Here is a 72089-nt window from a genome sequence, read left to right on the forward strand (position 1 = left end):
GGAAGTGAAGGGAAGTAGAGTTGTGAAAAGCCTGACCAAGCATTCAGAGTGCTCCAACACAGAGCAAGGAATGGAACAGCATTTAATCAAATTTCTGTCAAATCACTAGCCTACCACAGAGTTAATTAGACAAAGACTTCAGTGATCACATACAATGAAGAACACATTCTTTTCAGAAAGTTTAGAAAGTCAATAAACAATCACACCCACGACAAGCAAAAACAACAAACCCTGAGGAGAGAAACTGATTTCTAGAGATACCACATTATGATATCCAAAATGTCCAGTTTTCAATTAAAAAACTGTAAAACATGTAGAGATACAAGGATATCACATTTACAGAAAAAAATATGATGTATAGAGACTGTTCCTGAGGAAGCACACATATTGAAATAACTAGAAAAAACCTTTAAATCAACTGTGTTACATACATTCAAAAAGTAAAATTAGACCATGTATAAAAACTAAAGGAAATTAGGAGAATGAAGTCTCACAAAAATAGGGGTTATCAATTAAAAAAAAGGAAATTATGAAAAGGAAATACAAATTCTGGAGTAGATAGTACATACTGATTTGAAAAATCAATAGAGGGGATCAAGAGAAGATTTCAGCAAGCAGAAGAAAGAGGCATTGAACTTAAGAAATGGTCACTTGACATAATCCAGTCTGAGGGCAGAAAGAAAAAAAAGATGAAGAAAAATAAACAGAACATAGACACTGGGACACTTTCAAGTGTGCCAACATAGGCATATTGGGAGTCCCAGACAGAGAGGAGAGAGACGGAAAGGGACAAGAAGAGTATTTGAAGAGATGATGGACAGAACTTTCCCAAATATGTGTACTTCTCCAGGAAGTACAATGAACTCCAAGTAGGATAAAATCAAAGAGGTCCACACTGATACACATTATAATCAAATTTCACAAGACAAAGACAGTGAGAGAATCTTGAAAGCAGCAAGAAAGAAACTACTTTTCACATAAAAGAGATCATCAATAAGATTAACAACCAATTTCTCTTCAGAAACTTCTGAAAAAAAAGAAAAAAAACGCCAGTTACTAAAAGCAGGAGTGCAAATGGGGACATTACTATCAACCTATGGAAATATAAATTATTATAAGAGAATACTATATGTAACAGTATGCCAACAACTGTGACAACCTAAATTAAATGGACAAATTCCTTGAAGCATATGCACTACCAACTCAATTAAGAAATTGAAATTATGGATAGAAAAAAGTACAGAAATTGAATCAGTAATAATAAAAAAGCTTTGAACAATATAAATCCCAAGACCAGGTAGATTCACTGGTGAATTCTGCCAAATATTTAAAGAATTAACACCGGTCCTTCTCAAACTCTTCCAAAATAAGAAGAGAAGGAAATTATCTCCTTATTCATTCTATAAAGCCAGTATTTCCTGATATGAAAGCCAAAGACATCAGAAGACCAGAAGACCAATATCCCTACTGAATATAGATACAAAAATTGTCAACAAAATACAAGCAAATCAAATCCAGCATCATATTAATAGAGTTACACACCCTGACAAACTGGATTCATCACAGGGATGAAAGAATGTTTTAAATATGAAAATCAGTAAGTATAATACAGCAGATTAATAGAATGAAGGAAGAGAAATCATCTGATCATATCAATTTATTTAGGAAAACATTTATCAAAATCCAACCCCTTTTCAAACAAACAAACAAACAAACAAAAAAACTCAACAAACTAGGAAAAGGGGGATCTGCTTCAATCTGATAAGAGAAGACTATGTAAAGGGCACAGCTAACATCATGCTTAATAATGAGAGACTGAGCACTTCACTCATAAAATCATGAACAAGATGGCATGTCTGGTCTCACCACTAATACTCGGCATTGTATTGCCAGTGGTAACCAGGGCCATTAGACAAGAAGAAAAAAAGGGATCCAAATTGGAAAGCTAGAAATAAAATTATATCTATGCACAGAAGACATGATTTCATATAAAGAAACTCCCAAGGTATACACACACACACACACACAGAGAACAAAATCAGATAATAAGCGAGTTCAGCAATGTTACAGGATGTAAGAAAAACATGCAAATCTCAGTTTTATTTCTATATACTAGTAATGAACAACCTGAAAATGAAATTAAGAAAACAATTCTATTTCCAATGCCATCAAAAAGAATAAAATTCTTAGGAATAAATTTAACCAAGGAGTTGCAAGGCTTGTATACAGAAAGCTACAAAACATTGTTGCCAACAATCACAAACCAAAATGAATGCTAATACATCCTGAATTCATGGATTGAAGACCATATAATCAAGATGGCAATATCCCCCATAGTGATCTCTAAACTAGTACAATCCATATCAAAGTCCAAACAACCACATCTGATGAAATGTAAAACCTGATCTGGAAATTCAAAGGGAATTTCAAACACCTTGAATAGCCAGAATAATCTCAAAAAAGAGGAACAAAGTTGGAGGACTCACACCTCCCGACCTCAAAACTTATTACGAAGCTACAATTATGAAAACAGTGTGGTACTGGCATAAGTGTACACATATAGATTGATGGAATAAAATTGAGATTTCGGAAATACACACGTACATACACACACGCACACACACATATATATGGTGAATGATTTTACATGGGCTCGAAGACTATAAAATAGGTAATAAGTAGTCTCCTCAACAAATGGTTCTGGGACAACTGGATTTCCACTAACAAATGAAATAACCAGAACCCTACCTAGCACCATATATAAAAATTAACTCAAAATTGATCAATGACCTAACTACAAGAGCTAAAACCATAAAACTCTTTGAAGAAAACTTAGGGAAAAATCTTAAAGACATTGCATTCAACAATGGATTCTAAGATATGACACAAAAACCACAAGTAGCAAAAGAAAAAATAGTAAAAAAAAAGATAACAATTCTACATGAACTATTTTCAAAAAATAGAGAGCCATTATGCAACTCACAGCATGAATCCAGCATTGACTAAATAGCATAACCAAATCACAATAATGAAAAAAAGAGAAAGACAGATACCTATCCCTTAAGAACATATACACAATGATATTTAACAAAACATTAGGAAATCAAATTCAGCAATATGTTTTTAAAAATGAATAATGCACCATGAAAATGAGGAGTATATCCAGGAATAAAAGGTTGGAACATAATTCACTAATTAACAAGAATAAAGGAGAAGAAACAATTGATTTTTTAATAGAGGTATAGAAACATTTTATAAACTTAAACTCAGAACTACAATTTTCTTTAAAAGTTAGAAAATAAGGAATAGAAAGGAACTTGCTGAATTTGATTGTTGCAAATTAGTTAAGTTGGATTTTAAATTTGGGTCTGGGTGGGGGTCAGGTGTTACATAATGAGAAACTGAGGCTATTATGATAAGAAAGGTTAGTGTGTTACTCAGGTCCCAGGGAAGGAGGGGTGCATGAAGGGTCAACGGGAAATGCACACCCTTGAGGTAACTCAACCAGCAGGTGGGGAGCAAAGAAGCAGAGCAAGAGGGAGCCATTGGCTTATGCCTTTCTTGTGGTTCAGGGGTGGATGTTAGTGGATTTCCTGTGGGACTCAAACACTGGTTGGTTTAAAGCAAAAACGCAGGAATGGGTTAAGGGACTGGGGGTCTGAGGGTGGTGGGGATGGTTTGGTCATTATTTTGTAGGAGCTGTGGGGTCTGGATGAGGTGTGTGGGTGGCATGAGTGGTAGTCATATATGTGGATTTCAGCTGTGGGGGAGTTGCCACAGGGCCGGAAAGCTGCTTATTAAGTAGGCAAAGGAGCAGTGTTCAGGTTAGAGCCCAAGCCAAAGATGGATGTCAACTGAGGCAGCACATTAAAAAAAAAAAAAAAAAAAGAAAAGAAAAAGAAAAAAAAAGTTATTACACTGATGAAGAACATCTATTTACAATTTACAACTAACTTCATCTTTAATGGTGAATACTGTCCCTCTAAGATTTGTAACAGGATAAGAATGTCCACTCTCAACATATTTATCTAGCATTATAACAGAGGTTCTGGTAATTACAATAAGGTAAGAAAAAGAAATAAAAGACACAGACTCTGGAAAGAAGGAAATAAAATTGTAAAAAATCTATTTATTTACAGATAGCATGGTTGTGCCAGCAGAGAATGTTCAGTTCTTTACAAAACAGTAAGAGACCCGAGAAGTGAATTTATCAAAGTCACAGGATACAAAGCCAATGTAGTAAAATCAAGTATATTTCTACAAGCACAAAACAATTGGAAAGGAAAGTAAAATCAAAATAGTATTATAGTATTACACTACTGCTGGAAAACATGAAGTAATGAAATATTACAGATAAATGTTTAAAAAATATTGAAGACCTGTATATTAAAATAAGAAAACACTTCTGAGAGAAATTAAAGGTGTAAATAAAGGGAGAGATAATACTGATATACATCAGTATTAGTGACCCATTATTTTTACCTTATCAATTTTATAGATTCAATGAAATTCCTATCAAAATGCCAGGAGAATTTTTGAAAAAAATGCAAGCTTATTCTGAAATTTATGCAGAAATTTAAAAGTAGAGTAGCAAATCACTTCCAAAAAGGGAACACAGTTGGATTTACTGTACATAATTTCAAGACTTCCTCTAAAGCTCCACTAAAAAGACTGTGTGGAATTGGCATTGGGATAAAAATATAGATTGGTGCAACAGAATAGAAATCCAATAAATAGACTCAATTGCATGATTAATTACACAAAAATTTCAAAGTAATTAAATATGGAAGATTAGAGTTCGCAAAAAGTTTTGCTGATCAATTGTATACTCATAGGGAAAAAAGAAGAACCTCAAGCATTACCTCTCACCATACACAAAAAATGAATCAAAGTTGGACAAAGACTTCTGTGCTAAGCTAAATCTATGAAAACTATAGAAGTAGTTTTTATGATGTTAAGTAGATCTGTATTTCTTAGATATGAAACAAATAAGCATGAACCATAAGAAAAAGATGAAAATTAAACTTTGTCAAAATTTATAAACTCCTGATATTAAATGATACTGTTTTAAAAATGAAAATGCAGGTCACAAACATGTATTACATATATATATATATACCACAACTCAGTAATAAGGTACCCAAAACCCTGTTTTTAAAATGTGAAGAGAACTTGAACAGAAACTTCACAAATGATGATATACAAATAGCCAATAAGTACGTGAAAAAAAAAAGTCACCAGGAAAGTACAAATAAACCTCCAATAATGTGCCACTATATTCAAATAGAATGACCAAAATGAAACAAGTAAAAACACAAAGTGCCAAAGATGTAGAACAACTGGAACTCCATTCTTATGGTTCAGTTATCTCTCTACATTTCTAATGCTGTCCACTATTCTATAACCAGCCCAAGGACATCAGAGCTAATTTTAATCTGTAGATTTTTAGGGTTTCTGGCTACTTAAAAGGCTGCTTGAAAAATATGAAAAACAATGCTTAGGAGCAAATATTTTAAAATAGCTGCTCTTATGCATAGATCCTTAGTGCTCTAACTCTCAAGTAATCAATAGCAGTTTTCTAGAAAAGTTTTAAGACTTAAAGAGAAGCTCCTTCTTTGACATAAGTCAACAGGGAAACTGCACCAAAGATTCACATACTGGAATGATATCACCCTGCTATTCACATGGCATTCAGTTTTCTCAACAACAGAGGTGCAGAGAACGAGAACTCTCACTTGGTTAAGTTTCCAAGTGCAGGGAATACAATTTCCGTTAATGTATAGATGTTTCTCAGATTTGGCTCCTCAGAATACCTGTTTCTGAAACAAAGTATTGCCATCAGAAGAGATAATTTATTCCTGGGAGAGCAGGCAACACCAATAAGACCAGGTCACCGAACCTTTATGAAACCTTTATGAAACCTTTAAATTTCTATTCAGTGCAAAGTGAAGATGATTTGCTGTTTTTCTCATCTCTAGAACAAGTTTCATTATGGGCAGAGTGACCCATTTAAATGTGTTTCCACCATACTTTCTGCCTCTTGCCCTGCAGGAACAGAGACATCCATCTACAGAAGATTGAGTCTCCATATTATTTCAAGTAAGTCCATTCCAAAATCAAATCCTAGGTTTTCTGGGAAAAGTTTTTTCAGGTTTTAGACCAAAAGGAAAGATTTAGACTCTTAATGAACATTTTCTTAACAACTGTTGATTTTGATTAACTGAATAGCCTCTTTCCAAGTGTGTAATATCTTTTCATATGAAAGTTATTTATTCCTAGAGGAGGTGAGTTTGAAGGTAAGATTGTTTATGAATACCCCCAAAATCTTTAAGATCATCTATCAAATTCCTAAGGTAATTTTTCAGTAGTCTTCACTTTTATTTAAAAAAAATCTTTTTAATTAAAAAAATAAAGCATGTTACTTTCCATATTTACAAATATTTTAAGCACTTTTCAAATATAGTAATAAAGTATTTCATCCCCACCACAATTAGTAAAATGATAATAATTATCATTATCCTCACTTAACAGATGAAATCATTGAGGCTCATAGAGGTTAAGCAATGTGAAGCCCTGTAACCTAGATCTCTGACATCTGACACCATGCATTTATAATAAGACAATCTCCTTTAATAATGCAGATAAACCATAATGATGGAAACAATATTTAAAAATACTTCACATAAAGAAAAAACAGAAAGATGAATAAGGAATGGCATAACCATCACCTGATTAGTTTAGTGCAAACATGAACATGGAGAACACTTAGTGGGATCAGCTACCCATATGAGTTAAATAATATGAGTCTCTGTGGCTTCTTTTAAGATAAATTTAGAGGTGATTTTCTTGAGCTTATTACATATTTAAATTTTTTTTGTATCATGGCTTAAATACCAGTTTTTGCTATCTCCTAGGTGCATAAGCAGTCATAAAACGGAATATATGAAGGACCTATGTGTGTCCCCAGCACTGTCTGGTTATGTCCATACATTCTCTCTCAATCAATTCTCATAACAATCTGAGAGGTGGATATTATTATCTCATTACACAGACGGTAAGATAGCAAGGAATGAAGGAATGTACCATAGGTGAAAAAGTTGCAAGTAGAAGAACCAGAATTATATAGTCTATATAATCCTAGATTCAATACACTTAACCACTATGACAGTCAGTTTCAGTTTTTGTGGAAAACTCTAAGAGGACCACAGAGTGGGATACAGACAAGAGAGAAGAGAGAAGGGAATGAGGGAGAAACCAAGATGAAGGGGCCCTTCAATGAAAGCAGTACTACATTTCTTTTAATATTTAAGAAATCCAAGATGTCATTAAACAATAAACATATTCAAGATGTCATTAAACATACAAAAAGTAGTATTAAACTTATAAATATTACAATCTTTTAATATAATATAAAAATTATTATTTCAGCATTGTTTATTGTAAACAAAATAGGGTAGGTTTAAGGAATGGGATAAGAAAAAGATAATAGCCAAAACAACCTAAGACCCAACATTGGCTCTGCCCTTTATTAGCTGCTTGATCTTGACACAGATACTTCATATCTCTGTGCTTCCTATTTCTGATGTCTAAAGTAAGTATTAATAAAGGTACCCATCTCAAAGGTGTGTAGAGAGCATTAAATAAGCCATGTCTGTAAAACACTTAGAACACAAGGTGAACAGTAAATATTAGCTCATATTATCATTGGTACAATAACTATTAGCATTAGTACTGGATACTCTTACCTCAAGTGCAATACGAGTGAGCAATACCAACCACATAGTTTTTTACAAGGATTAAATGAAATCACATGTACAAAGCTGGTACCACCATGCTGTGTATATAGCAAAGAATCCTTAAAATAAATATATGATTAGCTATGATATAGTTAATTGCATTCTGACATGAAAAATTATAAGTATTTTAAATACCTTTTTTATGCTTTCTTTTATTACCAACACCCATATTATTCCTTGACTCAGTTACTATAAAAAGTCTCCTATCTAGTTTCTCTGCTCATTTTTCCTTCAAGATACACAAAGATCTTTACAATAGCAATATCCCGATACTCCCCCTTCCCCAGATTCCTCTTTATGCTTCCACTTATTTTCTCAATATCTTCCATATTTCTCTATTTCCTACAGAAGAAGGGTAAACTTCTTAACTTTACATTCATGACCTTAACAACCGTCTTCTACCTACCTTTCCAGAGTCATCTGTATACTTGGTACTACTACTAAATTATTAGTCATCAGTGAACACAGATGATATACTGCCCTATGTGTTTACAAAATTTCTTCATAGTTATACTCTCACCAGAATTTCACCTGTGAGGCAGTTTTAGTAAGCTTCAAGAATTCATAATGTTAATTTCCATCTAAAGAAAAACTCATAAAGACTGACAAATTGATTGAATACCGACATTTATTATTTCTTATAATGGGAAAGTATAATATTGAAAGTTTCATTAATAAAAATTGTTTTCTTTTCAGGTAATGTAATTAAGAGTTAGCTGAAATTCATGGAGAACAGAAACAATGTGACAGAGTTTGTTCTACTGGGGCTTGCAGAGAATCCAGAAATGCAGAAAATCTTATTTATTGTGTTTCTTGTCATCTACATCATCACTGTGGTAGGAAATGTAGTCATTATGGTCACCATTGTTGCCAGTCCATTGTTGGAATACCCCATGTATTTTTTCCTGGCCTATCTCTCCTTTACAGATGCCAGCCACTCCTCTGTCAATACTCCAAAGCTGATCATAGATGCACTCTATGAAAAGAAGACCATCCTAGTCAATGGATGTATGACCCAAGTTTTTTGGGAACATTTCTTTGGAGGTGCTGAGGTCATCCTGCTTACCGTGATGGCCTATGACCGCTATGTGGCCATATGCAAGCCCTTGCACTACACAACCATCATGAACCGGCAGTTGTGTGGGTTGCTAGTGGGAGTGGCATGGGTGGGAGGCTTTCTTCCTGCAGCCATACAGATTCTCTTCACATTTCTATTACCCTTCTGTGGCCCCAACATCACAGATCACTTCATGTGTGATCTGAACCCTTTGCTCAATCTTGCCTGCACAGATACCCATACTCGAGGGTTTTTTGTGGCTGCTAACAGTGGGTTCATCTGCCTGTTAAACTTCATCTTCTTGCTAGTCTCCTATGTGGTCATCCTGTACTCCCTAAGGAACCACAGCTTGGAGGGGAGACTCAAAGCCCTGTCCACCTGTGTCTCCCACATCACAGTGGTTGTTTTGTTTTTTGTGCCTTGCATATCTGTGTACATGAGACCTGTAGCTACACTATCCATTGATAAAGCAGTTGCTGTATTCTACGCTAACATAACTCCCATGTTAAATCCTTAATTTACACCTTATACCTTATACCAGATGAAAAATGCTATCACAAAATTGTGCAGTAGGAAAGCTGTTTCAGTTTATAAACAATTATCTCTAGTGTTTCACTATACTTCCACTACAGAAACTGTCAAAAGGATATTTGGGATGGTCTCAAAAAGGAATGCTTGTAGGAGAAAGCAGGAAACCAATCACTGCAATTCTTAGATTCTGCATTGAAGGAAGCTGAGATGAGTGCAAGAAATGGGAAGAAATCTAACAGGACCATTTTTGTATACTTGGAAAATTCTTCCAAATTGGTTTTAAATTTATTGACTTCATCCATGTGTATGGATTCACAGAGTTTCCTCTAATAAAAAATGTAAAATTAATAATATATATTGATATTGAACATTAATTTGTAATAATCCAAAGGGGTAGGCATTGCTGTTCTCCTCATTTTACAAGTAAGGAAACTGACAAAAATGGGAAGGTAAAAAAAAAAAAAAAAAATATATATACACACACACACACACACACACACACACACACACACACAGATGCATTTAGAAGTCAGGAACCCAATTTTAATTGATTTCACAGCCATGCTCCTAACTGCTATGAGACACTGACAGGCAGTAATGAAGCAAAATTAAAGCAATAATAATAACAACAATTTATTGAGCAAGAAACTCTGCTGGCACATTGTATATATTATTTCATTTTCTATAGATATAAATCTAACACTCTTTCATTAATAACTGCTTATTTTTACACCATAATTTATGGTCATTCATTGCTTGTAAATTCTTGATAACTAACTGTAATTTAGGGCTATAAAAACAATGGGCATTTAATCTCTGAGTGATAGGTAATGAGATTTTGCCATGTTTTCAACTTTCCTTGTGGGATTCAGAACTGAGTTTTATTGTTCATTTAACCCATCTTATCCTTATAACTGAAAATGAAGAATAATGACTCAAATAAAGTAACATTTGAATGTCAAGCATACGTTTCTATTTGTTAAATATGCCATCATACTCAATGAGGTACTTGTCAGCAGGATACAATTACTTTCTGCAAGGTAGCACAGTGGGTGATACACAATAAATACCGAATTTATGTATTCTAGTATCAATCATATGAACAAGTTGAATAAAATATTCAGCATAAAAATAGTATGTAAAGCTGAGGAATTGTTTCCTGTCTTTCTGATTTTGAAGGGAAATTTAGCTAGATCTTATGGGGGTGGGAATCACAATTTTATTTATTTATTTTTCAGTTTTGATTAAACTCAGAAATGAGAAAGAAATTGAAAGAAAGATTCCCAGCAATAAGCAAATAGTTTACCTTGGTATTCTGCCTGCTATCAGCAAGCTTTCATTATCTTATGAATGTGCTCTGTTTATTTTATGCTTCTGTTAATCCATTTACTTTTTGGTAACATTTCATTATTAAATGCTGTTTTGAAAAACATATGGCTCTGTCCACACACATGTCAATTTTAAGGTGCAAATATGACATCATTTCCCTCCTCCTTCATTCATTAAGCAATAAATATTTTTGATCCCAAGAAATGTGACAGTTGCTGGGCTTCAGTGGAGAGTGAAACGAGACCCAGGTCTTACCTTACTATAGAGCTTCAGAGAGTTTATTATCCATTGGGAGATCTCCTGTATAGGACAGAAATTAAAACAATATGGGGGACTATGAAAGCACATGGGAGTGATACCCAGCAAAAGCCAGAAAAGGGTCAGGAAAGGTCTCTAGATAAAAGACATAAAACTTGGGAACTGGAGAATGAAAAGCTTTCCACAGTGTCAGTAGGTATGATGAGGCTGTGGTAAGAGAATTCTTACGAGATGGACTATACAACAAAGGTCAAGAGTTTGATATAATTGAGTATGATATAAGTATGATACATAAACAATTCAGTATAACTTTGATTGCTGTTACATGCATCCAATCAAAAATTATTTATTAAACCCCCATGGTGTACCATGCACTGTGCTGGGCAATAAAAGGCTAAAAGTATAAAAATGAAGCCACGAAGCTGGAGAGACATGAATGAGGAAGATCAAAAGTCTTATGAATGTGATAAAGTTTGATGCCAAGGACAATGGTGGAAACACTGAGCTAGTGAGTGAAAACAGTGAGGCTTAAAATTTAGAATGATAACTCTAGCTGTTATGTGGGAACAAGACTAGAATCTGCAGTTAAGAGGCTATCCCACTGATTTAGATGTGAAAGAATGAAAACCTGAACTCTGTTGGTGCCAGTGGGAATTCAGACTGTAGTGGTCACAGTTGTGGTCAGTAAGAATCTCCTTTACCAGCTTCAGCCCCCATGTACCAGCCGCTTGGGTTCCAGGCTGCTAATAGCACATAGCTCCATAATTCTCTGGATATGTGTACCAGATGAAATGAAAGCTGCCTTACTTGAGGCATATTGCCACCCACCCTCCCTCAGGGCCCACCAAGCCACAGTGACTGACGGACATGGGGTTACAAATTGAAACCAGCTCTGTAGTGCAATGTGTTTTTCCAGAGTTCCTCTGGTTCCATGCTGAAGCCAGACTCCAGTAGAGACTACATCCTTTCTTCTCTCTTCTACGGTCTGCTTTCCTCAACCCTTCTCCTGTAAATCACTTTTCATAAAAATCTCCATGTTAGACGTTTCATCTAAGGAATCTGAGATGTAATGGAGAGACATAAATGGATTCAAATAATATTTAGGAATTATAAACAAAACAATGTAAGATACAATGAAGATAAGAGATAGAAACGGTGTGAATGAAATCCAGGTTTTGGCTTAGCTCACTGAATGGAGGGCAGAATGCAGAATGGACACAGAGAAGATGAGTGTTATTTGTAATATATTGGGTGAGATATCATGGAAGACATCCAAGTAACAATGTTCAGTAGGCACTGAATAAATGTAACTGATCCTCAGAAATAACTGGGCAAAAGAAATATAGAATTTTTGAGCATATGGATGGTAATTAAAGCCATAAAAGCACTAAGCATCACCTTGGAAGAGTGTATAAAGCAAGCAGGGAGGAGGAAACAGAATTTCCTCATGTGATTGATGATGGAACCATGGGTGATCCTCAATGGTCTATCAAATGATCCGTAAGCATTTTGATATTTTTAGGAAAAAATACAAAAGTAATTGATCACAATTTAAAATTTAATAAATTCCAGTTTGTGTATTATTAGAGATTCAAAAGGATATAAATTGAGAAATATAAAAGCAAGTTGCTAAGAAAGAAAGTCAATCAGAAAAGAAAGAAGAGTACCTGATAAATGAAAATAATGGACAATATGAAAGAAATGATTCTAGACCAAATAATTCATTATAAATAGGTTAAATTCTAAGCTGCTAATTTTAGTGATATTATAAAGGAAATACATGGAAAATAAGTGAGAGTAATTTTATTTACCTACATAAATAAATATATATACCAATTGATATATATATATATATCAAAACATTTCTATTGTTGTCTCATAAGGAGATAATAGAAATAACAGAGCATAGAGAATAATCAACGATAGATAGGATGTGAATGTTCCAGAGATGAAGTGTTTATAATGAAAGAGCCTATCAAGTGTGAATTTAAAGGGACCTACTTCCAAACCCACCCCATTATTCAATGATAATGAGGTAATATAAATTTTTCCAGAGGGGAAAAAAAAATTTTGCCTAGAAAGGAACAAAAATCTTGCTGGCATCAGGCTTATCATCTGCAACACTAGAAATTGGGAGTGTGTGGAAAAGGGTCTTTAGTGACAACAGGGGGGAAATAAATGTAACCTTTATTTCTATATCATCTGATCTAATGTTCAACTGTAAAAATAAAATAAGTTTTCAGAAAGGTAAGGACTCTGACATCTTACTGGTCAAGCACTACGAAAGAGAAATATACTAAGAATATACCCAGATGACACAATAAAAATGCGAATAAAGATTATAATAAGAAACAGAAGAAACTGAGAGGATCAATTTTCATATGACAAATGAAATATAAAGCTCAGGATATAATGATATTGATTACATTTTTCTCTTTGGATTGAATAGCCCTGCCTTGTTCTTCAGTGAAAAGGAACTGTAGTGAAATCATTCGATAATAACTAAAGAACTTTAGATTTAAATTTTTGAGACTATTCTATATGCAATGCATATGCAGCTTAATTATAACACAACAATATGTAAATACCACAAACCTTGACATGTAAAAATAAAAATAAAACATAAAACTCAAATGTGAAATTGATCAGTAAGTGCACTAAACTTTTCAACTTTCATTGTGAGGAATTAATAAATTATATACAAATTGGAGAAATCAATAAATAGAAGTTTAGGGGAATGATAGTAGTATTATGGTAGAGTTAGAAGCCCCGAGTGTTGATACCACTGACAGAAACATTGAAAAACAAGCAATAATTTGCAAAATGAACTTTCTCAAACTCCAGAAAATACTCCAAGTATTACAATATTTAGAAAATGCTGAATCTAGAAAGAGAAAACTTAAAATGGTAAGAAAAACACCTGGAACATTCACTAGCCCAGCCCACACTGTCTCCCTGGCTGTGTTTGAGACAAACCCTTCCTTCCAGTTTGGGTCCCTTTCCTGAGTTCAAGGGGGAGTAAAGTAACCTTTCCTTGCTTATTGGGTTGCATGTATATCTGTATATCTGCTCAAATTCATCTGGTGGCAGTTTGAAAGACTAATGAAAGACACTCATTTCTGCCTTGCCTATCCAAGAACCTAACTTGAAATTGAAGTGGCTGACAGGGTCACTGAAACACTGTAAGACAACAGGTGAACCACTGCTGCATGGGGCAAAAGATAACAAGTTAGGACAAATCACAGAGAAACTGGAGCTGTGAGGAAAATCTGAGATTTTGGGGGGAAAATAGAGCATTGGGATGTCATTGGAATTAATAAGGGAAATAATAAGGCCATGCATACACATGCACACAAAGACCTGAGAGTGCCCTATGTTTTCATCTCAGACTGCACAACCCTGGCTAAGTGCCGAAGGAGATCACCAGCACAGAGACAATCTGCAGACTGGGAAAGGTTTATTTTGTTTATTCTTTGGTTACTTACTGCCATTCAAGAAAGCCACCATCATAACATTAGTTGTGTATAAGTTAAAGAAACAGATATGTGACATCATTGTGAATGTACTTAACAACACTGAATTATATATGTGAGTGTGGTTAAAAGGAGAAATTTTAGGTTGTATTTTTATTATAAGAATAAAAATTAAAGAATGAATGTAGAACTGTACAACACATTAAACCCTATTTAACTATGGTTTAAAGTTAATACCATAATCACAATGTTCTTTCATGAATTATAACAAATGTATGCCATTAATTCAAGTTATTAATATTCTGTGTGTTATGTATTTTAAGCGTGATGTGTCTGTAACCTAAAAATTCTCTAATAAATATTTTAATACCAATAAATTAATTTAAAGAAAAAAATAATCAGATGTGTGTGTCCACACACATCAAGGGAAATAGTCTTTGTATAGTTTGAAAGAATCACTAAATTAAATGTCTACTAGGGTAATTAACAAATAAAAGATAATAAAAAAATCATTAAACAGTGTGGAATTGTGAGAATCTGATTCCCTGACATAATATATTCAAAAATATTCAAATGTTCTGATTTTGACAAAAATTCAAGGTATACAAAACAACAACCACCACAGGCAAAATGGGTCACTGGGAGGAACAAAATAAAGCAACAGAAACCATCAAGGAGGATGTCTAGACATTGGTTGTACCAAATACAGATATAAACTTAGCTGTTTTATACTTGCTCAAAGACCTTAAGGCAAACACAAAGAAAAAAAGAAAATCAGGAAAACAATATATGAAGAAAACAAGGATATCAATAAAGAGATATGTTATAAAAGGAAATCAAACAGAAATGCAGAACATGAAAAAAAAAAATCCTGGGGGATTTAAACCAGATTTGAGCTGGCAGAAAAAAAGAGAAGTCAACTTAAAGATAGGACAAATGGAACTATCTGGTCTGTGGAACATAAAGAAAAAAGAACAAAGAAAATTGAACAGAGCTGAACGGACCTATGAGACACGTATATGCCACATATAATGGACCAATGTATGTATTATATGAGTTCCAGAAGGACAAAAAAGAAAGGGAAGAAAGAGAACCTGAGGAAATAATGGGTGAAAACTTCCCAAATTTGACAAAAAGAATGCGCATACACATCCACAATTCTTAATGAACTCCAAATAGGATAAACTCAAAAAGACCCACAAAGAGATTTATAATAAGGAATCAGTTGAATGCCAATAGCAATGAAATAATTGTGAAAGGAGCAAAAAAGAAGCAATATATCATGAACTAGGAATCCTCAATGTGTTATGTAGTTGTGAATCCTATAAAGGTAAAGTGCTATGTTCTCATAAGAAACTATGGGGGCGGGGCAAGATGGCAGACTGGTGAGCTGTATGTTTTAGTTACTCCTCCAGGGAAGTAGGTAGAAAGCCAGGAACTGCGTGGACTGGACACCGCAGAGCAATCTGACTTTCCGCACACTTCATACACTCATGAAAACATGGAACTGCTGAGATCAGCGAAATCTGTAAGTTTTTGCGGCCAGGGGACATGCGCCCCTCCCTGCCAGGCTCAGTACCATGGGAGGAGGGGCTGTCAGCGCCAGGAAGGAGAAGGGAGAACTGCAGTGGCAGCTCTTATTGGAAACTCATTCTACTGATCCAAACTCCAACCATAGATAGACTGAGACCAGACACCAGAGAATCTGAGAGCAGCCAGCCCAGCAGAGAGGATATAGGCATAGAAGAAAAACAGCCAGACAAACTCAAAAATAAAAGCGGATGCTTTTTTTGGAGTTCTGGTGAACAGGAGTTCTGTTCTGGTGAACAGGCTCATTTGCAAAACCCGAAGAAAAACTGATCTCTCTGCCCCCTGGATCTTTCCTTAATAGCACTAATTGCTTTGTCTCTTAGCATTTCAATAATGCATTATATCTGCTGGGAGGGCCCTTTTTTTTCCTTTTTTCTTTTTTTTTTATCTTCTTTTCATTTTCTAAAACAATTACTCTAAGAAGCCCAATACAGAAAGCCTCAAAGACTTGCAATTTGGGCAGGTCAAGACAAGAGCAGAACTGAGAGCTCTGAGACAAAAGGCAATAATCCAGTGGCTGAGAAAATTCACTAAACACCACAACTTCCCAAGAAAAGGGGGGCACCCTCTCACAGCCATCATCCTGGTGGACAGGAAACACTCCTGCCCGTCACCGGCCCCATAGCCCAGAGCTGCCCCAGACAACCAAATGTGACGGAAGTGCTTACAATAACACGCATACACCACAAAATTGGGCGTGGACATTAGCCTTCCCTGCACCCTCAGCTGGTTGTCCCAGAGTTTGGAAGGTGGAGCAGTGGGAATTAACAAGCCCCATTCAGACATCATTTCAGCAGACTGGGAGCCTCCCTACACAGAGCAGCAGCCCAGAACCACCCTGGGGGTTGGCCCTCACCTGTGACATAGCACATTCATCCCTCAAAAGAGGACCAGGGGGTGCAAGGCCTGGAAGAGGGGCCCACTCACTAGTCTCAAGAGCCACATGCCATTACCAAGGACTTGACAGGTGTGGCAGAGACAAACTGTGGCAGGACTGAACTGAAGGATTAGACTATTGCAGCCGCTTTAAAACTCCAGGAACACCAGGGAGATTTGGTTGTTGGAGCCGCCCCCCTCCCTGAACGCCCAGACACATGCCCCATATACAGGGCGGGCAACACCAACTACACACGCAAGCTTGGTACACCAACTGGACCCCACAAGACTTACTCCCCCACTCACCACAGAGGCAAAGCGGGGGAGAACTGGCTTGAGGGGAACAGGTGGCTTGTGGACCCCATCTGCTGGTTAGTCACAGAAAGTGTACTCTACAAAGCTGTAGACCTGAAAAATTAGAGATAAGGATTTCAATTGGTCTACAAATCCTAAAAGAACCCTACCAAGTTAAGCAAATGCCAAGAGGCCAAAAACAACAGAAAATTTTAAAGCACATGAAAAAACCAGACGATATGGATGACCCAAGCCCAAGCATCCAAATCAAAAGATCAGAAGAAATACAGTACTTAGAGCAACTAATTAAAGAACTGCAGATGAATATGAGACCATGGCACGGGATATAAAGGACATCAAGAAGAGCATGGAACAGGATATAAAGGACATCAAGAAGACCCTAGAAGAGCATAAAGAAGACATTGCAAGCCTAAATAAAAAAATAGATGATCTTATGGAAATTAAAGAAACTGTTGACCAAATTAAAAAGATTCTGGATACTCATAGTACAAGACTAGAGGAAGTTGAGCAATGAATCAGTGACCTGGAAGATGACAGAACGGAAAATGAAAGCACAAAAGAAAGAATGGGAAAAAAATCGAAAAAATCAAAATGGACCTCAGGGATATGATAGATAATATAAAACATCCAGATATAAGACTCATTGGTGTTCCAGAAGGGGAAGAAAAGGGTAAAGGTCTAGGAAGAGTATTCAAAGAAATTGTTGGGGAAAATTTCCCAAATCTTCTAAACACCATAAATACACAAATCATAAATGCCCAGAGAACTCCAAATAGTATAAATCTAAATAAACCCACTCCGAGACATATTCTGATCACACTGTCAAATACTGAAGAGAAGGAGCAAGTTCTGAAAGCAGGAAGAGAAAAGCAATTCACCACATACAAAGGAAACAGCATAAGACTAAGTAGTGACTACTCAGCAGCCAGCATGGAGGCAAGAAGGCAGTGGCATGACATACTTAAAATTCTGAGTGAGAAAAATTTCCAACCAAGAATACTTTATCCAGCAAAGCTCTCCTTCAAATTTGAGGGAGAGCTTAAATTTTTCACAGACAAACAAATGCTGAGAGAATTTGCTAACAAGAGACCTGTCCTACTGGAGATACTAAAGGGAGCCCTACAGACAGAGAAACAAAGAAAAGAGAGAGAGACATGGAGAAAGGTTCAGTACTAAAGAGATTCGGTATGGGTACATTAAAGGATATTAATAGAGAGAGGGAAAAATATATATGACAAACATAAACCAAAGGATAAGATGGCTGATTCAAGAAATGCCTTCACGGTTATAACGTTGAATGTAAATGGATTAAACTCACCAATTAAAAGGTATAGATTTGCAGAATGGATAAAAAAAAATGAACCATCAATATGCTGCATACAAGAGACTCATCTTAGACACAGGGGCACAAAGAAATTGAAAGTGAAAGGATGGAAAAAAATATTTCATGCCAGCTACAGCCAAAAGAAAGCAGGTGTAGCAATATTAATCTCAGATAAAATAGCCTTTCAATGCAGGGATGTTTTGAGAGACAAAGAATGTCACTACATACTAATAAAAGGGGCAATTCAACAAAAAGAAATAACAATCATAAATGTTTTTGCACCCAATCAAGGTACCACAAAATACATGAGACAAACACTGGCAAAACTAAAGGAAGCAATTGATGTTTTCACAATAATTGCGGGAGACTTCAACACATCACTCTCTCCTATAGATAGATCAACCAGACAGAAGATCAATAAGGAAATTGAAAACCTAAGCAATCTGATAAATGAATTGGATTTAACACACATATATAGATATATACATCCCAAATCACCAGGATACACATACTTCTCTAGTGCTCACGGGACTTTCTCCAGAATAGATCATATGCTGGGACATAAAACAAGGCTCAATAAATTTCAAAAGATTGAAATTATTCAAAGCACATTCTCTGACCGCAATGGAATACAATTAGAAGTGAATAACCCTAAGAGACTTAGAAAATTCACAAATACCTGGAGGTTAAACAATACACTCCTAAACAATCAGTGGGTTAAAGAAGAAATAGCAAGAGAAATCGCTAAATATATAGAGATGAATGAAAATGAGAACACAACATACCAAAACCTATGGGATGCAGCAAAAGCGGTACTGAGGGGAAATTTATAGCACTAAACACATATATTAAAAAGGAAGAAAGAGCCAAAATCAAAGAACTAATGGAACAACTGAAGAAGCTAGAAAATGAACAGCAAACCAATCCTAAACCAAGTAGAAGAAAAGAAGAAACAAGGATTAAAGCCGAAATAAATGACATAGAGAACAAAAAAAAACAATAGAGAGGATAAATAACACCAAAAGTTGGTTCTTTGAGAAGATCAACACGATTGACAAGCCCCTAGCTAGAATGACAAAATCAAAAAGAGAGAAGACCCATATAAACAAAATAATGAATTAGAAAGGTGACATTACTGCAGATCCCGAGGAAATTAAAAAAATTATAAGAGGATACTATGAACAACTGTATGGCAACAAACTGGACAATGTAGAGGAAATGGACAATTTCCTGGAAACATAGGAACAACCTAGAATGACGAGAGAAGAATCAGAAGACCTCAACCAACCAATCACAATCAAAGAGATCCAAGCAGTCATCAAAAAGCTTCCCACAAATAAATGCCCAGGGCCAGATGGCTTCACAGGGGAATTCTACCAAGATTTCCAAAAAATAATTGACACCAATCTTACTTAAACTCTTTCAAAGCATCAAAGAAAATGGAACACTACCTAACTCGTTTTATGAAGCTAACATCAATCTAATACCAAAACCAGGCAAAGATGATACAAAAAAGGAAAACACCGGCCAATCTCCCTAATGAATATAGAAGCAAAAATCCTCAACAAACTACTTGCAAATCGAATCCAAAGACACATTAAAAAAATCATACATCATGACCAAGTGGGGTTCATTCCAGGCATGCAAGGATGGTTCAACATAAGAAAATCAATCAATGTATTACAACACATTAACAAGTCAAAAGGGAAAAATCAAATGATCATCTCAATAGATGCTGAAAAAGCATTCGACAAAATCCAACATCCCTTTTTGATAAAAACACTTCAAAAGGTAGGAATTGAAGGAAACTTCCTCAATATGATAAAGAGCATATATGAAAAACCCACAGCCAGCATAGTACTCAATGGTGAGAGACTGAAAGCCTTCCCTCTAAGATCAGGAACAAGACAAGGATGCCTGCTGTCACCACTGTTATTCAACATTGTGCTGGAAGTGCTAGCCAGGGCAATCCGGCAAGACAAAGAAATAAAAGGCATCCAAATTGGAAAGGAAGAAGTAAGACTGTCATTGTCTGCAGATGATATGATCTTATATCTGGAAAACCCCGAGAAATCGACGATATAGCTACTAGAGCTAATAAACAAATTTAGCAAAGTAGCGGGATACAAGATTAATGCACGCAAGTCAGTAATGTTTCTATATGCTAGAAATGAACAAACTGAAGAGACACTCAAGAAAAAGATACCATTTTCAATAGCAACTAAGAAAATCAAGTACTTAGGAATAAACTTAACTAAAGATGTAAAAGACCTATACAAAGAAAACTACATAATTCTATTAAAAGAAATAGAAGGGGACCTTAAAAGGTGGAAAAATATTCCATGGTCATGGATAGGAAGGCTAAATGTCATTAAGATGTCAATTCTACCCAAACTCATCTACAGATTCAATGCAATCCCAATCAAAATTCCAACAACCTACTTTGCAGACTTGGAAAAGCTAGTTATCAAATTTATTTGGAAAGGGAAGATGCCTCAAATTGCTAAAGACACTCTAAAAAAAAGAAAAACCAAGTGGGAGGACTTACACTGCCTGACTTTGAAGCTTATTATAAAGCCACAGTTGTCAAAACAGCATGGTACTGGCACAAAGATAGACATATAGATCAATGGAATCGAATTGAGAATTCGGAGATAGACTCCCAGATCTATGGCCGACTGATCTTTGAAAAGGCCCCCAAAGTCACTGAACTGGGTCATAAAGGTCTTTTCAACAAATGGGGCTGGGAGAGTTGGATATCCATATCCAAAAGAATGAAAGAGGACCCCTACCTTACACCCTACACAAAAATTAACTGAAAATGAGCCAAAGATCTCAATATAAAAGAAAGCACCATAAAACTCCTAGAAGATAATGAAGGAAAACATCTTCAAGAACTTGTATTAGGTGGCCACTTCCTAGACTTTACACCAAAAGCACAAGCAACAAAAGAAAAAATAGATAAATGGGAACTCCTCAAGCTTAGAAGTTTCTGTACCTTGAAGGAATTTCTCAAAAAGGTAAAGAGGCAGCCAACTCAATGGGAAAAAATTTTTGGAAACCATGTATCTGACAAAAGACTGATATCTTGCATATATAAAGAAATCCTTCAACTCAATGACGATAGTACAGACAGCCCAATTATAAAATGGGCAAAAGATATGAAAAGACAGTTCTCTGAAGAGGAAATACAAATGGCCAAGAAACACATGAAAAAATGTTCAGCTTCACTAGCTTTTAGAGAGATGCAAATTAAGACCACAATGAGATATCATCTCACACGAATTAGAATGGCTGCCATTAAACAAACAGGAAACTACAAATGCTGGAGGGGATGTGGAGAAATTGGAACTCTTATTCATTGTTGGTGGGACTGTATAATGGTTCAGCCACTCTGGATGTCAGTCTGGCAGTTTCTTAGAAAACTAGATAAAGAGATGCCCTTCGATCCAGCGATTGCACTTCTCGGTATATACCCGGAAGATGACGAGAGCAATGACACGAACAGATATCTGCATGCCAATGTTCATAGCAGCATTATTCACAATTGCCAAGAGATGGAAACAACCCAAATGTCCTTCAACAGATGAGTGGACAAATAAAATGTGGTATATAAGCACGATGGAATACTACATGGCAGTAAGAAGGAACGATGTTGTGAAACATATGACAACATGGATGATCCCTGAAGACATAATGCTGAGCAAAACAAGCCAGGCACAAAAAGAGAAATACTATATGCTACCACTAATGTGAACTTTGAAAAATGTAAAACAAATGGTTTATAATGTAGAATGTAGGGTAACTAGCAGTAGAGAGCAATTAAGGAAGGGGGAACAATAATCCAATAAGAACAGATAAGCTATCATGGGTAAATTTAATGTTCTGGGAATGCCCAGAAATGACTATGGTCTGTTAATTTCTGATGGGTATAGTAGGAACAAGTTCACAGAAATGTTGCTATATTACGTTACTTTCTTTGGGTTCGGTAGGAACATGTTGGAAGTAAAGTAGTTATCTTAGGTTAGTTGACTTTTTGTTACTCCCTTGTTATGGTCTCTTTGAAATGTTCTTTTATTGTATGTTTTTTTCTTAATTTTTTAAATTTTTCATACAGTTGATTTAGAAAAAAAAAGTTTAAAAAAAAAACAAGGAAAAAAATATGCAGAGCCCCCTTGAGGAGCTGGTGGAGAATGCAGGGTTATTGGCCTGCCCTACCTCAATGGTTGCTAACATACCCACAGACATAGGGGACTGGTGGTTTGATGGTGATTGCTGAGGTGTTACCTTGGATGCTTTGTGGCCTTAAGACTGTAACTGTGTAGTGAAATAAACCCCCATTTTATAAAAGCCTATCCATCTCTGGTGTTTTGCATTCTGCAGCATTAGCAAAGTAGAACAGATTTGGTACCAGAGAAGTGGGGTGCTTTTGCTGCTGAGTTTGCAAATACCAAACATGTTGGAACGGCTTTTTAAATGGATAATGGGGAGTTTCTGGAAGAGTTGTGAGGAACTTGATAGAAAAGGCCAAAACTGCTTTGAAGAGACTGTTAGTGGAAATATGGACTCTAAAGATACTTCTGATGAGGTCTTGAACAGAAATGATGAATATGTTGTTGTAAACTGGAAGAAAGGCGATCCTTGTTTTAAAGTGGCACAGAATTTGGCAAAATTGAGTCCTGGTGTCAGATGGAGGGAAGAATTTGAAAGCGACAACTTGGAATACTTAGCTGAGGAGATCTCCAGACTATGTGTGGAGGACATATCCTGGCTTCTCCTTGCAGCTTATAGTAAAATGCGAGCAGAGAGAGATAAACTTAGAACTGAACTCTTGGGTTCAAAGAAACCAGAAGTTGATGTCTTGGAAAATTACAGGCTTCCAGGGGGTGGAATCCCAGAAGCTACAGCCCAACATGAGGATGTAACCAAACATGGAACCCAGCCACCATTTCAGTACAAGCCAAGATTGGAAAAGGAGTTAAGCAGAAAGGATTTGTGGAAAGTCCTATTGTCTGATGGCTTTGACCCCTGCATGCTTCATGCAAAGCCAACAGAATTTTTGCGAGATCTTTATAGACAGAGCCATTGCCGGTCTGGACTGGAGGAGACAGACATGGAAAAAATTAAAGGAAAAATCTCTTCAAAGACAGAGCCATGGAGATTGAGGTCTGGAGTCAGGAGGTCTCGGGCTGGGAGAGCGGAGCAGCCCACATGCATGGAAAGGGTGAGTTTGCCCCAGAGGTCGAGGGTGGGCTTTCCGCCTCGATGCTCTGGAAGTGTTTTGCCACCTCAGGTCCCAAAGAGGGTGGAGCACATTTCCAGGGAATTGAGGAGAGCCTGGCTGCCACCACACTGCTCTGAAGGGGTTGAGCCTGTGCCCCGGAGATGGAAGGGAATCCAGGAGCTGCCCCAAGGTTTTAGGAGGGTGGAGCCGAGAAGGTGGTCTCCCCAATGTGTGGAAATGTTGGAGCACTCACCCAAGCATTTGGAGAAGAAACAGCTGCCAAAAAGTCCCTTGGGAAGGGTTAGGCTCCCGCTCTCTCAAGCCCCAAGGATGCAACATTGTTTTGTTAGTGACTCTCAGACTTTGAAATCTAATGGAGTTTGTCCTGTGGGTTTTAGGAACTGTTTTGCTCCTGTTAACCCTGTTTTCCTTACTGTTTCTCCTTATGGCAATGGAAATGTTCATCCTATGAATGTCTCTCCTTTGTACATTGGAAGCACATAACTTGTTCTAGGTTCACAGATCCACAGCTAGAGGGGAATTATGCCTTAGGACTGACCAAGCCTAAACTGATTTTGATGGGATTTTGTACTTAACGTTTGTTACTGACATGATTTAAGTTTTTGTGATATTGTGATGGAATGAATATATTTTGTATTTGGAAAGATAATGTCATTTTGGGGTCCAAGGGGTGGAATGTGCCGGTTTGAGTGTATTGTGTCCCCCAAATGCCATTATCTTTGTGGTCTTGTGTGGGGCAGGCGTTTTGGTGATGGTTGGATTTGCTTGGAATGTGCCCCACTCAGCTGTGGGTAATGATCGTTTTGATGAGCTGTTCCCATGGAGGCATGGCCCCACCCATTCAGGGTGGGCCTTGATCAGTGGAGCTATATAAATGAGCTGACTCAGAGAGAGAAAACCTCTGAGTGCAGCTGGGAGTGATGTTTTGAAAAGGAGCAAGCTTGCTAGAGAGGAACGTCCTGGGAGAAAGCCGTTTTGAGGCCAGAGCTTTGGAGCAGATGCCGGCTGCCTTCCCAGCTAACAGAGGTTTTCTGGACACCATTGGCCATCCTCCGGTGAAGGTACCTGATTGCTGAGGTGTTACCTTGGACGCTTTGTGGCCTTAAGACTGTAACTGTGTAGCGAAATAAACCCCCATTTTATAAAAGCCTATCCATCTCTGGTGTTTTGCATTCTGCAGCATTAGCAAACTAGAACAACCACTTTCAATAATTGATATAACTTCTAGAAAAAAACATCAATAAAGAAATAGAAGACTTGAATAATACCATGAACTAGCTATATCTAATATATATATACACATATTATATATATATGTAAACAGCAACAGAATACACATTCTTGTCTAGCGCAGATGGATCATTCTCCAGCATAGGCCACACGCTAGGTAACAAAATAAGTGTCAATAAATTAAAAAATATTGAAATCATTAAATGTATGTTCTCTGACCACAATGGAAAGAAACTGGAAATAACAGGGGGATAACTGAAAAAATTCACAAGTATGTGGAAAATAAACAATGCACTTATAAGCAACAACTAGGTCAAAAGAGAAATCTTAAGAAAAATTAGGAAACACTTTGAGGCAAATGAACATGAAAATACAACCTACCAAACTTACAGAATACAGAAAAGGCAGTGCTGAGAGGGAGGTATGTAGTTGAAATGCTGTCATTAATAAGGAAGAAATATCTCATTACAGACCTAAACCTCACATCTGAAGGCTGTAGGAAAAGGAGATTTAACTAAATCAGAAGTGAGCAGAAGAAAGGAAATAAGAAAGCTTAAAATACAGATAAATAAATTAAAGAACAAAAAGCAAAAAAGAGAACCAACCAAATCAAAAGTCAGTTCATTGAAAAGATCAGTAATATTGACAAAACCCTTGCTAAAATGACAAAGGGGATGGGGGAAGAGAGGACCAAAAAACTAAATTAAAAAAAAAAAAAAGTGGGCACATTAATATTGACCACTTAGAAACAAAAAGTATTATAAGAGGATACTATGGGCACTTGTATGCCAATAAATTAGATAACCCTAGATGAAATGAATATATTCCTAGAAACACAAAAGCTACATATAATGATTTAAGATCTCAACAGACTGATAAAAAATAAACAGACTATGCTGCAAAGGAGCAACTAGGCCTGTGTATAATTGTGCCTAAGAGCCTCCTCCCGAATGCCGCTTTGTTGCTCAGATGTGGCCCTCTCTCTCTAGCTAAGCCAACTTGGCAGGTGAAATCACTGCTCTCCCCACTGCATGGGATCAGACACCCAGGGTAGTGAATCTCCTTGGCAACGTGGAATATGACTCCCCGGGGAGGAATGTAGATCTGGCATCGTGGGATGGAGAACATCTTCTTGACCAAAAGGGGGATGTGAAAGGAAATTAAATAAGCTTCAGTGGCAGAGAGATTCCAAAAGGAGCCGAGAGGTCACTCTGGTGGGCACTCTTACGCACAATATAGACAACCCTTTTTAGGTTCTAATGAATTGGAATAGCTAGCAGTAAATACCTGAAACTATCAAACTACAACCTAGAACCCATGAATCTTGAAGACGATTGCATAAAAATGTAGCTTATGAGGGGTGACAATGTGATTGAGAAAGCCATATGGACCACACTCCCCTTTGTCCAGTGTATGAATGGATGAGTAGAAAAGTGGGGGGAGGGAGAGAAGGCACCCAGTGTTCTTTTTTACTTTAATTGTTCTTTTTCACTTTAATTTTTATTCTTATTACTTTTGTGTCTGTGGTAATGAAAATGTTCAAAAATTAATTTTGGTGATGAACACACAGCTATATAATGGTACTGAGAACAACAGAATGTACACTTTGCATGGTATGTGAATATATCTCAATAAAAATGAATTAAAAAAATTAAAGAAAATAAACATACTGAATGAGTAATCAAAGAAAAAGCACAGGACTAGATGGCTTCATTGGTAAATTTTTTGAAACCTACCAAAAAATTTCCACCAATCTTCTTTAAACTGTTCAAAAATTTGTAGAGGAGGAACTACTTCCTAGCTCATTTTATTAGATCAACATCACCATAATACAAAAGACAGACAAAGATAGGACAAGGAAAAATTACGAATCAATACCTCTTATGCAGACAGATGCATAAAATACTCAAAAAATATTACCAAACTGAATCCAATCTCATGTGAAAAGAATTATACACCATGATCAATCAGTATTTATTCCAGGTATGCAAGGGTAGATCAGCATAAGAAAATCAATTAAGGTAATACTCCACATTAACAAAATGAAGGTAAAAGCCACATGTTCATCTCAATTGATATAAAATAGTCATTTGACAAAATCTAACATGCTGTTTTGATGAAAACACAAAACTAGGAATAGAATGAAAAAATCATCAACACGTAAAGGGCTTGTATTAAAAACCTAAAGCTAACATTGTACTCAAATGTGAAAGACTGAATATTTCCCTCTAAGAGCAGGAAAAACATAAGGATACCCACTGCCACCAGTTATTCAATATTTTACTGGAAGTTCTAGCCACTTCAATGAGGCAAGATAAAGAAATAAAATGCATCTAAATTAGCAAGGAAGAAGTAAAAGGTACCGTATTTTCAAGTGACATGATATTATACTCAGAAAGTTCTGAAAAATCCCAACAAACCTACTTGTGCTAGTAAAATTATCAGATAATTGAGAGGTACAAGATCAACAGTCAAAAATCTGTAGGGTTTCTATGCACTAGTAACGAACATTCTGAAGAAGAAATAGATGAAAAATTCCACTTTCAATAGTAAAGGAAAGAATCAATATACAGGAATAAATTTAATCAAAGATGTAAAGGATTCATACATGGAAAACTGCAAAGCATTTCTAAAAGCAATCAAAAAGACCTAAGTGAATGGAAGGACATTTGTGTTCATGAATTGGAAGACTGAATATTAAGAAATCTATTCTACCCAAAGCGATTTACACATTCAACACAATCTCGATCAAATTCCAATGACATTCTTTGCAGAAATGGAAAAGTCAGTCATTAAATTTATACGTGAGAGTAAGGGACCCTGAGTCACTGAAATTATCTTGAAAAGGAGAATGAAGGTGGAAAACTCACACTTACTGATTTTAAAATTTATTGCAAAGTTGCAATAATCAAAATAAGACAGCAACAGCACAAAGACATTTAGACCCATGCACTCCAACTGAGAGTTCAGAAATAATTTCTCAAACTTATGGGCAATTGATTTTTGACAATAGTGCCAAATCCACTCAATGGAGAATAATTAGTCTCTTCAACAAATGGTATAGTGAAAACTAGATATCAATATGCAAAGGAATGAAGGTGGACCCCTACCTCACAACAAATTAAAAAAAATTCAAAATAGATCAAATGCCTAAATAAAAGAACCAAAACTATAAATCTCCTAGAGGAAAATATCAAGAGGCATATTCAATGCTTTCTGTTAGGTAATGCTTTCTTAGAATTTATACCGAAAGCATGAGCTGCAAAAGAAAAAAAATAAAGAAAGAAATAGACTTCACCAAAATTAATACTTTTTGAATCAAAGCACTTCATAAGAAAAGTAAAAATACAATGTAAGAAAAAGGAGAAAATATTTGGAAACCACATATCTGATAAGAGTTTAATTTCCAGAATGTATAAAGAAATCCTACAAGTCAATAACAAAAAGACAAACAACACATTCAAAAACTGAGCAAAAGACTTACGACATTTCTCCTAAAAGATATACAAATGATCAAATGTACATGGAAAGATGCTTAACATCAAAAGCCATTTGGGAAATGCAAATCAAAACCACAATGAAATACCATTTCACACCCACTAGAATGCCAATTATTAAAAAAACAGAAATCCTTTCTTGTGATAAAAAGGATACAGAGAAGTAAGAACACTCATTCATTGTTGAGGAGATGTAAAATAGTGCTACCACCATGGGAAACTTTTGGCAGTTCCTCGTAAAGTTATGAATAGAATTACCATATGACCAGGTAATCCCACCTCTAGGTATATACCCAAAATAATTTAAAGCAGGGACTTAAACACATATTTCAACAACAATGTGTGTGGCAGAATTATTCACCAATGTCAGATGGAAGACACTCAAATGTCCATCAACAAATGATGGACAAATAAAATGTGGTATATATACATATAATGGAATATTACTCACATAAAAAAGGAATGATGTTCTGATTTATTCAACCACATGGATGAAATGAACCTTGAAGACATCATATTGTGTGAAATAAGCCAAACACGAAAAAGACAAAACTTGTGTTAACTCACTGATATGAAATTATTAGAATAAGCAATTCCATAGAGTCAAAATCTAGAATAAAAGTTACCAGGGGGCAGGGTGAGAGATGGGAATGGAGAATTAATGCTTAATATGTACATAATTTCTGTTTGGGGTGATGGAAATGTTTTGATAATGGATGGAGTTGATGATAGCAATACATTGTGAATGTAATTAACATCACTGAATTATGTATTTGAATGTGATTAAAAAAGGGAAATATTATATATACATTACTAGAATAAAATTAAAAGCAAAAGAAGGTAATTTGTCAATATGATAAAGGAAATCTAGGGAATCTCAAAACTAACAGCATGCTTAATAGTGAAAGACTGAATTCTTTACTCATAAAATCAGGAACAATACAGGATGTCTGTTTTCACCACTATTATTCAGCATTTTACTGGAAGTGCTAACCAGGGACATTAGACAAGAAAAAAGAGAAAACAGCATCCACATATGAAGGGAAGAAATAAAATTATCTCTATGCACAGAAGACATGATCTCATATATAGAAAATCTTATAGAATCCACACATTCACCTCCCTTTCACACATACACACATACACACAAACATACTTACATACATAATTGTAAGAGATAATTAAATTAAGCAATGTTACAGGACATAAGATTGACATGCAAATATCAGCTTTATTCCTATAACAAAGCAATGAACAACCTTAAAATGAAATTAATAAAACTGTTCCATTTGCAATAGCATTAAAAACAGTAAAATTCTTAGGAATAAATTTAAACAAGGAAGCACAAGACTTTTACACTGAAAACTACAAAAAATGGATGACAAAAATCAAAGGAGACCTATGAATGATAGCATATCCTATATTAATGGATTGTAGAAAATATAATTATGATGGCAATAGCCCCAGAGTGATCTAAACTCAATGCATTTAGACGAAATGCAAACGCTGAACCTAAATTCACAAGGAATTGCACATAATCTTGAATAGCCATAATAATATTGAAAAAGTAGACAGTGTTGGAGGACACAGAACTTCTGATATTGACAATGGATTCTAAGATATGGCACCAAAATCTCAAGTAACAAAAGGAAAAGTAATGAAGAAAAAATAATATGAATGCTACAGAAACAATTTCAGAAAGTAGAGGAGAGATTGACAACCCATTGCATGAAATAAGAATTGCCTAAATGCCAAACCACATTAAAAAAAAAAAAAAGACAGACAAATATCCCTTTTAAACATAATCACTAAGTTATTTAACAAAATATTAGGAAATCAACTCCAGCAATGTATTTTCCAAAACTAATAATGTATCATGACCACCTGGAATTCAATCTAGGAGGAAATTCTTGGTTTTTCATTCAAAACCCACTCAATGCAATTCACTAAATTAACAGAATAAAAGAGAAGAATCACATGACCATTTCAATAAATATTTGTGTATAGTACTTAACCCAGAAATGTGATTCATAAAAAAGTTAGCAAATGAGGACTAGAAATGAACTTGTTCAACCTGAAAAGCATCTATTTATAACTTAAAACTAGTATCACACTTAATGGTGAATACTTTCCCGCTAAGATTGATATCCAGATAAGAATATTTATTCTCAACATTTCTATTCAGCATTTTACCAAATTTTCTGACCATTATAACAAGGTAAGGAAAATAAATAAATGACACAGACCTTGTAAAGGATGATACAAAATTGTAAATATATTTGCTTGCAGATAGCATGATTGTGTTGGCAGAAAATAGCCAGGGCTTTACAAAACAGAGACCAAGTCAGTGAATTTAGTCAGGTCACAGGACACAAAGTCAATGTAGTAAAATCAATTGTAATACTACAAGCAAAAAAAAAAAAAAAAATGAAATTAGAAGGAAAATGCTATGTACAATACTGTTAGAAAACATGAAATATTAGGGGTAAATTTTTAATATATATTCAAGTACTGTATATGAAAACTAGAAAGTAAATGGATCAATATATCAAGTTAATGAATATGAATACTCATTATTTACCATGTCAATTTTATAGATTCAATGCAATTCCATTTAAAAGCCAGCAGTAATTTTGGAGAAAATTACAAGCTTATTCTGAATTGCTTCAGAACTTCCAAAGAGCCTAGAGTAGCAAATCACTTTCCATAAAAGAACAAAGTTGGAGTAATTTCTGTACCTAATTTCAAGACTTCCTATGAAGCTCCAATAAAAAAGAAAACTGTGTGGCACTGGTATAAACATATAGATGGGTGGAACAGATTGGTAAGTCTAAGGCAGACTCAAATATATGAATACTTTTTCCAAAGTTGTCAAAGTAATTTAGCAGGAAAAAAAGACTTTGCAATTAATTTTGCTGGACCACCTAGCTATCCGTATGAAAAATATTGACCTTAAACTATCACACAAGATAGACAGAAATCAACTAAATTGGGTCAGTTATCTTTGTGTTAAAGCTAAATCTATAAAAATTCTAGAAAAAAAGTATGACATTGAAGCAGACTAATATTTATTTTATGATACAATAAGCATGAATCATAAGAAAAAGATGAAAATCGGACTTTGTCAAAATTTTTAAACTTCTGATCATCAGATAACACTTTGGTAAAAGTGAAAATGCAACCCTCAAACTCATAGAGAATTATATTTATATCATATATATGACAAATGAAATTATATATATATAATCTCAACTCATTCACAAAGTCACCAATTTCTGAAATGGGTGAATTACTTGAACAGAAACGAAACAAATTAAGATACGGAACTAGGCAATCACAACATGAAAAAAAATTCACAATAATTTATCACTACATACCCTGAAAATTGAATAAAAGGAAACAAGGGAAAGGAACACAAAAACTAACTATACAAAGTGACAAGGATTTAAAGCAACTGGAACTCTATTCTTGTGGTATAGATACCTCTCTATATTTTTACTGCTGCCTAGTATTCCATTGCCAGCCCATGGGCATCAGAGCTCACTTTAATCTGCAGCATTCTGGCACTACTGGCTACTTCTAAAGCCCTCTGGTAAAATGTGAAAAGCAATGTCAGGAATTAAGTATTTTAAAACAGCTGCCATTATTTTTATACTGTCATTGATCTACCTCTCAAGTAATCAACAGCAGGTTTCCAGAAAATGTTTGAGATCAATAATAAACAGAAGCTCCCTCTGTGGCATGAATCAACAGGGAAACTTCATCAAAGATTCACACACTGGAATGACATTGCCCTGCTATTCACATGGCATTCAGCTCTCTCAACAGCAGAGATTCAGGCAGAGAATGAGGACCCTCACTTGCTTCAGTTTCCAAGTGCAGGGAATACACTTCCCATTAATGAATGGTTATATCTCAAATATGGCTCTCCAAAATATCTGTTTCTAAGTCAAAGAAACATCAAAGGAGTTAATTAATTCCTGGGAGAGCAAGTAACAGCTACAAGACCAGGTCCCTGAACCTTTATGGGAACCTTTAAATACCTGCTCAATGCAAGGTGCAAATGTTTTGCTGTTTTTCGCATCTCCAGAGGAAGATTCATCATGGGCAGAACTACACATAAATGCGTTTCATCCACAGTTTTTTGCCTCTTGCCCTGCAGGAACAAAACCATCATTATATAGAAGGTCAGTTCTCCATAGAGTTTCAACTGAGTCCATTCTAAATTAAAAACCCCTGTTTTCTGGAAAAAGGTTTTTCAGGATTTAGGTTAAGAGGAAAGGTTTAAACTCTTAAGAACACTTTCTCAACAACTGTTGATTTGTGTTAACTGAATAATCTCTTTCCGAGTGTATGACATCTTCATATTGGAAGTTATTTATTCTAAGAGGAAGTCAGTTTGAAGACAGGATTGCTATGATACCTCCCAAATACCATTAAAATAATCTATAAAGACCACTAAGGTAATTTTTTCAATAGTGCTGACTTATTAAAGATTGTTACTTTCCATATATACAAATCATAATTTTCAACACTTTTTGAATATAGTAAAAGGGTATTTCTTCCCCATCCCAATTCTTCAAAAGCTCTTAAGTATCATTAGCCTCATTTAACAGGGAAAAATAATGTGACTTATAGAAGATAAGTAATTTCTAGGACTGTAACCGAGATCTCTGACTTCTGCCACCATACTTTAATCTTCAGAAAAAATCAACACTAATAATAAGGGTGGAAACAACATTTAAATATGCACACAACAGACACAAATAGGAATAGTAAATGACATAAAAATCAGCTGATAAGTTTAGCCAACCAAGAACCTGAAGAATCCTTCCTGGGGTCAATAGCTATTATGAGTTGGATAGTGTAAGTACTGGTCGATTCTTTAAAGATAAACTTAGGGATTAATCTTCTTGTGCTTTTCACATGGTTACATGTTTCTCTGTATAATTTTTCTAAGTGTCATTTCTTCTGATCTCCAGGTGCTTTCACAGTCAGTCATAAGATGGAAGATATGAAAGCCTATATGTGTCCCCTGCCCTGTGCTGGATATGTTCACATACTATCTCTCAACCAGTTCAGTCTCTGAGGTGGATATTATTATTCTGATTATACAGGATGTAGGATATTGAGGAATGCACCCTAGATCAAAGAAGTTGCAAGTGAAAGCACCAAGATTTTAGCTGGTCTTCTGATTCTAAAACCAATACACAAAACCACTGTGACAGTCACTTTCAGCATTTTGCAGAAGTCTCTTGGGGGACCACAGAGAGCTAGGAATAGGGAAGGAGAGATCAGAGACTGAGAGAAGTGCCAAGATCAAGATTAGGGGGCCCTTCAATGAAATCTGTACCACATTTTAAAAAATATTTAAAACATCCAATATGCACATTATGTACATCTATATATATATATATATGTTTCTGTGTGTGTATGTGTGTATGTGTGTGTGTGTGTGTGTGTGTGTGTGTAGGCTGATGTACCTCCAAAAGAGTATCAAAATTATAATTATTATGGTAATATGAAAAGAAAATTGCTATTTTGGTATTGTTTGTTATAACAATCTAGAGTATGTTATGTTTGAATGCTTTATAGCAGAATTTTTATGCTTTCTTTCATTACCATGAGCCTGTTATTCCTTATGTCATCTGCTACAGTTTCTTAACTAGTTTCTCTATCTCTGACTTCCACCACCTTTTTGAATCTTAGCCCATTCTTTCTCCAAGACACACAAAGATCTTTACAATACCCCAATAATGCAACATTTCTCTTTTCCCAGATTTCTGTACATCCTTCCATTCATATGCTACGCATCTTCCATGGTTTTAAATTTTTTATTGTATTTAGAGTAAATTCTTTAGCTTTATACCCATGGATTTTAGATGCATCTTCTATCTACCTTTCCAAGATTATAAGTAAATATACATACTTGCCATTGCTTCTAAGTTTGGCTATTAGTTGTCAGCAAGCACAGATGATCTCCTATTTTATCTGTTTACAAAATATCTTCATATATAGACTCTTAACAGCATTTCAACTGGAAAGTAGTTTAAGTACTTTTTTCTCCCATGTCAAAAAAAAAAAAAAAAACCTCCTAAGAACTGACAAATAAATAGAATCCTGACATTATTATTTCTTATAATGAGGAAGTTTAATAAATTTAAAGACATACTAATGAAAACTTTCTGTTCAGGTAATATAATTAAATTCCCCATGCAATTCATGGAGAGTAGAAACAACGTGACAGAGTTTGTACTACTGGGGCTTAGAGAGAATCCAGAAATGCAGAAAGTCATAATTTGTTGTGTTTCTTGTCATCTACATCACTGTTGTGGTAGGAAATGTGGTTATTGTGGTCACCATTGTCACCAGTCCATTGTTGGGTTCCCCCATGTACTATTTCCTGGCCTATCTCTCCTTCATAGATGCCTGTTATTCCTCTGTCAATACTCCAAAACTAATTGTGGATTCACTCCATGAGAAGAAGACCATCCTATTCAATGGACGTATGACCCAAGTCTTTGGGGAACATTTCTTTGGAGGTGCTGAGGTCATCCTGCTTACTGTGATGGCCTATGACCGCTATGTGGCCATATGCAAGCCCTTGCACTACACAACCATCATGAACTGGCAGTCGTGTGGGCTACTTGTGGGGGTGTCATGGTTGGGAGTTTTTCTTCATGCAGCCATACAGATCCTCTTCACATTTCGATTACCCTTCTGTGGCCCCAACATCATAGATCACTTCATGTGTGATCTGAACCCTTTGCTCAATCTTGCCTGCACTGACACCCACACTCTAGGACTTTTTGTAGCTGCTAACAGTGGGTTCCTCTGCATGTTAAACTTCCTCCTCTTGCTGGTCTCCTATGTGGTCATCTTGCACTCTTCATTTGCAATCTTGCGCAAAGCCCTGTCCACCTGTGCCTCCCACATCACAGCCGTCATCTTGTTTTTTGTGCCTTGCATATTTGTGTACATGAGACCTCCAACTAATCTACCCATTGATAAAGCAGTTGCTGTATTCTATACTCTCATAACTCCCATGTTAAATCCCTTAATTTATACTTTAAGAAATGACCAGATGATAAATGCTATGAGGAAACTGTTCAGTAGGAAAGCTAGTCCAGATGATTTTTAAATGTCTCTGGATCCCAACAAAATTTCAACTGAGGAAAGGGTCAAAAGTACATTTGGGGGTGAATGCACAGTTTTGTGATTTTACTCAGGGCCATTGATAGTATAGTTTGGATGATTTGCATGCTGTGTGAATAAAACTGTTAAAAAAAGAAAAGGAAAAAAGTATATCTGGGATTTGGGGATTAACTCAACAAGAGATACTTGTGGGAGATTGAAAAACTAATCACTACAATGCATCGAAGGAAGCAGAAATGAGGGCAAGAAATCAGAAAAAACCTGAAGACCACTTTTTTGCATATTTGGAAAATTATGCTAAATTGTAGCTTAGCTTTATGGACTTAATTCTTGTGTATGGATTCATAAACTTTTCCTCATAAAAAATAAAAAAAAATATTAAAATATATTGGTATTGGGAAAAATATAACAATCCAAAGAGATAGATACTACTACAATCCCCATTTTGCATATGAGGAAACTGACAGAAATGGGAACATAACAATACAGATGCTTGTTTTGATAGATTTCACAGTCATGCTCTAACTGCTATGAAAATCTTCCAAGCAATGATGAGAGAACTGTCAAAAAATTATAATGCCAACAATTTATTGAGCCAGAGACTCTGCTGGGCACACTATATATATATTTTTCATTATCTTGGGATAAAAATCCACTAATTTTTCATTAATAACTCTTATGTTTATATATCAAAATTGATGATCAATTATTGCCTGTGACATCGTTGTAACTAACTATAATTCAGAGCTATAAAATTAATGGCCATTTAATCTCTGAGTGATAGGTAATGAGATTATGCTGTGTTTCTTATGGGATTCAGAGCAAATTTGTACTGCTCATTTAACCCAACTGATATCTCAAAATAAAGACTAGTGATTCAAATAAAGTAACACTTGAATGTCAGGCAGAAATGTCTATTTGTTAAATATGCACTTATAGTCTATGAAATACTTGCCAGCAAGATGCAATTATTTTGCAAGGTAACACAACAGGTGGTACACAATAAACACTGAATGAATGTACCTGAGTATAAATAATATGAATAAATTAGATAAAATACAGATCATAAAAATAGGATGGAAGGTCCTTGCTTCAGCAGCATGTACACTAAAGTTGGAAGGAAACATAGAAAATTAGCATGGCCCTGGTACAAGAATGACTTGCAGATTTTTGAAGTGTTCTATACATCTTGGAATGATGGAAATGTTTTGGTGATGGATGGTGGTGATGGCAGCACAATTTGTGAATGTAGTTAACAGCACTGACATATGTATCTGAATGTGACTAAAAGAGGAAAAGTTAGATTGCATATATGGTAACAGAATAATTTTTTTAAAAAAATCTATGGAACAACACTACACAAATGGTGAACCCTAAATTAAATGATAGATTATAGTTAATACAATTATAAAAATGTGTCATCATCAATTGTAAACCAGTGTTCCACACCAATGTAAGGTGCTGAAATAGAGTGGTTTATGAAAAGCCTGTATTTTACTTCTGATAGTTCTATAAATACTCAGCTACTCTAATAAAGAAAAAAAAAAGTAGTATGGGAGTCATGGGAATTGTTTCCTAACTTTATCTGATCCAGATTCTAAGGAGAATTTTAGCTAGATATCATGGGGGAATCACAATTTATTGCTCTTGCTTAAACTTGAGTGATGAAGAAATTGAAAGAAAGATTCCCAGCATATGAACAAATAGTTGAATTTGTCTTATACTCCATGCTGTCAGCAAGGTTTCATTATCTTGTGAATGTGAGCTATTTAGGATATATTTCCTTGTTTATCAGTTTAACTTTTGATAATATTTCATTATTAAATGTTTTTTTTTTTTTTAAATGTGGCTCTGTCTGCACATAAATCAATTTTAAGGTGAATATTTCCCACTTCTTCCTTCCTTCCTTCATTAAGCAATGAATATTTTTGAGTCCAAGGAGAGTAGCAGGCAGCGTGATAGTGTTGGGCTTCAGTGGTGAATATAAAAGAGGCATCAGTCCTGCCATGCTGCACATCTTCAGAGCTTATGATGCATTGGGAGACTCCCAGAAGTGAGCAGAGATTACAATAGCATGGGGTGCTATGAAAGCTCATGGGAACAATAACCAGCAAAGTCAGGAAAGGGTAAGGAAAGACCTCCTAGATAAAAGATATAAAGCATGGGACCTGAAGGATGCAAAGGAGTCCACAGAGACAGAGGCATCAGGTTGCAGTGAGAGCATTCTTAGGAGAGGGAATATATAACAAAGTATTTATTGAATCCCTGTCACATGCCAGGCACTATACTGAGCACTCAGAGGGTAACAGCACAAATAACAAGACATGAACCTGGAGGGATGTGAATGGCGAAGGTCAAGAAGAGCCTATAGTCATGTTAAGACTTGATGCTAAGGGCAATGTAAGAGAAATATTGAGAGGTCTTTTAAACTAATGACTAAAACAATTAATCTTGAGTTTTAAAATGATAACTCTAGCATGGTGTGGGTAAAAGACTTAAAGCAAGAGAACAGGAGATTAAAGAATGAAAATCTGAACTGTGTTGGTGTCAGTGGGGATTCAGAATGTGGTGGATACTGTTTTTTCTAGCAGAAATTTTCTTCACTAGATCGGTACCACCATGTCCCAGCTGCTTTGATTCTGGGCTTCTAACAGCTCATATACCTTCCTTCTTTGGATATTTGCACCAGATTAAATGAGAGCTGCCTGACATGAGGGATTATCCCCACTGCCCCAGGGCCTACCAGTGTCCAATGACTGATTGGCAGAGAGATACAAAACACTAGACACCATGACTCACATGGAAAACCACTCTGTATTGGAATCTGTTTTCCCAGTTCCACTGACTCTGCTCTATGTGGAAGCCAGACTTTGTTGAGACCACACCTTTTGTTCTCTCTTCTATAATCTATTTAATGCAAAACTTTCTCCTGTAAATCTCTGTCACAAAAATCTCTGTGCCAGATTCTTGCGTCTAGGAAACCAGCCTATCATGGAGAGATAGAAAAGGATTCAAGAGACAATTAGGTTTTACAAACAAATGAACATGAAGTAGGATAAAGATTAGAGAGAAAAGAGACATGGGTGAAATCCAGGTTCTGGCTTAGAACATTGAATGGAATTGGAAACTCAAGATGAAACACAGAGAAGATGAGTGTCTTTGGAATACATTTGATGAGATGACATGGGAGACATCCAAAAAGCAATGTACAGGAGTCAGCTGAATATAGGGCTCTCATCCTTAGAAACAGGATTGGGCTGGAAAAATGTAGGAATCTTTAGTATACAGATGGTAATTAAAAACATAAATGCATGAAGCATCATCTGGGAAGAGTGTGTAATGCGAGAAATGAGGAGGGAACAAGTTTAATTTGTCTTATACTCCATGCAGTCAGCAAGGTTTCATTATCTTGTGAATGTGAGCTATTTAGGATATATTTCGCTGTTCATCAGCTTATCTTTTGGTAATATTTCATTGAGTGGCACTGGTACTTAATGGGTGGTACTCAAAGGGTGTATTCAATGGCCTATCAGATGATCCATAGCCATTTTCATATTTTAGAAAAAAAAAATAAACTTATTGCAACATAAAACTTTTTTATAAATACCAATTTGTATATTATTAGAGATTCAATAGGATATCAAATCCAAAAATAAAAGCATGTTGCTAATATAGAAGACCATTCAGAAAACAAGGAAGAGTCCCTGATAAATGAAAATGATTAACAACATGAAAAAATCAGTTAAATAGAATTAATAATTCCTTGTAAAGAGGTTAAAATTTAAGCTGCTAATTTTAATGATATTGTTACTTATATAGATGGAAAATGCATCAGAGGAATTTGTATTACTGAAATGTATATGACAAAGTGCATCTATTTATAGTCCCATAAGGAGAGAACATAAATATTGGAGCATGGAAAGTAATCAAAGATAAAAAGAAAGTAAATATTCCAGAGATAAAGAAAGACACAAGTGTTTATAATGGAAGAGTCTATCAAGCGTCATTAGTGTGAATTTAAAGAGACCTACTTCCAGACTTATCTCATTATCCAATGATAATTAGGCAATATAAATTTTTCCAGAGAAAGAGAAAAAAAAAGTTTGCCTAAAGGAGTAAAATGCGACTGGCATCAGATTTATCTGAAACACTAGAAATTGGCAGACTGTGAAACAAGGTCTTTAATAAGTCAATTGGAAATCATTGGATTGATTCCAATTGATAAGTCATTGGAAATCAATCAAAGTGTTAAAATAAGCAAATGCTGAATCAAGATAAGAACAAATGGTAGCAAAACCTCATGGCACCTTTACCACCCACCCCTAATTCCTCCTCAGTTCTGTGTGGCACCAAGGCTTACTTCCATATGAATCTCTTTCCTGGGTTCCAGAGGGAGCAGGGTAACCCTTCCTTGCTTATTGGGGTGCATGTATATCTGCCCCAATTCAATTTGTGGCAGTCTGAAGGACTAATGCAAGACATTCATTTTTGCCTTGCTTCTCCTAGAAATTACACTGGGCATAGAAGAGGCTGACTGATCCACTAAAACACTGGAAGATAACAGTTGAACCACAGCTGCATGGGACAAAAGATAAAAAAATTGACATACAATATGAAGCCCAGGGCTGTGAGAAAAGCTGCAGTTTGGAGGGCAGGGGATAAAGCCTTGGATTGTCCTTTTACACAGGGAGTTAAAAAGGCCATGCATATTAGCACAGGGAAAGACTCATGCACCAAAAGACTTGAGAGGGCCCTCTGCCTTCACTTCAGCCTGTGCAATGCTGGCTAAGTATGGAAGGAAAGCACCAGTCCAGAGCAAATCTGCAAAGACTGGGAAAATAAATCTCTTTCAGTTTGGTTTTTTTTTTTTTTCTTTATTACCTCCTGAAATTCATGAAATAACTGTCATAACACTAGTGCATTAAAAACTAAAGGAATAGAGCCTTAGTGACCACAAACATCAAGGAATAGTCTTTCCATAGTGTGAAAATGCAGTAGAAAAACAGCATACTATAGCCATTAACAATTAAAAGAGAAAAGATTAGTAAACCCTGCAGAAAAGAGAGTACTGATTCCCATTGACAGTAAATTAAAATATTAAAAAGTCCAGATTTTTACCAAAAATTATGTCATTAAAAAAAAAAAAGAAACCACAAGAAAACATAGGTCATTGAGAGGAGCATAATAAAGCAAAAGAAACCATCAATGAGGAAACCAAGACCTTGAAAATACCAGCAACAAAGCTTAAAATAACTGTATTGAATTTGCTTAAAGAGCTAAAGGCAAGAACAATCAAAGTAATAAAGGAAATCAGGAAAACAATATATGAAGAAAATAAGAATATAAATAAAATGTTTTATATGGAAAAGAACCAAACAGAAATACAGGACATGAAAAATGATGTGACTGATTTTTTTTAAGAATATTTATAGAAGGATTCAAAGCAAATTTGAGCTGAAAGAAAAAATAATTAGTGAAATTATAGATAGGACAATTAGAATTTTCCAGTTAGAGGAACATAAAGAAAAAGAATGAAGAAAATTGAACAGAGACAAAGGGATCTGGGGACACATCATTTGTATCAATATCTGCAAAGTTGAGTTCCAGGAGAAGACAGAGAGAAAGGAGAACATCTGAAGAAATAGTGGCTGAATACTTCCCAAATTTGGCAAATAACATGAATATATACACCCAAAAATCTCAACTTCAAATAGGATAAAGTCAAAGAGACACATAAAGAGATATATAAAAATCAAATTGTTGAATGTCAATAATAATCATTGAAAGAATTGTGAAAAAAGCAAAGGAGAAGCAACACATCATTAACCAAAGATCTTCAAATAAGATCAAATACCAGTTTCTCATCAGAAATCATGGAGGCTAGAAAACAGTGGATGACACATTTAAAGTACTGAAAAAAAAATAAATGTCATCCAAAATTTTTATATCAGTAAAACTAATTTTTAAAAAAGTGAGAGATTAAACAAAAGCTGAGGGAATTCATCACCACTGGACCTGCCCTAAAAGTAAGCTAAACTGTGCTCCTCAGGTTTAAAATGAAGGAAACTAGACCATAGACCAAACTGTAAAAAGAAAGAAAGATCTCAGGCAAAAGTCACTACATGGGGAAATATAAATGCCAGATTTTTAAATTATGCTTTGTTACCCCACATTTTATCTTTTACATAATACAATGCATAAAAAGCAATTAAAATATATGGTTTGGGACACAGTGGAAAATTGTAGTGTTCAAAGAGCAACTTAAAGGAGAGGATGGAGGAGCATGAATACTAGATTTAATATGCTATTTAAGTTAGATAGATAATGAATCAAACAAGATTATTATAGCTTTAGGATGTCAAGAATTTATCACAAAACAAAATGAGAAAGTGATTCTTAATGTTTCACTCAAAAAGATCAACTAAACACAACAGTAAGGAATAATGGAATAAATGAAGAACAGAAAAAGGGACACAAATTACAGAAACCAATTGCAAAATGTCAGAATTAAGCCCTTCATTATCAGTAATTACTTTAAATTTAAATGCATGAAACCCTACAATCAAAAGAATAGACTGGAAGAATAGAGAAGAAAGCATGATGTACCTACATATTGTTCATTAAGAGACTCCTCTTAAATACGAATACACAAATTGGTTGAAAGTAAAAGAACGGAAAAATATTTCTTGCAAATAGCAAGCAAACCAGAGCTGGGGTGGATAAACCAATATCAGATAACATAGATATTTAGTCAAAAACTGTTACAAAGGACAAAAATGGACACTATATATTGAGCAAAGTGTTGACGTATCAAAATGATTTTGAACATATAAACATATTTTCAACTAGCAACAGAGCCCCCAAATATGTGAGGGCATTATTATTCACAAAATTCTATTTAGGAAAAGGGATGGCTTTCCATTAAAAGCAGCAGAGTTTAATGTACCACATTCAAGAAAAGCCCAGGACTAGATGACATCCCTATTGAGTTTTACTAAACATTTTGTGGAGAATTAACACAAATGCTTCTTAGACACTTCCAAAAAAATTAAAGAGAAGGGAATACTTCTGAACACATTCTGTGAGGCCATTATTACCCTAATACCAAAGCCAAATAAAAATACCACAAGTTAAGAAAATTACAGACCTATATACCTAATGAATATAGATAGAAATCCTCAAAAAAGTAATAAGTCATTTCCAACAGCAGATGAAAAGAATTGTACACTTACATCTATGATCAATTTACTTTTGACAAGGCTACCATTTCCCATTTGACTGGGAAAGAATAGTCTCTTCAACAATGGTGTTGGGAAAACTGGATATATATATTGCAAAAGAATGAAGAAGGATCCCTACTTCACACCATATACAAAAATGGATAAAAGACCTAAATAAAAGAACGAGGACTATAAAACTCCTAGGAGAAATGTAGGCAAGCATCTCCAGGATTTTGTGTTATGCAATGATACACAAAACACAAGCAACAAAAGAAAAAAATAGATAAATAGGACCTCATCAAAATTATAAACTTTGCATCAAAGGACTTTATCAGAAAAATGAAAAGACAACCTACCCAATGGAAGAAAATATTTGGAATCCACATATCTAAATAAGGATATCTATTCAGAATATATAAAGAAATCATACAACTCAATAATAAAAAAATCAAACAACCCAGTTAAAAATGGGCAAAATATTTGAGTAGACATTTCTCCAAAGAGTATTTACAAATGGCTAAAAAAAAAAACATGGAAAAATGGTCAACATAATTAGCTAGTAGGAAAATGCAAATCAAAACCACAATGAGTACCATTTCACACTCACTAGAATTGCATTACTATTAAAAAACAAACAAACAAGTAAACAAAAAAACCAGAAAATTACAATTTTGGAGAGGATGTGGAGAAATAGGGACACTTATTCAGGTTTCTGGTAGAAATGTAAAATGGTGCAGCTGCTGTGGAAAACAGCTGGCAGTTCTTCAGAAAACTAAGTATAGAATTAGCATATGACCCACCAATCCCTCTGCTAGGTATGGACCCCAAAGTATTGAAAGCAGTGAATTGAACAGCTATTTGCACACTGATGTTCTTAGCAGCATTATTCACAGTTGCCAAAGATGGAAGCAACCCAAGTATCCAGAAACCAATTAATGTGTAAATAAAATGTGGTATAAACATACAATGGATTAATAGTCAGCATTAAAAAGGAATGAAGTGCTGGTTCATGTGGCAACATGGAAAAACTTTGAAGACATTATATTGAGGGAAATAAGACAGGCACAAAAGGACAAATACTGTATAATCTCACTCATGAAATAATTAGAATATTCAAACTCATAGAAATAGAGTCTAGAATATAGGATACCAGGGGCTAAATTAGAGGTAGAGAATGGGAATTTACTGCCTAATGTGCACAGAATTTCTATTTAAGTTGATTGCAAAGTTTTGGAAATGGATGGTTTTGACGGTAGCACAATATTGTGAATGTAATTAACCACTGAATTACATATGCAAACATGGTTAAAAAAGGAAATTTTAGGTCAAACATGTGTTACTAGAATAAAAGTTAAAATATAAAACAAAGGACTATATAACACAATGAACCCTATTGTAAATGATGGTCTATAGTTAACAGTACAATTATAAAAACATTCTTTCATAAATTATAACAAATTTACCACACTAATGCTGGATGTTAATAATATGGTGGTATAGTTGGAAAAAATACACCCTATTGTTATCTATGGACTATAGTTAATAATACAATTATAATATTCTTTCATCAGTTGTGACAAAGGTACTGCACTAATGCAAACTGTTAGGAGGGTGGGGAAATGGGAATTTTTTACATGATTTTTCTGTAAACCTATAACTCCTTTAATAAAAAAAAAACAAATTAAAAAAATGGGCATGATAAAACTACCTACCACAGAAAGTGTGGTGTAGTTTACATGAAATAAAATTGCACAAATAAAAGGGTGGCAGTATAAAGGCTTGAATTGATACTGCTCCAAACAAGATATGCAAAAGTGCCAATATGCATGTGAAAAGATGCTGAATGTCATTATACATTAGGGAAATGCAAATCAAAACCATGAGAAACCATTTTACACTCACTAAAATGGATAGTATTTAAAAAACAGAAAATAAAAAGTGTTGGAAGGCTATGGAGAAATTTGAACAATCATGTATTGTTGATGTAATATAAAATAGTGCAGTGGCTATGCACAACATTTTGAGAATGTCTCAGAAAGTTAAGTATAGAATTACCATATGACTCCCAATCTCACTTATAGATATATATCCAAAAGAATTGAAAGCAGTGATTCAAACAGATATATTTGGACACTGATATTAATAGCAATATTATTCACAATTGCCAAAAAAGGAAGCAACTCAGGTGTCCATCAAAAGATGAATGGATAAACAAAATGTTGTATATACATACAATGGAATATTAGTCATAAAAGGAGTGAATTTCCATACCTGAGATAACATAGATGACCCTTAAGACATCAAGTTGATTTAAATAAACCAGGAACAAAAGAACAAATATTGTATGGTGTTGGTGATATGAAATAAGTGGATTAAGAAAACTCATAAAGTCAGAAACTGGAATACAGGGGCCATGGTGGGGGTAAGGATTTAGGCAGTAATTCTCATTTGGTACAGGGTTTCTGTTTAGCATGATGAAAAAGTTTTGGTAATGGATGGAGGTGACATAAGATCAATCAATACAATATGGCTCATTAATATAGTGAAGTATAAAAAAACACATGAACATCTCAATTGATGAAAAAAAAAAAAAAAAAGGCATGTGGCAAAATCCAGCACCCATTCTTGATAAAATACTTAGAAAGAAGGGAATTTCCTGAACATCATAAAGGAAATGTATGAAAACATGAAGCTATCATCATACTCAGTTGTGAAAGACTGAAAGCTCTTGACCCCAAATCAATAATACATAAACATACCTGCTTTAATCACTATTATTCAACATTGTAGTGGAAGTTTTAGCCAGAACAACTAGGAAAGGAAAAGAAATAAAAGTCATCCAAACTTGTAAGGAAGAAATAAAATCATCTCTATTTGCAAATGACATGATCCTATGTAGAGAAAATGCCAAAGAATCCACTAGAAATCTGCTAGAGCTAATATACCAACTCAAAAATGTTGCAGGGCAAAGGATAAGCACACCAACATCAGTTTGTTTCTGTACACTAGCAATTGACAATCCCTTGCCCATCTAACAAATGATGTCATGGAATGAGGTATGAATCTAGCCAAGTCTCAGCTAATTCTAGATTCTGCATCTCTCACAGGCCTAGACATATGCCCTGTTTCATCCTATAAGACTGTACTGACATGAGATCCCAATTAACTTGATCTTTAAGCAGTGATTATCATCTTCCAAGCAATGAAATCCTAATGAAGTTTAATAGGTATCCATTTCCAACTAACTGCTATTGGGTACTTCAGATTTTAGTTTATGTGTAAGGCCTTGGAAGTTAGTGAGCACCTAAGCATATCACACATTCTCCTGGGCTATGTGGACCAAAAGTTTCCCATGAATTCATTCCTGTGCTTTTGCTGCCATTGACTTTGAGGTACCTACTTATGCATTCACTGAGAGAAACATATTTTACAGCCTCTCTAGGGTCAGAGTGCATGATTTTGCCCACTATTTTTTTCTGGCATGCTTTATAACTATTTGTTGATGTTGTTTTATAAATTTTTCTGCAACAGTCACACCCATCCAGCTTCCTTAACACCCTTTCACATTCTCCTGAAAAAAAAAAAAACTCCCTTCTTTGTAGTCAATGAAGGCCAATAAGTCAATTTCTTCATTATGGCTGTCTTCAGTAAAGGCAATTTCTGATTGGATTCATAGAACATTGTCAACTTCACCAGGTTCTTTTAGAATATTTTTGACAATATTAATTTATCCACTAAGTATGTTGCTGCCATACATGTATTGCCCGAGTAAAATTCAAGTATATGTTTTGGATCCAAAAATGTTGAGCTCCCCAAGATAATGTCATATTGGTATTAGCCCTCTCAAATATACTTTGGTTCTGGTATACCAAAGAGCTTTCCACAGGCAGCACCAGTAGATATTGGCACTAAGTTCAGCCCACATAGTCAATCCTAAAATGGTATTGGTTTCTGTTTTCATGTATTCTTTACTTTGGTTATTATCATCAACCTGCAAAATTAAGATTAACAAGCAGTAGAGCAAAAATATTCTGACATTGTGAGCATGCAGCAGGTAGTTTTTATCCATCACATCCAGGCCCCTATCTAAGGTCATCACTTAGAAAAATAATTTCACAGTAAAGTATAGATCTGTTTTTGACCATAGTCCTTTGTGTGCATCCCGGAGTCAACACTTTTCACATGTGCTCTCCAAATAGAGGCTTTTTTTTTTTTTTGCTTTTGGTTCTTTTTTAATAATGAATACAACCTGTAAAATGAGAACCGGAAGAAAAATCAACCATATAAGTTTTCCAATTTTTCATACATGGTGTTAGAGTAATTGAGATGCATCACATAGATGACTCCAGATATAATGTTGCTTAAATTCCCTGGTAACCCATATTGGACCTTTAGCTTCCAAAGAACAAGAATGTTTCTGCAAACAAATAACCTCACCATTACAGCTACTTATAAATATAGCTAAATGATACTAAAGTAATGTTGTTTTCCCTCTCTGATTTATTCATTATCAGTTGCCTTTTAATCTGCAATTACTTCTCCTTAAAATTTAAATTAACTTTCAACCAGATCCTTTAATTTATATAACCCAAGGATCTTTTTTCTTTCAGTCATTTCAGGGCCATTTTCCAGACTATATGGCCAGTCTATAGCCTACTGTCTGTTCATTGGTTCACTCCCCCAAAATTAGTAAAATTTTTACTACATCACTATTGTTGTCACCTATTATTCTGATGCCATAAGGAACACTACTCATAATTCTGCCCATTTATCTTTTCCCTCTTCAATTAGCTGCTACTTTCCAGATTGAGTGCCCACCAGGTCTCAAGCTACCATCTATAATCCATGCAACATGTTAGAAAGCCTCCAAAAATCAATAATTTGGAGAGGTTTCATTCATCCATCCAGTTTGGTAACTCCTCAGGGAGATCCAATGAGGGCTCCAGTGCACAAAAGCAACCTGTTGATAAAACGACCTCCCCCTTACATATGTTCTTGGTTTTACATTTCTATGTAGTATGGGAGTTCTTCTGTTTATTTGGTAAAATACAGGACATAAGGATTCATTTTATGATAAAATCTAGGACATGAGTATTTTAGGTCTCAAAAAATATTATGTTATTTAATAATTAAAGCAATGTTGACTAACATCCATTAACAAATTAGCAGTAACCTTTCAAATGATGTGTACTTGCAGGTTGGGTCAGGTGTCTTCCCAGTAAAAAGGTCCAAGTGTTCACTGTTAGATGGCAATTCCCGTAACTCTTGTAGAGGGTGTTGTTCAGAAAATGAAAGTTTTTAGGCACAAAGAAGATCTCCAGCAGTTTTCTCTCTTATCTCACTGGCTAGAATTGTGTCACATGCATATCCCTAAAATAATCATTGGAAATGGGAATAGAATTGCTGTAATTGGTTTAGGCTAATCCAGATTCACACCTATGGATTGGGAATGGATTCAATGTCTTCCTCAAATACATGGACACTGACAACAGAAAAAACAGGAATTCTTAGAGAAAGATCTGTGAACAACTAACAGTGTTTGCCGCACCCATCATACCTCTGTTGAGTACTTCCTTTCTTTCCTGTGTCTTTGATATCTCTCTCTCCAGTCCCTGTATCCCTCCCCCTCCCCTTTTCCTCACCCATCCCCTCCCCCTCACTTTCTACTAGCTTCTTCCCACTGACAACTAAACATGATCAAATTTCTCCCAGACGAAAAAAATATTTACACTCAATCCCATGTCTCCCTTTAATGACTAATTGCCTTCTTATGAGAACTCTATTTTTTTGCAACCTTCAATTTTTCAGAAGAAGAAATTGAGGCACAGAGAGGTTGAGAAACTTGCCTAACATTTTGTCCAGAAGATGACACACTAATGAGCAATCCAGGCACTATTCTAAACACGTGGCATTTATTATCTCATACAACCCCGACAGTCTTATGTGATAGCTATCATTATCATGCCCTGCATAGCAGATGTGGAAAATGAGGCATAAAGAGGCTGAGAAACTTGCCCAAGAACCTCCAGCTCTAGGAGGTGCAATTTATTGTCTTCCAAAGCTTTACACTTAAGCATGTCAGATTTTTAATATTAGAGAGCAGTTTCTCTAGCCCACGTTTTCTTAGGCCATCAACAGTAAAATAGCAGTTATTCATTGACCTAGATGTTTTCATGCTTGAGCTTGTTCAAAAGCTCCCAATAACTCTGTGAAATGGTTATTATTAGTGTTGTTTTACAGACTATGAATAACTTATGTACCTGTACTCCCTTTACTGGAACATTCTGCATCTTATGTCCTAGACTCCAAGTTCACTTCCAAACTACATCCACAGGTAAGCTGATCGCTCACCCCAACCAGCTTTGTGCCTCCCAGCCCTTCTTCTTTGCAGCTGTCACCACCACAACAGAGAATAGGGTGAACTGGTTTCCTGCCACCTTGGCTGAAGCTGATAATTCTAATCCTCTGGGTCCTGAAAGTTAGGAGCCACCCTATTCTTTATGCTTGAGTAATATCCATTCAAAATTTCCCTGGGATAATACATAAAAATAAGTAAGTACCGACTCCAGGGATTCCTAAACCTTGAAGACCACACCAGCATAACCAGCCTCAGATTACAGTTACTGTTTGTTTTTAAGTTTCCAACCAATTTGGATTCAGAGCTGAAGGGACCAAAGGAGCTATCTCTGGCTGAGCATGGGCTTTCTAAGAAAAGGTTTACTGTAACTGGCTTTGGAGACCTTCTAGAACAGGGAATCTATGGTTAGTTGTTGAGTTCATGATGCATATATCTACCTAATTGTTCTACTTTAACACAGTTTGCTATTTTGGGGACTTTACATCAAGTTAGAATTCTGATCAAGTGACTTTTATAATATAATCCACCTGTTCTCCAAGAAAGCAAGAATGGCAATTGTGTACTCAGGGGCTTAGGGAGACATATCCTCCATTGTTTAGAGTTTTTCCCATCAATTCTATTGAATCATAATGATTTCTAAGTTTTCTGACTGAAGAAACTCATTATCTGAGCTGGGAAGCTTGTGGCCCACACAGGATAGTTAATCCTTCACAGCAAAAATAAACAAGATCTGTGAATTCAGAATTATTTATGAAGTCTCTCTTAGTAATCATTTTCAAGTCACTAATTGAGGAAAAGAAATACTATACTTAAGGTAAAAAGGGATGAACTTGCAAAGAAGCAGTAGGTGGTGGGTCACTGATTGCTGCAAATATGATACCTTATCGTGGAATGAAACTGTTACTTCTTTTCCAAATGCATTCAGAAAGGTAGGTACAACCAGTGACTGCCTTTTTAATTTTTTTTCTCACAAGATACTAGGTCTTCAATTTACTGGTAAGTTATATTTACCATCTCATATAATTATGAATATCAGATTGTATACCCAGTCTACTTAAAAAACCAGTCACTTGAGATATTATGGACCCATACCTTAAATAATCAAGTAAAACTTGTATTAAATTATTTTACTGATAATGAAAACAATGTATTCTCTTTATAGTAAACTCAGATCAGAAAAAGTATGAATAAATTCCACAATTCTTAATTCCAATAATTAATTAATCTCATGTTTCAGATGAGCACTACTCATCATTAGTGTACTTTTTTAGATATTTGTCTATGTCTATACATCATTTTAGACAATTGGATCCTAATATATACAACATTTTATAACTTGCATTTTCCATACAGTATTATACTGAAACAGTCTTTCCACATCATCTTCTTACAAATCACTTTAGTGTCCACCTAATATTTCATAATTATACATTATAATTCATTTAACTTTTCCCCTTTATGTAGACATTTGTAGACATTTAGGTAGTTTTTGTTTTTCACTATTATAAAAATAATCATGATTTACAACCTCTATTCATGAACTTTGCTCATATTTTTTATCTAGAGTAGATTCCTAAAACTAACGAGTACTGGACCAGGGGACATCACCAAATATAAAGATCTTATTATATAAAGTCAAATGTATTTCCAGAATGTCATATATCAGTGCAACTCACCAGCCCTGGATAATATGACTTTCTTCAGTCTTTGCTAATTTTCTAGTAAAAATATTTTACTTTTAAAATTGCCTTTGATAACTTTTGAAATAGATTTTTTTGACATCTCATGATTTTTTTCTGAGAATTAGCCTTATCCTTTTTTATAAGCATGTGAATAGACTCTTTTCTTCATTTGTAAATGCTGTTTCTGTAGTTACACGTCTATCATACTTGTTGCAAATAGTTTTTGAGTTTGTTCCAGGTGTTCATGAAGTTTTATCCATCAGTTTTATTCTGTTTTATACCACTATATTTTTCTTAACATACCCTTCCCCATCTAGAAAGCAGATACATATTTTCTCTGTTTTACTGATTTTGAACAGTTTTAGCTCTATTTTGAGTTTTTAATATATGCCATTCTTTTTCCTTTTTTCCTTCTTTTTTCTGGTGATGATATGAATAGAAAACTTATTTTGAAAAGTCCCTCTCAATTACAGAAACATCTTTTATTACCACTATTTAACTGTTTATAATATCAGTTAACTACTTTTTAAATTAATGTCCTTTCAAGTTTAACCATATCTTCTTCCTATTGAGCTTATTTGCATTCTTCAGTCTTAACAGTACTTTTTAAATAATTGTAAGCTTTTGAATTTATCAAGTCTAATATTTTTCTATATTCTTATGTATGGGATTTTTGCATTCAAACTTTTTCCTAATATAAACTGATTGTTTTTCTAACCTCTTGAGTTGAATACTTCATTTATATTCTCACATAGTTCATTTATTTTCTCTCTTAATATAATAAAAAGTAAGTATTTCAAGAACTAATTATTGGTGTGTGGTTTTCTCATTTTTCATCTTTTATCAATGATTTGGTAGTATGTGGAATTCTGTATTTTTATCTTTAAAATACAAACTTCTGTCTAAGGAATAATATTCTTCAATTCTTCTCTGTCTCTTGTTATTTTTTCTACATTATATATGAGAAACTATATGCTCAGTAAGACTAAAATCCATACACAGTAACAAATGGCTAGTAATCAGTGAAAAAGAACACAAAAATAATTGGCCTATTTTAAAGAACATGCTATGTCAAGTAAAGTATGGTGCTCTTGTTTCCTCATGTTAAAAGTATCTGGGAAGGAAAAGTATACGCTTGTTAGGTATAGACTCTTATTAAATAAAAATTAATTGTAAAAAATAAAAAAAAAATGCTTTCTGAAAAGATCAAGGGGATATTTCATAATCTTCCAAGAATCAAGTTTTGATTTTCAAAAGGCCCCTGAAATCTAAATATGACAGTAGTTCACCAGATACCAAATTCTAAAGTTTCAAATAAAACTGGGGACTATTGCATTGCATCAAACTGTGTCCTTTATCCTCTTCAAGATATTCATCTTCCAGAGATGTTCAAAAGTCTATGAAAATCTTAAACAATTTTATTTGGATGAAGCATAAGTTCCCAAATCTAAGTGCCAGGGTGTATTTTATTACAGCCCCAAATATTCTCTCAGTTCAGTGGATTCTGAAATTAGGATGACTAAATCAAATAGAATTTATATGATGTTTTATATCCACCCTGAACAAGGTAAAAATCGCAAGGATAATGGACTTTATAGCTTAGCCTCATCAGCTTGAGTGATAAAGAAATTGCACAGGGGATTAGACACTAAGAAATTCAAGTCTATGCTCCTCTTACAGATCCTCTATTTACTCCTGTTGTCTATGAATGAAAATACTGTGGTAGTGATTCAGAGAGGATCCAGACATTTATGATTGCAGGAAAGATAGCTGGCATGTCAGCAGTCATAAAACTGTTTTTGTACGTGAGTGCTTACTTGTGTACATAGAAGAATTCTGTGCATTTAATATGTGACTAATAATATGGCATAAACTTTCAGTTGAGGGCTTATTTGTTCAGAGTTTCCATCAATCTTATAGGAAACAATGCTGAAAAATGATATTTCTTGAATAAAATTTATCTGTCATATCCAGATTTAGTTTTAAGTGTATTGGAATAGCTAGAAGGACATACCTGAAACTGTTGAACTACAATTCAGTAGCCTTGATTCTTGGAGATGATTATATAATTATATAGTTTACATGGTATGACTCTGTGATTGTGAAAACCGTGTGGCTTACACTCCCTTTATCCAGTGTATGGACAGATGATTAGAAAAAATTAAATGAATATTAAGGGGGGTGGGTGGGAGGTGGGATGTTTTAGATCTTCTATTTTACTTTGATTTTTATTCTTATTCTAATTATTATTTTTAAAATTTTTTTTTGGAGTATGAAATGTTCAAAAATTGATTGTGGAGGAAGACGGGCAAGATGACAGCATAGAGAGGAGTGGAATTTAGTTAGTCCTCTGGAGCAATTAATAAATAATCAGGAACAACTAGTAGATAATCTGGAACAACTGCTAAGGGACAGCCATGACTGTCCACACATTGTACACCAACTTGGATTGGGTGGAATGGCTGAGACTGCAACATAAAATCTGTAAGTAAAAACTGCAGAACCATGCTGGGAGACCCCTTCCCCCATGGCAATCGGAGTTACAAGACCTCACTGTAGGAAAAAGCAGCAGTCTCAGAGCAAGCAAATATAGCTCAGCCCAGCTCCAACTCAAGTTTTAATTAACAAATATGAACTGCTGAATACAAGCTACAAACATAGACAAACCCCTAACAAGCAGACAGAGGTTTTTAGAGATGACTGACTTTAAAGAGCCAGAAAACTCCTGTGCCCTTGGAAAGGGAGCCCAGAAGACCAGGCACTCTCTCTAACCCATGGGTGAAACTGGGGGACTGTGGACTGACTCTAAAAGGGGCTTTGTGTCCCTTTTTCTGTCTCTCAACCTGAGTGGCTCAGTGGAGAGAGCCTCAGTCATTTTCAGTTTGCAGTACTCTGACCCAGACAGGGGTGGAAATAGCAAAGTCACAGAGACAAAGGAGCAATCCAAATGTAGAAGATAACTCCCTAGGGGTTGTATCTTCCCTAAGAGTAAGGATGCGTGGCACAGCTCTAGTGCCCTCCATCCCTTCAGAACTCAGACCCCAGAGCATGGGTGAAAACAGCCAAAACAGAAACTAAAGGGGCCACACTCCTTATACCAGTCAGGAGCAAAAGGATGAGAGGTGCTACCTGCTGGACAGGTTAGGAAAAGCATAGCAGCTAGAGGCCTCACAGGAAAGTCTGTCATTCTTTTAAGATATACCCTCAGGGAAACTCAAAACTGAATATAACCCCATTCTGAGACTTGAACCCATTCTGGTCTGGGAAAATCTGATCAGGATAACCAAGAAAAGCAGATGCCTTGACAAGAGAAAGCTACAAATTACACTAGGAAAAATGAAGATATGGCCCATAAAAGGAAAAAACTTGCACCTCAATTAAGGTACAGTTGAGATATTGTTTCACTTTAATGAAACAGTGAATTAAAGATTTTCAAAGGAATATACTAAATCAATTCCAAACCCAAGTCAACAAGTTCAGGGAAGATATGGCAAAACAGATGAAGGATATAAAAAAAAGCACTGGGTAGAACATAAGGTAGAAATGAAAGTCTGAAAAAACAACTGACAGAATCTATAGAAATGAAAGGCACAACATAAGAGATGAAAAACACAATGGAGACATAAAACAGTAGATCTCAAGAGGCAGAAGAAAACACTCAGGAAATGGAGAACAAGACACCTGAAATCCTACACACAAAAGAACAGATAGGGACTGGTGAGCTGTATGTTTTAGTTACTCCTCCAGGAAAGTAGGTAGAAAGCCAGGAACTGCGTGGACTGGACACCACAGAGCAATCTGACTTTGGGCATACTTCATACAACACTCATGAAAACGTGGAACTGCTGAGATCAGCGAAATCTGTAAGTTTTTGTGGCCAGGGGACCCGCACCCCTCCCTGCCAGGCTCAGTCCCGTGGGAGGAGGGGCTGTCAGCTCCGGGAAGGAGAAGGGAGAACTGCAGTGGCAGCCCTTATCGGAAACTCATTCTACTGATCCAAACTCCAACCATAGATAGACTGAGACCAGACACCAGAGAATCTGAGAGCAGCCAGCCCAGCAGAGAGGAGACAGGCATAGAAAAAAACAACACGAAAAACTCCAAAATAAAAGCGGAGGATGTTTGGAGTTCTGGTGAACATAGAAAGGGGAAGGGCAGAGCTCAGGCCCTGAGGCTCATATGCAAATCCCGAAGAAAAGCTGATCTCTCTGCCCTGTGGACCTTTCCTTAATGGCCCTAATTGCTTTGTCTCTTAGCATTTCAATAGACCATTAGATCTCTGAGGAGGGCCGCCTTTTTTTTTCTTTTAATCCTTTTTTCTTTTTCTAAAACAATTACTCTAAGAAGCCCAATACAGAAAGCTTCAAAGACTTGCAATTTGGGCAGGTCAAGACAAGAGCAGAACTAAGAGAGCTCTGAGACAAAAGGCAATAATCCAGTGGCTGAGAAAATTCACTAAACACCACAACTTCCCAAGAAAAGGGGGGTGTCCGCTCACAGCCATCATCCTGGTGGACAGGAAACACTCCTGCCCATTGCCAGCCCCATAGCCCAGAGCTGCCCCAGACAACCCAGTGTGACGGAAGTGCTTCAAATAACAGGCACACTCCACAAAACTGGGCGTGGACATTAGCCTTCCCTGCAACCTCAGCTGATTGTCCCAGAGTTGGGAAGGTGGAGCAGCGTGAATTAACAAAGCCCCATTCAGTCATCATTTCAGCAGACTGGGAGCCTCCCTACACAGCCCAGCAGCCCAGAACTGCCCTGGGGGGACGGCACTCACCTGTGACATAGCACAGTCATCCCTCAACAGAGGACCCGGGGTGCACAGCCTGGAAGACGGGCCCACTTGCAAGTCTCAGGAGCCATAGCCAATACCAAGGACTTGTGGGTCAGTGGCAGAGACAAACTGTGGCAGGACTGAACTGAAGGATTAGACTATTGCAGCAGCTTTAAAACTCTAGGACCACCAGGGAGATTTGATTGTTAGAGCCACCCCCCATCCCTGACTGCCCAGAAACACGCCCCATATACAGGGCGGGCAACACCAATTACACACGCAAGCTTGGTACACCAATTGGACCCCACAAGACTCACTCCCCCACTCACCAAAAAGGCTAAGCAGGGGAGAACTGGCTTGTGGAGAACAGGTGGCTCGTGGACGCCACCTGCTGGTTAGTTAGAGAAAGTGTACTCCACGAAGCTGTAGATCTGATAAATTAGAGATAAGGACTTCAAATGGTCTACAAATCCTAAAAGAACCCTATCAAGTTCAGCAAATGCCACGAGGCCAAAAACAACAGAAAATTATAAAGCATATGAAAAAACCAGACGATATGGATAACCCAAGCCCAAGCACCCAAATCAAAAGATCCGAAGAGACACAGCACCTAGAGCAGCTACTCAAAGAACTAAAGATGAACAATGAGACCATAGTACGGGATACAAAGGATATCAAGAAGACCCTAGAAGAGCATAAAGAAGACACTGCAAGACTAAATAAAAAAATGGATGATCTTATGGAAATTAAAGAAACTGTTGACCAAATTAAAAAGATTCTGGACACTCATAGTACAAGACTAGAGGAAGTTGAACAACGAATCAGTGACCTGGAAGATGACAGAATGGAAAATGAAAGCATAAAAGAAAGAATGGGGAAAAAAATTGAAAAAATCGAAATGGACCTCAGGGATATGATAGATAATATAAAACGTCCTAATATGAGACTCATTGGGGTCCCAGAAGGGGAAGAAAAGGGTAAAGGTCTAGGAAGAGTATTCAAAGAAATTGTTGGGGAAAACTTCCCAAATCTTCTAAACAACATAAATACACAAATCATAAACGCTCAGCAAACTCGAAATAGAATAAATCCAAATAAACCCACTCTGAGACATATTCTGATCACACTGTCAAACACAGAAGAGAAGGAGCAAGTTCTGAAAGCAGCAAGAGAAAAGCAATTCACCACATACAAAGGAAACAGCATAAGACTAAGTAGTGACTACTCAGCAGCCACCATGGAGGCGAGAAGGCAGTGGCATGATATATTTAAAATTCTGGGTGAGAAAAATTTCCAGCCAAGAATACTTTATCCAGCAAAGCTCTCCTTCAAATTTGAGGGAGAGCTTAAATTTTTCACAGACAAACAAATGCTGAGAGAATTTGCTAACAAGAGACCTGCCCTACTGGAGATACTAAAGGGAGCCCTACAGACAGAGAAACAAAGAAAGGACAGAGAGACTTGGAGAAAGGTTCAGTACTAAAGAGATTTGGTATGGGTACAATAAAGGATATTAATAGACAGAGGGGAAAAATATGACAAACATAAACCAAAGGATAAGATGGCTGATTCAAGAAATGCCTTCACGGTTATAACGTTGAGTGTAAATGGATTAAACTCCCCAATTAAAAGATATAGATTCACAGAATGGATCAAAAAAAATGAACCATCAGTATGTTGCATACAAGAGACTCATCTTAGACACAAGGACACAAAGAAACTGAAAGTGAAAGGATGGAAGAAAATATTTCATGCAAGCTACAGCCAAAAGAAAGCAGGTGTAGCAATATTAATCTCAGATAAAATAGACTTTAAATGCAGGGATGTTTTGAGAGACAAAGAAGGCCACTACATACTAATAAAAGGGGCAATTCAACAAGAAGAAATAACAATCGTAAATGTCTATGCACCCAATCAAGGTGCCACAAAATACATGAGAGAAACACTGGCAAAACTAAAGGAAGCAATTGATGTTTCCACAATAATTGTGGGAGACTTCAACACATCACTCTCTCCTATAGATAGATCAACCAGACAGAAGACCAATAAGGAAATTGAAAACCTAAACAATCTGATAAATGAATTAGATTTAACAGACATATACAGGACATTACATCCCAAATCACCAGGATACACATACTTTTCTAGTGCTCATGGAACTTTCTCCAGAATAGATCATATGCTGGGACATAAAACAAGCCTCAATAAATTTAAAAAGATTGAAATTATTCAAAGCACATTCTCTGACCACAATGGAATACAATTAGAAGTCAATAACCATCAGAGACTTAGAAAATTCACAAATACCTGGAGGTTAAACAACACACTCCTAAACAATCAGTGGGTTAAAGAAGAAATAGCAAGAGAAATTGCTAAATATATAGAGATGAATGAAAATGAGAACACAACATACCAAAACCTATGGGATGCAGCAAAAGCAGTGCTAAGGGGGAAATTTATAGCACTAAACACATATATTAAAAAGGAAGAAAGAGCCAAAATCAAAGAACTAATGGATCAACTGAAGAAGCTAGAAAATGAACAGCAAACCAATCCTAAACCAAGTAGAAGAAAAGAAATAACAAGGATTAAAGCAGAAATAAATGACATGGAGAACAAAAAAACAATAGAGAGGATAAATATCACCAAAAGTTGGTTCTTTGAGAAGATCAACAAGATTGACAAGCCCCTAGCTAGACTGACAAAATCAAAAAGAGAGAAGACCCATATAAACAAAATAATGAATGAAAAAGGTGACATAACTGCAGATCCTGAAGAAATTAAAAAAATTATAAGAGGATATTATGAACAACTGTATGGCAACAAACTGGATAATGTAGAAGAAATGGACAATTTCCTGGAAACATATGAACAACCTAGACTGACCAGAGAAGAAATAGAAGACCTCAACCAACCCATCACAAGCAAAGAGATCCAATCAGTTATCAAAAATCTTCCCACAAATAAATGCCCAGGGCCAGATGGCTTCACAGGGGAATTCTACCAAACTTTCCAGAAAGAACTGACACCAATCTTACTCAAACTCTTTCAAAACATTGAAGAAAATGGAACACTACCTAACTCATTTTCTGAAGCTAACATCAATCTAATACCAAAACCAGGCAAAGATGCTACAAAAAAGGAAGACTACCGGCCAATCTCCCTAATGAATATAGATGCAAAAATCCTCAACAAAATACTTGCAAATCGAATCCAAAGACACATGAAAAAAATCATACACCATGACCAAGTGGGGTTCATTCCAGGCATGCAAGGATGGTTCAACATAAGAAAATCAATCAATGTATTACAACACATTAACAAGTCAAAAGGGAAAAATCAATTGATCATCACAATAGATGCTGAAAAAGCATTTGACAAAATCCAACATCCCTTTTTGATAAAAACACTTCAAAAGGTAGGAATTGAAGGAAACTTCCTCAACATGATAAAGAGCATATGTGAAAAACCCACAGCCAGCATAGTACTCAATGGTGAGAGACTGAAAGCCTTCCCTCTAAGATCAGGAACAAGACAAGGATGCCCGCTGTCACCACTGTTATTCAACATTGTGCTGAAAGTGCTAGCCAGGGCAATCCGGCAAGACAAAGAAATAAAAGGCATCCAAATTGGAAAAGAAGAAGTAAAACTGTCATTATTTGCAGATGATATGATCTTATATCTGGAAAACCCTGAGAAATCTAAGATACAGCTACTAGAGCTAATAAACAAATTTAGCAAAGTAGCGGGATACAAGATTAATGCACATAAGTCAGTAATGTTTCTATATGCTAGAAATGAACAAACTGAAGAGACACTCAAGAAAAAGATACTATTTTCAATAGCAACTAAAAAAATCAAGTACCTAGGAATCAACTTAACCAAAGATGTAAAAGACCTATACAAAGAAAACTACATAACTCTACTAAAAGAAATAGAAGGGGACCTTAAAAGATGGAAAAATATTCCATGTTCATGGATAGGAAGACTAAATGTCATTAAGATGTCAATTCTACCCAAACTCATCTACAGATTCAATGCAATCCCAGTCAAAATTCCAACAACCTACTTTGCAGACTTGGAAAAGCTAGTTATCAAATTTATTTGGAAAGGGAAGATGCCTCGAATTGCTAAAGACACTCTAAAAAAGAAAAACGAAGTGGGAGGACTTACACTCCCTGACTTTGAAGCTTATTATAAAGCCACAGTTGCCAAAACAGCATGGTACTGGCACAAAGATAGACATATAGATCAATGGAATCGAATTGAGAATTCAGAGATAGACCCTCAGATCTATGGCCGACTGATCTTTGATAAGGCCCCCAAAGTCACTGAACTGAGTCATAATGGTCTTTTCAACAAATGGGGCTGGGAGAGTTGGATATCCATATCCAAAAGAATGAAAGAGGACCCCTACCACACCCCCTACACAAAAATTAACTCAAAATGGATGAAAGATCTCAATATAAAAGAAAGTACCATAAAACTCCTAGAAGATAATGTAGGAAAACATCTTCAAGACCTTGTATTAGGCGGCCACTTCCTAGACTTTACACCCAAAGCACAAGCAACAAAAGAAAAAATAGATAAATGGGAACTCCTCAAGCTTAGAAGTTTCTACACCTCAAAGGAATTTCTCAAAAAGGTAAAGAGGCAGCCAACTCAATGGAAAAAAATTTTTGGAAACCATGTATCTGACAAAAGACTGATATCTTGCATATATAAAGAAATCCTACAACTCAATGACAATAGTACAGACAGCCCAATTATAAAATGGGCAAAAGATATGAAAAGACAGTTCTCTGAAGAGGAAATACAAATGGCCAAGAAACACATGAAAAAATGTTCAGCTTCACTAGCTATTAGAGAGATGCAAATTAAGACCACAATGAGATACCATCTAATACCGATTAGAATGGCTGCCATTAAACAAACAGGAAACTACAAATGCTGGAGGGGATGTGGAGAAATTGGAACTCTTATTCATTGTTGGTGGGACTGTATAATGGTTCAGCCACTCTGGAAGTCAGTCTGGCAGTTCCTTAGAAAACTAGATATAGAGTTACCATTCGATCCAGCGATTGCACTTCTCAGTATATACCCGGAAGATCGGAAAGCAGTGACACGAACAGATATCTGCACGCCAATGTTCATAGCAGCATTATTCACAATTGCCAAGAGATGGAAACAACCCAAATGTCCTTCAACAGATGAGTGGATAAATGAAATGTGGTATATACACACGATAGAATACTACGCGGCAGTAAGAAGGAACGATCTTGTGAAACATATGACAACATGGATGAACCTTGAAGACATAATGCTGAGCAAAATAAGCCAGGCACAAAAAGAGAAATATTATATGCTACCACTAATGTGAACTTTGAAAAATGTAAAACAAATGGTTTATAATGTAGAATGTAGGGGAATTAGCAATAGAGAGCAATTAAGGAAGGGGGAACAATAATCCAAGAAGAACAGATAAGCTATTTAACGTTCTGGGGATGCCCAGGAATGACTATGGTCTGTTAATTTCTGATGGATATAGTAGGAACAAGTTCACAGAAATGTTGCTATATTAGGTAACTTTCTTGGGGTAAAGTAGGAACATGTTGGAAGTTAAGCAGTTATCTTAGGTTAGTTGTCTTTTTCTTACTCCCTTGTTATGGTCTCTTTGAAATGTTCTTTTATTGTATGTTTGTTTTCTTTTTAACTTTTTTTTCATACAGTTGATTTAAAAAAGAAGGGAAAGTTAAAAAAAAAAAAAAAAGAAAAACAAGGAAAAAACTATGTAGTGCCCCCTTGAGGAGCCTGTGGAGAATGCAGGGGTATTCGCCTACCCCACCTCGATGGTTGCTAACATGACCACAGACATAGGGGACTGGTGGTTTGATGGGTTGAGCCCTCTACCATAGGTTTTACCCTTGGGAAGACGGTTGCTGCAAAGGAGAGACTAGGCCTCCCTATGGTTGTGCCTAAGAGCCTCCTCCCGAATGCCTCTTTGTTGCTCAGATGTGGCCTCTCTCTCTGGCTAAGCCAACTTGAAAAGTGAAATCACTGCCCTCCCCCCTACGTGGGATCAGACACCCAGGGGAGTGAATCTCCCTGGCAACGTGGAATATGACTCCCGGGGAGGAATGTAGACCTGGCATCGTGGGACGGAGAGCATCTTCTTGACCAAAAGGGGGATGTGAAAGGAAATGAAATAAGCTTCAGTGGCAGAGAGATTCCAAAAGGAGCCGAGAGGTCACTCTGGTGGGCACTCTTACGCACACTTTAGACAACCCTTTTTAGGTTCTAAAGAATTGGGGTAGCTGATGGTGGATACCTGAAACTATCAAACTACAACCCAGAACCCATGAATCTCGAAGACAGTTGTATAAAAATGTAGCTTTTGAGGGGTGACAATGGGATTGGGAAAGCCATAAGGACCACACTCCACTTTGTCTAGTTCATGGATGGATGAGTAGAAAAATAGGGGAAGGAAACAAACAGACAAGGGTACCCAGTGTTCTTTTTTACTTCAATTGCTCTTTTTCACTCTAATTATTATTCTTGTTATTTTTGTGTGTGTGCTAATGAAGGTGTCAGGGATTGATTTAGGTGATGAATGTACAACTATGTAATGGTACTGTGAACAATCGAAAGTACGATTTGTTTTGTATAACTGCATGGTATGTGAATATATCTCAATAAAATGAAGATAAAAAAAAAAAGAAGAACAGATAGGGAAAAGAATGGGAAAATATGAGCAACGACTTAGGGAATTGAATGACAACATGAAGCATATGGATGTATGTTTCATGGGTGTCCTGGAAAGAGAAGAGAATGGAAAAGGAGCAGAAGCGGTAATAGAGGAAATAATAAATGAAAATATCCCATCTCTTATGAAGACATAAAATTACATATCCAAGAAGTACAGCATACCCCAAACAGAATAGATCTGAATAGACCTATGCCAAGACACTTAATAATCAGGTTATCAAATGTCAAAGACAAAGAGATTCCTGAAAGCAGCAAGAGAAAAGTGATCCATCACATACAAAGGAAGCTTCATAAGACTATGTGTGGATTTCTCAGCAGAAACCATGGAGGCAAGCAGAAATTGGTGTGTCATATTTAAGATACTGAAAGAGAAAAACCACCAACCAAGAATCTTGTGTCTGGAAAAGCTGTCCTTCAAATATGAAGGAGAGTTTAAGATGTTCTCTGACAAGCAATGAGAGAGTTTGTGAACAAGATACTTGCTCTACAGGAAATACTAAAGGGAGCACTACAAACAGATAAGAAAAGACAGGAGTGAGAGGTTTGGAACACAATTTTTGGTGATGTTAGCACAACAACATAATATACTGGATAAAGAAGACTGAGAGTATGGTTGAAAGAGGAAAGATAGAAGCTGGTGGGACATCAGAAGGAAAGTAGAAAGATAAAGACTGGGACTTTATAACTGAGTGAAACCTAGCACGCTCAACATTTGTGATAAAATGTACAAGTATGTTTTATGTAAGGGAGAGCAAATAAATGTCAACCTTGCAAGGTGTTAAAAATGGGATGGTATTGGGGAAAAACTACAATCAATGCAAACTAGAGACTATAGTTAACAGAAAATTGTATTATGCTTCCTTTAATGTAGCAAAGGCAATATAGCAAAGCTAAATGCCTATAAGAAGTGGAAATAAGGGAGGGATATTGGACTTTTGGCATTGATGATGTTGTCCGACTATTGTTTTTATACTTTGGTTTAATTCTATCTTTCCTTTTTAGCTTTTATTTTTTCTTTCTTTTTCTTTTGGCTCTCTACCTTCTTTTACTCTTCCTCCTTCTTTGTGGAAGAAATGGAGATGTCCGTATATAGATATGGTGATGATGGTGTATGCATAAATACTTGATTCTACAGGGAACCATCTGTTGTTTACTTAGGATGGAAAATATGGTGGGTGAACAAAACTGTCTTAAAAAAATGGATTGATGAAGAAACACTGACAGCACTATATAGAGTGAAATAAGGCAGACACATAAAGACAAATATTGTATAGTCTCACTGGTATGAACTAATGATAATATGTAAACTCATAGACATGAAATATAAGTTACCAGCATATAGAATGAGGCTAAATAATGGAGAGTAGTTGCTTGTTATAAGTAGAATGTTTAACTATGCTGAACTTAACTGTTCGGAAATGGACAGAGGTGATGGTAGCATGTTATTGTGAGAATAACTAACTTTGCTGAATGGTGTGTGAATGTGGTGGAAAGGGGAAGCTTAGAATCACATATGTCACCAGAAGGAAAGTTGGAAGTTAAAATATGGCAATGTATAAAACAGTGAATCTTGTGGTGGACAAGGTCTGTGATTAACTGTACAAATATTAGAAATCTCATTCATGAACTAGAACAAATATATGATGCTATAACTAGAAGTTAATAATAGATGGGTATATAGGAAATAATACACCTATTGCAAACTATGTACTACAGTTAGTAGTATTTTAGCATTCTTTCCTCAATAGTAACAAATGTACTATACCAATACTACGAGTCAGTAGTGGAAGGGGGTTGGTAAGGGTTATGGGAGGATTTGAGTTCTCTTTTTTGTCTCTTTTTTCTTTTCTGGAGTGAAGAAAATGTTCTAAAAATTGAAATAAAAATTTATTGTGATAATGGATGCACAGCTGTATGATGGTACTGTGGGCAATTGATTGTGCACTTTGGATCTTTGGATGATTGTATTGTATGTGAACTATCTCAATAACATTAAAAAAATTGTAGCAATGAATGAACAGCTATATGATGGTACTTTGAATAATTGATTGTACACTGTGGATGATTTCATGGTATGTGAATATATCTCAAAAAACTGAATTAAAATATTATCAATTTGCAATGCTTGTGCTATTTGCAGATAAATCAATTATACAAATGCCAAATTGGATTCATGGAGCTAGTAAGCATTGTGATGGAATTAATTCTGCTTTGCCTAAAATAGAACACAGATGTGCAGAAAGTTTTATTCTTTGTGTTCATGGTGATCTACTTTCTCATCCTTGCAGGCAACCTTCTCATTGTAGTGGCAATGGCAAACAGCCCAGCCCTAGGCTCCCCCATGTACTTTTTCGGTCTTTCTTGTCCTTTCTAAATATCTCTTTCTCTTCTAATATGGCCCCCAAAATTATATTTGACTTATTCACTGAGAAGAAAACTATATCCTTCAGTGGATGCATGACTCAGCTCTTTGCAGATCATTTCCTTGGAGGAATGAGATACTCCAGCTCATTGTATTAGCTTATAACCCCTAGGGCCATCTGCAGTCCCTCCAGTACCAGATTACATTGAACCGGTGGGTGTGTGCCCTCCTGGTTGTCATGTCCTGGGCTAGGGAATTTCTTCATGCTTTGATTCAAATCATTTTCATGCTCTGGTTGCTGTTTGGAAGCCCCAGTGTTATTGACCATTTCTAGGTGATCCCCACCCTCTGCCAAAACTCTCCTGCATTGACACTTACATCTTTGGACTCTGTGCCACCAGCAGTGCATTGCTATGTATGCTCACTTTTTCTATTCTTATCATCTCCCTTGTCCTCATCCATTGCTCTTTCAGAACTCAAAGCACTGAAGGACAGTGAGAGGTTCTTTCCACCTGTACTTCTCATATTACCATGATCTTTTTTTGCACCCTGTTTTTTTGTGTATATTTGGTCTATGATCACCTTCCCATTGTACAAAGCAGTAACTGTGTTTTATACTGTGTTAACACTCATGTTAAGCCCTTTAATCTACACCCTCAGAAACACAGACGTGAATAGCCAACCCAGGAGAAAGCCAGCAAAGCCAAGTAAAACCACCACCCAGGAGAAAACTGAAAGAGCAGTTGTTGCAGATGGCTGCATCCAAGGTAGTTATGTCTGTTGCTGAAGCTGTTGCCATGCAGTGAAACCAGGGAAGAGGTCACTTCTCTGGGATGTGATAATGTTAACAGATGCTAATCTTTCCATATGGGGATGGGTAAGCCTTGGCATTATCCTTTATGTAGTAACCTTTGGACAGGTAGTGATATATTTGGCATTTTATATCCTCTGCTGTTTGGGTGGGCATTTTATGGTTAGTCTTTTGATTGGAAAAACAAATGCAGAGAAGTACCTAGATCAGCATGAAGACATTTCTTCCTCCAGTATCAACTGGGGTTCCTAAGTGCTTAGAAGAAATGAAATGGGAAACCAGGGCTATTAAGAGTAATAAATGATTGATGGGTGCCAATATAATTGATTAAACTCTCCAGACAGTTATCCAGTTTTTCTCGAAAGATTATGTCCAATATTTTTATTATATGCTAAGTGATGATGGGTCTTTTCTTCTTGAAATTATGTAGATTCTTCAAACTGTACTCATTCAGTTTCTTACTAGGAAAATATTCTGCCATGCATTTGAAGATTGCTGGTTCTTCCAAACAGTTATCCTTTTATCTAATCAGGTTAATAGAAATAGACTGGCCACTTTGTTTTAGTACATCCATTGTAAATGATTTTGGCACACACCTTCAAGAGTTCAGAGGAGCTCAACAGAAAATAACAGAGAAAGATGATCAAGTACAAGGTACAGCAAAAGATCTTGCAGTACCTTCTTTGAAGTTGAAGCTGTAAGTAGAATGAAGTTTGCCACCATCTAATCTGTACTTCTCATAAAGATGAAGGGATTTGCATGAGGTCTTATTATATTTATTGCTAAATCCTGGAGATTTCCAGAGCAAGATCATGTGACACTTTGCCAGAGAGTTATTCTTCCATTAATAAGTCAACTCACTGATCCTGATTATATTAATCAGTATTTCATATGGATGATCCATGATTCCATTCACAACTGTGAGGTTTTTATGAACATTATTCAATTGAGTGACAATATTGGAGATCTAGAGGCAGTCCAAGATAAGGAAGCAGAAGAAATACAGTATCTTAGATCTCTAGATATAGTTGATGATGATAGCAACACTACTAAAAATCAAATAAATAGCTTATTACTAGATTACTTGTAAAGACTTAAGAATATAGCACTTTCAGTAAGGCAAAGAAATAAATACTGTGTAACTGGCAGCCATTGTTGGGAAAATTGCACAGAACTCCTTGAAAGAAATGTTGCATTACAACTTTTTATGGATTTCATTCAGCAAACTGGAGATCAAGCAAATCTCTTCTGGGTGACAGTGGAAGGATACTGGGTTATAGCCCAATTGTAGCTACAGGTTTTATTAAGTCATCAGAATGATGAAAACATTAAACAAACTAAACCAAAGTTCTTTTAGGAGCAGCTGCTGTTGGAATTTATAAACAGCATTTATCATAAAGAGTTACTTTTGACGACTATTAGGTAGCAAAATTAGAAGATACTTTGAATCGTGAAGATCCAACCCCTGAAATCTATGAAACATTCAAAGGAAGGTGTATGAGTTTATGCTGCGAGATGATAATTGCAGCCCTCTTTTCAGACACATGCTAGCTGAACTGGATATGTTAAAATATCCTAGTCTCAGGAAATCAGATGATGATGATGGAGAATCTTTTATTGGGCCCTATAAAGAAAGCATAAATGTGTCTTTAGATGACATTTAGATGTTTCTGCTGATGACTTTGTACAATTTCATGTTTACATTTCAGACACTGGTGTTTGTAATGATCATGACAAGACATATGCATTATATGCCATTACTGTACACCAGTGCAATCCAACCTGTGAGGAGATTTGGAAAAACTATTGTTGTTATAGCATTTCTATGACTTCCACATCAAACTGAGTGAAGAATTTGAAAATCTGTCAAGCATATTGAAACTTCCTGGTAAAACAGCTTTTAATATTATGGACAGAGATTTTTTTAGGAAAGAGAAAAAAGGATCTAAATGAATATTTGCAGTTATTATTAACTCCTGAAATGATGAAAGTATCACCAGCTTTGGTTCACTCTGTGTATGATTTCCTTGAGAACAAAGCCTACACTAAAGGAAAAGGAGATTTTGCTCTCAAGATGGACTCTTCTATAAATCCACTTCACAATTCTATGACGAAAGTTTCATCCCTTAAATCCTTTCCTGATACTTTGGCAAAGGGAATGACTATAATATCACACAACATGGGCAAAATGTCAGAAAGATTAGTTTAAAATATGAAGCAATCATTTTTCAATGTGTCTTCTTTAATTCCAAAGCTTGAGTCAGATCCAGAACATTGTATGTCTCAGCTCAGCTTGACAGTATGTGGATTATGTTATTCCACTTAAGGTAATGCTGCTTCTCATGGATTAAGTATTCTATTATTTTTTCTTTGCTATTTTGTTTTTTAATGCATTTCTGTGAACTTTAACATTTTACATAGCAGTGATAACTTTCTTATGATCTAATAAGTAGTTAGAGAGCAATTATCAAACAATATCATGGGTCACAGTCTCACAACTTCAGCTATTTCCATTATTGTAAAGTATGACATAATACAGAGAGGTGTTAACTCTCAAGGTACAGCTCAACAAGCAGTTAAATAGGTAATTTCAAAAATTGTTATCAGTTACAGTTCCACAGTTTCGGTTCTTTCCTTATTATGAAATACAGGATATATCCAGAAAGGTGAAGACTTTCAAAGCACAATTCAATGCGTAGCTATACAGCAAATCTCAAAGAATGTTATAGGTTACAGTTCCACCATGTTATTTACCTCTTCCTAGCTGTTCAAACACCCCAGCATCTAAAAAAAAATGTATATATTTATATAAAGTCTCAGTATTCATAGACTTCTGTTAAATCTTACCTTGTTTGTTGCTACCCCTTCCTCTCACTTAATCTCTTTCTCCATCTTAAGGGGTGTCTAGGCAGTGACCACCCTAACCTGATCATATTGAAAAGGGGGTTGATGGTATGGAGGGGGCTGCATCTGATTGTTGTTCTTAAAGAGGCTGTTGCCTCTGGGTTTTAAGACATCTGGCATAGGAACATTCTGGTGGATTTAAGTTTCTGAGAGATAAAACTTAGTGAGTGAATCTTTTATAGAATCTCAGGTAGGGACCTAGGTATTTGGGGACTACTTTTGGTAAGGGCCTGGCATACTGTGACCATTTGGGATATCTAGCTGGAGCTTGCATTAGAGAAATCTTAGGATAGCCTCTCGATGCTATTTGGGAACTCTCAGCCACTGTAACCTCAGCTTGTTACCTTACTTTTTCCCCCTTTTTGGACAAATAGGCATATTCAATCTGTTGCTGCAGGACGAGGCTCATTCCTCGGAGTCATGTCCCATGTTGCCAGGGAGATTCATTCCCCTGGGTGCCATGTCCCTCATGGGGGAGAGGTTAATGAATTTATTTACTGATTTGGGCTTAGAGAGAGAAAGGCCACATCTGAGCAACAAAATAGGTTCCCTGGAGGTGCCTCTTAGGCATAATTATAGGAAAACTCAGCCTCCTGTTTATAGCCCTAGGTTTCATAAGAGCAAGCCTCAAGTCAATGGCCTGATTTATTAAGTAGTGGATTCCTAATTTCACTTAATATATATTCTATCCCAAGACAAATGGTCAGTTTCTTACATTATCTTCACTTAGTTGTACATAGGCAGAAGCCAAAGTTAGTGAAAACAAGAAGAGCAGACATAAGGAGAGAGAGTTCTCCATGTGGCAAGAAGCAGAGATACAAGCACAGGAACCCCAAATATCACAGCAAGCCAACATCAGAATGCTTTGGAATTCGGGGAGAAAGGAAGCCTTGCTGATATCTTGAAGATGGGCCTCTAGCCTTCAAAACCTTGAGCCAATAAATTCATGTTTAAGCCAACCCTTTGTGTGGTATTTGTCATAGAAGCCTGGCAAACTAAGAGACTTTTTGACAGAACTAACATGCTATATAGTAAGAGATTTGTTATAGAAACTGGTTCACATTTTGCCCAGGAGGATTGCCAAGTCTGATTCTTTAGGGCAGGTTGTGAATTGAAAGTGACATTTGATTTCCAAGTAGAGGCAGGCTGATTTAAGTAGAAGCAGAAATTCTTCTGATTTCTGAAATCCTCACTTCTGATTTTAAATCCTCTAATTAGTTGGATGGGGAGACTCCCCACATTAATGTGGGCAATCTCCTTTGTTGATTGTAGATGCAATGAATTGTGGATACAATGAACTTATTATAGATGCAAATCCATCTATTAAATACACTCACAGTGATAATAAGTCCAGCACTATCTTGACCAAACCACTGTACAACATAATGCACCCAACTTGAAATATGAATTTAACCTTCACAGTCAACTTCTTATCATCATGGCACTAGTACACATCAAATTAACCCATAATTAATCCCCAAATAGTGACAATAGCATAGTCATACTTCTGCTACAACAGAAAATGCACTAACCATTTCCCCAGAAGAGGATGCAAGTCCAGAGTGATATTTGGTCTTACTCTATAAATTTTATACTATGACATAAAGTTAATACAACTTATGTTTTATGATAAGGGAGTAAGAGCTGGAAGAAAACAAAGATAGTTACTGCATATATGCCTGTGGGTTTCTGTGTGTGTGTGTGTTTGTGTGGTTATGTATATTTAAACATTCATAACAAAATAGGGTAAATAATTAATAACAAAAGTTTTCCTTCTGCACCTGGTCACATGGTCATAGCTAGTACTTAAAACTACTTTCAACCATTATCCATTCCAATTCTCCTTTACCCTCAGCAAACACCTCATCTGTTGATGGTATTTTGCTTGGTGGGATGACCTAAACCTTCATTCCTAAAGGCTATAGACCATTAGTAGTCCTGACTGGTTTGGGTTGCTGTAGTATTCCATTAATTTAAACATAGGACATGGTAATACTAAGGGAATGCCTACATTCCAGACCTACACTGCCTTATTCCTTATCTCCATTAGCAGTCAAATTTCCCTTCAGTAAGTAGGACCAAAAACCCCAACCAGTACAGTAATTCTCTTGCTGGCTATTGATTCAGAGGCATACAGAGAACAAAATGGCCAGATGGCAGTCTTATATTCCATATCAATAGAATCATTGTTGTGTCACCTGGAAGAAGCACTCCTCTATGTGAAGACTTCTAGGCCAGTGAAAGATAACGTCACAGGGATAAGAAGAAAAGATGTTCCAATGGATCAAATGGGTAATAGTGATTGGTGTCACTCCCTTTTCTTCCTTGTGATTCCTGGGCCATTGAATCCTGGCTATGGGAGAAACAATACTACAGAGTGGACATTGATTTAGGAGAAGATATGACCCCAAAGACCATTTAGTCATCCCTGCAAGGTATTGCTCCCCTGCTGGCACTGTGATTGAGTCTTCAATAAGCCATTCCACAGTTCTATCAATCTACTGATTCAAGACGATGGAGAACTTGTTAAGGTCGGTGAATCCTATGAACATGGATCTAATACACATTTTTTTTTTATTTGTTGTGAAGTGATTTCCTCTAGCAGAAGCAATGTTTATGGAATACAATTACGTTTGATAATTCTGTAAGTCCACAGAAAGTAATTTAGGTTAAAGTAGTTTCCATAGCATTCCGGCTGTCTGGACCTGATTCAGAGGCTCTTCCTTTTCCTCTGGTTCAAGATTTAGAAGCTTTTTGGGTTACTTGATAAATGGGCCTGAGTAGCACACCAAAATGAGGAATATGTTGTTTCAAAATTCCTTGAAGGACAACTAGACATTCTGTCTCTTTATTGTTTGTAGGAGGGGCCAGATGCAACACATTTTCACTTGCCTGAAATAGGATACCTTGACACTGCCCACTCCATTTGATGCCTAGAAATTTCACTGATATGGAACTCCCCTGAATTTTTTTTTTTATTTTCAATGTATTAACCATCCTCTGACATGCAAATGTCTTACCATAAGTCTAAAGTAGTTGCTACTTCTGCTCAATAGGTCCAGTCAGCATATCATTAATAATGGAACTGTATGAAGGGTAATTCAATCAAGTCACCTGCAGAATTGATTATGATATATGGCTGTAGATTTTCTATGCCCATGAGGAAGGCCAGTGCAGTATTTTTGCAAACTTTTCCAGCTGAAATCCAATTAACAAGTATTGGGAGAAAAAACATATTTGCCAGATCAATAGCTGCATGCCAAGTACCTGAGGATGTGTTAGTTTGTCCAAGCAATGATAGCATGTCTAAACATCAACTGCAAGAGAATAATGAGCTGGTTAATTTTATGAGAATCCACTGTCATCTTCCAAAATTCATCTCTTTTCTGCACAGGACAAATAGGAGTGTTGCATAGGAATTTGATACAATCACACCCCTGGATCCTTCAAGCCCTTAATGGTGGCACCAATCTTTACATACTTGGATGAATTTATTTCTGAACTCTTTATTCAGGCCCCTTGATCAAGGTA

General features: G+C 36.0%; 1 protein-coding gene, 1 non-coding gene and 2 pseudogenes across 2 annotated transcripts; all 4 read left to right on the forward strand.

Moving 5' to 3' along the window:
- Positions 1-8521: 8521 nt before the first annotated feature.
- LOC119518028 (olfactory receptor 4C46-like) lies at positions 8522-9370 on the forward strand. The gene has a single exon (XM_037815123.1). The coding sequence runs from the start codon at positions 8522-8524 to the stop codon at positions 9368-9370; it is 849 nt and encodes a 282-aa protein (XP_037671051.1).
- A 25373-nt stretch (positions 9371-34743) lies between these two features.
- Positions 34744-35662, forward strand: LOC119517270 (annotated as a pseudogene).
- Positions 35663-36763: 1101 nt separating this feature from the next.
- Positions 36764-36866, forward strand: LOC119518346. Its single transcript, XR_005213736.1, has one exon. It is a non-coding gene; the product is annotated as a U6 spliceosomal RNA (small nuclear RNA).
- A 28803-nt stretch (positions 36867-65669) lies between these two features.
- On the forward strand, positions 65670-68108 carry LOC119517743 (annotated as a pseudogene).
- Positions 68109-72089: the final 3981 nt, after the last annotated feature.

The sequence above is a fragment of the Choloepus didactylus genome, chromosome 21, assembly GCF_015220235.1.
Source record: "Choloepus didactylus isolate mChoDid1 chromosome 21, mChoDid1.pri, whole genome shotgun sequence".
Lineage (NCBI taxonomy): Eukaryota > Metazoa > Chordata > Mammalia > Pilosa > Megalonychidae > Choloepus > Choloepus didactylus.

Excerpts from the sequence above, each read along its gene's own strand:
- LOC119518028 (XM_037815123.1), top strand. The coding sequence starts at position 8,522 with ATGGAGAACAGAAACAATGTGACAGAGTTTGTTCTACTGGGGCTTGCA.